The sequence below is a fragment of the Mobula birostris genome, chromosome 13, assembly GCF_030028105.1.
Source record: "Mobula birostris isolate sMobBir1 chromosome 13, sMobBir1.hap1, whole genome shotgun sequence".
Classification (NCBI taxonomy): Eukaryota; Metazoa; Chordata; class Chondrichthyes; order Myliobatiformes; family Myliobatidae; genus Mobula; species Mobula birostris.
Window position 1 is genome coordinate 47968449 of NC_092382.1, and position 72089 is coordinate 48040537.

The 72089-nt window shown below is 44.8% G+C and overlaps 2 protein-coding genes across 7 annotated transcripts in view; one reads left to right on the forward strand and one right to left on the reverse strand.

Annotated features, from left to right (window-relative positions):
* Nucleotides 1-7821, forward strand: part of LOC140206784 (uncharacterized) — a 19942-nt gene extending 12121 nt beyond the window's left edge. For both annotated transcript variants that reach the window (XM_072274998.1, XM_072274999.1), the window contains exon 3: nucleotides 3250-7821. In XM_072274998.1, the coding sequence (XP_072131099.1) occupies nucleotides 3569-4789 (1221 nt within the window). In that variant the 5' untranslated portion in view covers nucleotides 3250-3568 and the 3' untranslated portion in view covers nucleotides 4790-7821. The remainder of the gene's footprint in view (nucleotides 1-3249) is intronic.
* An 8140-nt stretch (nucleotides 7822-15961) lies between these two features.
* Nucleotides 15962-33700, reverse strand: LOC140206788 (uncharacterized). Of its 5 annotated transcripts, XR_011888386.1 has the most exons (5): nucleotides 33590-33700; nucleotides 33148-33502; nucleotides 18688-23686; nucleotides 18318-18394; nucleotides 15962-16119 (listed from the first exon to the last, which is right to left on the reverse strand). XR_011888386.1 is itself a non-coding variant. In XM_072275004.1 (3 exons), exon 3 carries the CDS (start codon nucleotides 23277-23279, stop codon nucleotides 22116-22118), a length of 1164 nt encoding a protein of 387 aa, XP_072131105.1. In that variant the 5' UTR covers nucleotides 23280-23686; nucleotides 33391-33502; nucleotides 33590-33700; the 3' UTR covers nucleotides 18403-22115. The 5 variants fall into 5 exon arrangements, 4 of the variants coding, with proteins under 4 accessions (XP_072131105.1, XP_072131104.1, XP_072131107.1 ...); XM_072275004.1 differs by lacking the exons at nucleotides 15962-16119; nucleotides 18318-18394 and having other exon boundaries at nucleotides 18403-23686; nucleotides 33391-33502; XM_072275003.1 differs by lacking the exons at nucleotides 15962-16119; nucleotides 18318-18394 and having other exon boundaries at nucleotides 18403-23686.
* Nucleotides 33701-72089: the final 38389 nt, after the last annotated feature.

Below are 72089 nucleotides of genomic sequence, written 5' to 3' on the forward strand. Positions count from 1 at the left end.
TGTTTTTGTGTTTTAATTTTCCATGACTGTGAGAAGAACCTGAAATAATACAAAAATTCACATTAAGTCCTTTTAACAGCTGTGCGGACCAACCATTCATCTCAGCAGGAATTTTTTACATGGTGTTAAAACTGTGGCACTTTAAATTAACAGTACATAAAAGAAAATCCCAGCTGCACGTCAACAAAGGCTATTTGTGTGAGAGTGTTTCATTTACTGTGGGGCCAGGCACCCATGCAGCTCAGTGGGAACAGGGAATAATACCAATGGAGAGAGTCAAACTGAGCCAGGTCACAAATTGGAGACGGCAGAAATGCCCCATTCTTAAAGAGACATAGATATTGACATAGAATAGTACAGCACATTACAGGCCCTTCGGCCCACAAAGTTATGCCAACCCTCGAACCCAGCCTCCCATATAACCCCACACCTTAAATTCCTCCATATACCTGTCTAGTCATCTCTTAAACTTCACGAGTGTATCTGCCTCCACCACTGACTCAGGCAGTGCATTCCACGCACCAACCACTCTCTGAGTAAAAAACCTTCCTCTAATATCCCCCGTGAACTTCCCACCCCTTACCTTAAAGCCATGTCCTCTTGTATTGAGCAGTGGTGCCCTGGGGAAGAGGCGCTGGCTATCCACCCTATCTATTCCTCTTATTATCTTGTATGCATCTATCATGTCTCCTCTCACCCTCCTTCTCTTCAAAGAGTAAAGCACTAGCTCCCTTAATCTCTGATCATGATGCATACTCTCTAAACCAGGCAGCATCCTGGTAAATCTCCTCTGTATCCTTTCCAATGCTTCCACATCCTTCCTATAGTGAGGTGACCAGAATTGGACACAGTGCTCCACTTGTGGCCAAACCAGAGTTTTATAGAGCTGCATCATTACACCGCGACTCTTAAACTCTATCCCTCGACTTATGAAAGCTAACGCCCCATAAGTTTTCTTAACTGACCTATCTACCTGTGAAGCAACTTTCAGGGATCTGTGGACATGTACCCCTAGATCCCTCTGCTCCTCCACACTACCAAGTATCCTGCCATTTACTTTGTACTCTGCCTTGGAGTTTCTCCTTCCAAAGTGTACCACCTCACACTTCTCCGGGTTGAAGTCCATCTGCCACTTCTCAGCCCACTTCTGCATCCTATCAATGTCTCTGTGCAATCTTCGATAATCCTCTACACTACCTATAACACCACCAACCTTTGTGTGGTCTGCAAACTTGCCTATCCACCCCTCTACCCCCACATCCAGGTCGTTAATAAAAATCACGAAAAGTAGAGGTCCCAGAACAGATCCTTGTGGGACACCACTAGTCACAATCCTCCAATCTGAATGTACTCCCTCCACCACGACCTTCTGCTTTCTGCAAGCGAGCCAATTCTGAATCCACCTGGCCAAACTTCCCTGGATCCCATGCCTTCTGACTTTCTGAATAAGCCTACCATGTGGAACCTTGTCAAATGCCTTACTAAAATCCATATAGATCACATCCACTGCAATAGCCTCATCTATATGCCTGGTCACCTGCTCAAAGAACTCTATCAGGCTTGTTAGACATGATCTGCCCTTCACAAAGCCATGCTGACTGTCCCTGATCAGACCATGATTCTCTCAATGCCCATAGATCCTATCTCTAAGAATCTTTTCCAACAGCTTTCCCACCACAAACGTAAGGCTCACTGGTCAATAATTACCCGGAGTACCCCTACTACCTCTTTTGAACAAGGGACAACATTCGCCTCCCTCCAATCCTCTGGTACCATTCCCATGGACAACGAAAACATAAAGATGCTAGCCAGAGGCTCAGAAATCTCTTCCCTTGCCTCATGGAGCAGCCTGGGGAATATTCCGTCAAGCCCCGGGGACTTATCCATCCTAAAGTATTTTAACAACTCCAACACCTCCTCTCCCTTAATATCAACATGCTCCAGAATATCAACCTCACACATATTGTCCTCACCATCATCAAGTTCCCTCTCATTGTTGAATACCGAAGAGAAGTATTCATTGAGGACCTTGCTCACTTCCACAGCCTCCAGGCACATCTTCCCACCTTTATCTCTAATCGGTCCTACCTTCACTCCTGTCATCCTTTTGTTCTTCACATAATTGAAGAATGCTTTGGGGTTTTCCTTTACCCTGCTCGCCAAAGCCTTCTCATGCCCCCTTCTTGCTCTTCTCAGCCCCTTCTTAAGCTCCTTTCTTGCTTCCCTATATTCCTCAATAGACCCATCTGATCCTTGCTTCCTAAACCTCATGTATGCTGCCTTCTTCCACCTGACTAGATTTTCCACCTCACTTGTCAGCCATGGTTCTTTCATCCTACCATTCTTTATCTTCCTCACTGGGACAAATTTATCCCTAACATCCTGCAAGAGATCTCTAAACGTTGACCACATGTCCATTGTATATTTCCCTGCAAAAACATCATCCCAATTCACACCCACAAGTTCCAGCCTTATAGTCTCATAATTTGCCCATCCCCAAATTAAAAATTTTCCTGTCCTCTCTGATTCTATCCTTTTCCATAATAATGCTAAATGCCAGGGAGTGGTGGTCACTGAACCCCAGATGTTCACCCACTGAGAGATTTCTGATCTGACCCAGTTCATTACCTAGGTTTAGATCTAGTATGGCATTCCCCTTAGTTGGCCTGTCCACATGCTGTGACAGGAATCCGTCCTGGACACACTTATCAAACTCTGCCCCATCTAAACCCTTGGAACTAATCAGGTGCCAATCAATATTAGGGAAGTTAAAGTCACCCGTGATAACAACCCTGTTATTTTTGCACCTTCCCAAAATCTGCTTCCCAATCTGTTCCTCTGTATCTCTGCTGCTACCAGGGGGCGTATAGAATACCCCCAGTAGAGTAACTGCTCCCTTCCTGTTCCTGACTTGAACCCACACTGACTCAAAAGAGGATCCTGCTACATTACCTACACTTTCCGTAGCTGTAATAGTATCCCAGACCTGTAATGCCACCCCTCCTCCCCTTTCTGCCCCCTCTCTATCGCTTTTAAAGCACTGCAATCCAGTGAGACAGGAAGAGCATCAAGGAATTGATGGTCATTCCAGATACCAGCACAGTGCCAGTCAGAAGATGATTTCTCTCTCCAACTTGGGTTCAACCTCACTGTAACAGTGTGATACCAGATCAAACCTTGGCAAGTCAAGTACCCTCATCTGAAACGTTGTCCTACATCCATTAATGGATTTTTAAAATCTTTTTACAGGTTAAAAACAAGAAGGAATTTGTCTCCAGGGATCTCAAACATGGCACACCAGTTTTGCTGTCTCTGTCTAGCTGTTTAAGTGGAGCAAGGGATTCAATCAACCATCCTTCCTGCTCAGACAGTGGGAATGGATTCACTCGGTCATCTCAATTCAAGGTCCATCAGCAAGTTCACACTGGGCAAGGCTATTCACCTGTACTGTGTGTGAGAAAGGATTCATTTGGTCATCCCACCTGTGGACACACCAGTCAGTTCACACTGGGGAGCGGCCATTCACCTGCTCAGACTGTGGGAAGGGATTCACTTGCTCGTCTACCTAATGGCACACCAGCGAGTTCATACTAGGGAGCGGCCATTCACCTGCTTGGACTGTGGGAGGGGATTCACTTTGTCATCTCACTTACTGACACACCAGCGAGTTCACACTGGGGAGAAGCTGTTCACCTGCTCAGTCTGTGGGAGAGGATTCACTCAGTCATCCCACTTACTGGCACACCAGTCAGTTCACACCGGGGAGTGGCCATTCACCTGTCCAGAATGTGGGAAGGGATTCACTCGGTTATCCCACCTACAGATTCATCAGCGAGGTCACACTGGGGAGAAGCCGTTCACCTGCTCGGACTGTGGGAAGGGATTCACTCGGTCATCCATCCTACAGAGACACCAGCGAGTTCACACTGGGGAGAAGCCATTCACCTGCTCAGTCTGTGGGAAGGGATTCACTTGGTCATCCACCCTACAGAGTCACCAGCAAATTCACACTGGGAAGAAGCCGTTCACCTGCTCAGTCTGTGGGAAGGGATTTACACTGTCATCCATCCTACAGAGTCATCAGCGAGTTCACACTGGGGAGAAGCCATTCACCTGCTCAGAATGTGGGAATGGATTCACTCGGTCATCCACCCTACAGAGTCATCAGCGAGTTCACACTGGGGAGAAGCCATTCACCTGCTCAGTCTGTGGGAAGGGATTCACTCGGTCATCCGACCTACAGAATCATCAGCGAGTTCACACTGGGGAGAAGCCGTTTACCTGCTCATTCTGTGGGAAGGGATTCACTCGGTCATCCACCCTACAGAGTCACCAGCGAGTTCACACTGGAGAGAAGCTGTTCACCTGCTCAGTCTGTGGGAAGGGATTTGTACTGTCATCCACCCTACAGAGTCATCAGCGAGTTCACACAGGGGAGAGGCTGTTCACCTGCTCAGACTGTGGGAAAGGATTCGCTCGGTCATCCCACCTACTGGCACACCAGTCAGTTCACACTGGGGAGTGGTCGTTCACCTGCTCAGAATGTGGGAAGGGATTTACTTGGTCATCTGGTCTCTTGAAACACCAGCGAGTTCACAATGGGGAGAAGCCATTCACCTGCTCAGAATGTGGGAAGAGATTCACTCAGTCATCCAACCTACAGAGACATCAGCAAGTTCACACTGGGGAGAAACTGTTCACCTGCTTAGAATGTGGGAAGGGATTCACTGAATCATCCCAACTACTGGCACACCAGTCAGTTCACAATGGGAAGAGGCCGTTGTTATGAATCCCGAGGTTTCATTTGCTGTGGACTGTCATTTTAAGAGAGAGAGCGAGATTAAGAAGGTGAATCAGTCTGACTTGCAGCTTGTTTGGTTTTAACCAAGGACGCAGACACTCAAAGTCAGACGGAGACAGAGGAAAAATGGAAGGATTGAAAAAAGGGAAATAGTGGCCAAGGGTCACTGTTTAGAACTCTTCTATGCCCACAAGGGTGGGTTAATTATCGATTCAGCGAACATCGAATGTGTGTTTATCATCTCGTTTGATCCATAGGAGTGGATCGGATTTGGGGTACCCTGTGAAGACCACTTACGTGTTATCCCTTGCCTGGGTGTGGTCTGGTAATTCACTGGAAGACGATACCCCTTGTGACAAGTCACTTTAGGTGATAATTTGTAAGTGGATTTGGAACAAAGCCGGATAAAATCTACGGCGACTGTTATCTCATTTTACCACCGTGGTACCTGTGGAATTCGACATAATTGCCTTCTCTCGACATTTACCCGGGATTACAAATATCTCTCTCTCATCACCTATTCCGTGGATGAACTGAACTTTCGTACTTTACCATCACAAGACTCTAAGGCTTGTTTCCCCCGAGCTCAATAGTCTGGGAGTTATATTTACACACATATATACACATAACACTGTTAACTTTTGTTTATCTTTCTGAAGTTACTGTATTATAAGTAGATACTAATAAAGATAGTGGTTTTAACATCAAAACCAAATTCCAGGTGTAGTCTACTGCTGCTGGTTCATTTCTAAAATGTTACGGTTCGTAACAAAATTGGGGTCTGCGTCCAGGATAGGAACAAAATTGGGAATGCATTGATTAATTATCGATTTCATTGGGGAAATCCTTTTTGATTTACTTGTGTGTGGAAAATCAGCAGCAATGGATGTCGATAGATTTCTGCAAGCGCCAACCTCTGAGGCATTAGAGGACGCCAGAAGGATTGACTTGTTGAGAATTGCTAAAAAGTTAAAACTTCCTAAGGTGAAATCGACAATGAGGAGGTCACAGAGGCAGAGGATAATAGCTGAGTATTTTGTATCTGTGGATGTGTTTAAAGTGAAAGGGTTGGAGCTGTTTCCTGAAAGTAAACCTAGTGAGCTTGAGCTCCAGTACAAGTTAGAAAAATTAAAGATGGAGGATGTGGAAAGACAAAGGCAGTTTGAGGATAGACGAAGGCAGTTTGAGGCTGAAGAGGCAGAAAAGCAGAGAGAAGAAGCAGAAAGACAGAGGCTGTTCGAGTTAGAAAAGATAGAGAGATCACAGAAAAGGGGTCTAGCTTTAGACTTTGGTGATAAGTTTGAAGCCAGTCAGGAAGTTAAATTGGTACCTCCATTTCACGAGGCAGAAGCTGATAAATACTTTGCATTTGAGAAGTTTGCTCAGAGTGTAAAGTGGCCAAAAGAGGGTTGGCCTATTCTCTTACAAAGTGTAATTAAGGGGAAGGCTCAGCAACCCTATTCTGCTTTGACAGTTGATGAAGCAGCTGATTATGACACAGTGAAACAGGCTGTGCTCAAAGCTTACGAGTTGGTCCCAGAAGCATACAGGCAAAAGTTTAGAAATTTGAGGAAATCTGTGAATCAGAATTATATGGAATTTGCTCATGAGAAGTTTGTGTGTTTTGACCACTGGTACACATCTAAGAATGTAAATGATCATTTTAACAGCTTGAAAGAGTTGGTCTTAATTGAAGAATTTGAAAGGTGCGTCCCTGATGACATAAATACATATTTAGATGAAAACGATTCTGCCAGTTTGCAGGAGTCTGCTTGATCAGCAGATGAGTTTGCTTTAACTCACAAGTTTACCCGAATAAGAGCTTCCAAAAGAGTAACAGGGATAACCAGGGTAAACCAGAAATTTAAGCTGGGATGAGTGACAAGAGTAAGGATGGAGGGAAGCAGTTGAAGTAGAAATATTTTGTTCTTACTTGTTACTATTGTAAGAAAACTGGTCATGTTATGGCTAATTGTTCCATCCTGAAGAAGGAAAAGGAAAAGGAGACAGTCCCAAATGCCTGTGATCAATATGTTGAAGCACTGATAAACCCACAGGGTTCTGAACATTCTGTTGAGGCTCAGTTAAGGACTGAGAGGTCTGACCGAGTTAAGAAGGGATTTGATCATTTTGTGTCAGATGGGTTTGTATTAGTAAAGGAAGGGTCAACCCCGGTACCAGTGAAAATTCTTCGAGATACTGGGGCTCCTCAGTCACTTATATTAGACAGTGTTCTAAAGTTTGGTGATGAGACTGACATTGGTGAGGTAAATCTTATTAAAGGCATTGGGGGTGGCATGGTTTCTGTGCCATTGCACAGGGTAACTTTACAGTCAGGGTTGGTTTCAGGACCTGTTAAGATCAGATTATGCTCCAGTTTACTGGTGGAAGATGTTACTTTGTTGTTAGGGAATGACCTGGCAGATGGTAAAGTTATTCCTGCAGTGCAGTTGACAACTAAGCCAACCACTGACGACCCACAGATGGACTTTAACATTTATCCTTCCTGCGCAGTAACTTGAAGTATGGCTAAAAAGTCTGCCAACGCAGACGGTTCTGTGCAGCACGATTCCGATACCCATGTCAGCCAAAAATTGGGATTCAGGTTATGATGACCTGTCAGGCACTTTTCTGCCTTCATTGTTTCAACAAGATTCAGGTAGTAAGTCTGATGAGAACGTTTTATCTCTGTCTAGGAAGGAGTTTATAGCAGAACAGAACCGAGACCCTGATATTGAAGCTTTAAAAGAAACAGCTCTGTCAGATAATGAGATTGAGAAAGTACCAGTTGGCTATTATCTCAAGGATGGAGTGTTAATGAGGAAGTGGAGGTCGCCTGCTATACCTGTGAGTGAGGAATGGGCAGTTGTTCACCACGTTGTAGTCCCTAAAGTTTATAGGACTAACATTTTAACTTTGGCCCACAGTATGCCCTGAGGTGGCCATTTCAGAGTGAATAAAACTGTAAACAGGATTATGAAAGAATTTTACTGGCCTAATTTGAGGAAAGATGTTGTGTTCTTTTGCAGAACTTGTCACACTGGTCAAGTTGGATGTAAACCTAATCAGGTCACCCCAGTGGCCCCACTCCGGCTCATACCTGCGTTCGGTGAACCCTTTTCCAAAGTTATAGTGGATTGTGTTAGCCCATTGCCAAAGACTGAATCTGGCCATCAGTGTTTGCTAACTATTATGTGTACTGCATCCAGATTCCTGGAGGCAATACCTCTCAGAAATATTAAAGCTAAAACTGTGGCGAAGGCTCGTACCAAGTTTTTTTACTTTATTTGGTTTACCTAAAGAAATCCAGTCTGATCAAGGAAGTAATTTTACATCTGGATTGTTCCAGCAGGTAGATTATGAACTGGGAGCTAAACAAATTACAGCGTCTGAGTACCATCTGGAATCGCAAGGGGCTTTAGAAAGATTTCATTCTACCCTCTAAACAATGATTAAGACATACCGTGTTGAAAATGGAAAAGACTGGGATGAAGGAATACATTTGCTTTTGTTTGCAGTATGAGAGTCGGGATAGGAATTACTGGGCTTTAGCCCTTTTGGACTTGTATTTGGTCATAGAGTGAGGGGAACTTTGGCTTTGTTAAAGGAACAGTGGATTGATGGGGATGTACTTGTTAACTTGTTAGACAATGTTTTGAAGTTCAAAAATAAAGTACACCAAGCCAGTAGTCTAGCGAGACAAAACTTAAAGATTTCTCAAAACAAAATGAAGTGTTGATTTGATAAGTGGGCTTGCGAAAGAAAATACCAGGTGGGGGATAAGGTGCTTGCCTTATTTCCAATGTTGACAAATCCACTTCAGGCGATATTCAATGGACTGTATGGAATAGTTTTTCAAAGTAATGATATGAATTATGTAATTAAAACACCCAACCAACGTAAACTAACACAGGTGGTACACATAAAAAGATAAAGCCTTATTTTGTCAAGCAGGCACCATCTGTGAGTGTTGTGAAAATATATGAATCTGGCAACCCTGAGAATGAAACAATTGACTCGTCTAAGGCTACGTCCACATTAGACCGGATAGACCAAAGCTTTTTCTCTTCGTTTTGACCCTCTGTCCACACTGAAACTGTGTTTTCCCCCCTCGAAAACAGAGATTTTGTACAACGCCCTCCTGAGCGTGTAAATTTGAAAATGCTGATTGTGTAGTGCAGCGTGGACGGGCTAAACAGATATTTTTAAAAACGCTGTCATGACGTGCTGGAACAGATGGCGGAAGCATGGCATTTAATTGTTTTCTTGAATGCAACCCTCCACACAACCTAACAATTTCAGAACAGACGGCAACAATACTGAAGCCAGAAAAGTTAGAAATATACTTACCTAATACTTTGACCCATAGCTTACTGAATAAATAAGTATACTAACTTTGCCCTGTTTTCTGTCCTTGCTTGTGTGAAGGTAGTTTACCTATTTATGCAAGTACTTCTTTGACAATAGATGTGTAACAGCCTAATGTAACATTGTATGGAAATACAAGATAACACTGATGCAGACATGTTTTATACATTTAACAAGGCGCTTTATTTGTCACGGACTCTTCTGGCAATCCACCACCTTACTATTTACCTCAGGAATTGGGCTTCAATCCCCTCATTTAATTTCCAATCATTCCCAGGTTCCACTACCTACACACACCTGTTTTCCATCAGAAAATGCAGGATAAAGGAAGGATGTGGAAGCATTGGAAAGGGTACAGAGGAGATTTACCAGGATGCTGCCTGGTTTAGAAAGTATGCATTATGGTCAGAGATTAGGGGAGCTAGGGCTTTACTCTTTGGAGAGAAGGAGGATGAGAGGAGACATGATAGAGGTGTACAAGATAATAAGAGGAATAGATAAAGTGGATAGCCAGCGCCTCTTCCCCAGGGCACCACTGCTCAATACAAGAGGACATGGCTTTAAGGTAGGGGGTGGGAAGTTCAAGGGGGATATTAGAGGAAGTATTTTTACTCAGAGAGTGGTTGGTGCGTGGAATGCACTGCCTGAGTCAGTGGTGGAGGCAGATACACTAGTGAAGTTTAAGAGACTACTAGACAGGTATATGGAGGAATCTAAGGTGGGGGCTTATATGGGAGGCAGGGTTTGAGGGTCGGCACAACATTGTGGGCCGAAGGGCCTGTGCTGTGCTGTACTATTAAAATGTTCTATGTTCTAAAGACGCTGTGATCACAACAAGGAGCTGCCAGTTCATTGGTCGACTCTGGTGTGAGTAACCTCATTTCATGGTTCTTAGGGCCATTAGTTCTAAGTCTAGCATCACTCCTGGATTCTCTCCAAACCCAAGACTTCAGCTAAAGACTCTCCTGGAAACCGATTCCATGCTTGCTACGGCGATAATGCCTTCTGACTCTGTCCCCGCGCCCGGGTTCTGCACTTGGGTTCGTCCACCACAACACTCGTGTAATGTGATTAATGTATTGCTTGTGCAAACAGTCAATAGATGCAATTATCACCTTTGCCCAGTAACTCATTCTATTGCACATGTTAAACACAGAAAAAATAATACACAAAGACATGGCCAAGGTAAAGGCAAACAAATGAGGTAACAGCAAATGTCACTTTTGCCCAGTAACAAGCCTCATTCCATTTAGTTGTAGCTGTCGTCCCTTACATCGGTGAAGAGACTATGGCTGCAGAAAATGTTTCTGGACAAACACGCACCAAGTACACCTTTTCTTCTTCGCTTGTTTTCCGTGTGTCTTGTGCATGCCCAGCAGGAGGAGATTCACCCAAATATCCATTCTAATGTGGACGGAGGTATTTTGAAAATCACCTGGTGTGGACGTCTATTGTTTTTATGCCAAACCGACGTTTTCAAAATTATCCGGTCTAGTGTGGACGTAGCCTGAGACTTTTTACAAGCCAAACATGGTCCCAGTTAGGCTAATGAACTTGGTTGTTCTAGAAAACATTGATAACAAGTTGGATCATCTGCAGCCAAAGCAAGAACAACAGCTGAAGGAATTAATTCTGAAGTTTAAAGATTTATTTCCCGGTGTTCCCAAGCAAACGACGGTCGCAGTACATGACGTAGATATTGGTCAAGCCAAACCGATTAAACAACACCCATATCACATGAACGTAGAAAAGTGTAAATTGGCTGAGCAACAAATTGAATATATGCTGAAAAATGGTATTTTTAGGCCTTCAAAATCAGATTGGAGCTCACCGTGTGTTATAGTGCCCAAACCTGATGGTACTGTTAGATTTTGCACTGATTATAGGAAGGTAAATGCAGTAACAAAAACAGATGCCTATTCTATCCCTAGGGTGGATGATTGCATCGATAAAGTTGGAAAAGCTAAAGTTATTATAAAGGTTGATCTGTTGAAAGGGTATTGGTATGTTCCATTGACAGACAGAGGTAGAGAAATTTCTGCATTTGTGACAGCTTCTGGGTTGTATGAATACAATGTTTTGCCATTTGGAATGAAAAATGCTCCAGGAACATTCCAGAGAATGATTGATTCTGTAATTCGAGGGTTAGAACACGCAATTGCCTATATTGGTGACTTAGTCACAGGGAGTGACACTTGGGAAGAGCATATCTCTGCAGTAGAAAAGCTGTTTGACAGGCTTTCCCAGGCCAACCTTACAGTTAACTTAGCTGAGAGTGAATTTGGCCCTGCCACTGTGACCTATCTTGGCTATGTAGTAGGTCGAGACAAGTTGGCTCCTGTTCAGGCAATTTCTGAAGTTCCTATTCCAACTAGTAAGAAGCCTCTTAGAAGATTTCTGGGAATGGTTGGATATTATCATAAGTTCTGTAAGAACTTTGCAGATATCGCTCTTCCTCTGACTAATCTCCTGAAGAAGGGTGAAAAGTTTGTTTGGACCGAGCCTTGTCAGGAGGCATTTGATTGATTGAAAGTTATTGTTTGAGATTAGGTCAATCAATGTAGTGTCATCAACAAATGTAATTAGCAGATTGGAGCTGTGGGTGATGACACAAGTCATGGGTGCACAGAGAGTAAAGGAGAGGGCCAAGGACACAACCCTGTGGGGTTTGTGTGCTGAGGGTCAGAGAGACAGAGGTGAGGGAGTCCACTCTTACCACCTGCCGGCGATCTGACAGGAAGTCCAGGATCCAGCTACACAAGGGCAGGGTGAAGGCCGAGGTCTCTGAGCTTCTTGTCGATACTTCACGCCTTCATATGGCTACGGCTCTGCCCGTGACTGCAAGGAACTGCAGAGAACTTTGGAGAGCAGAGAACATCAGAGAAACAAGCCTCCCCTCCATGGACTCTTCCTACACTTCCCCTGTGTCGGAAAAGCAGACATTGTACTCAAAGACCCTCACAACCCGGACATTCTTGCTGCAAACCCGCTCCCCCATCGGGGAAGAGATTCAAAAGCCTTAAAGCGCGTACCACCAGGCTCAAGGACGGCTTCCTGTCTGCGGTTATAAGCCAAATGAATGGTCTCCAGTCCGATAAAATGGACTCGACCTCACAATGTAACTCGATGTGACCCTGCACCATATGTCTATCTGCACTGCACTTTCTCTACAGCCATAATGCTTTGTTACAGTTATTGTTTTGTCGTATATCAGCTCAATGTACTGTAGTAATGTATCAATCTGTGTGGAACGTAGGTCAGGCAAGATTTTCACTGTACGTGATGATAATAAACAAATTCCCTATTTTAATCATGTGGAAATATTAGACAGACTGAGCTGCTTTGGAGCCACAGAAGGAAACTTAACTGTTGTCATTTCTGAAGAATGCAAATAAATGGAAAAGGCTTCAATCTCGCATTATGATCTGCGGTAACTGGGATCAGGTGACCGGTGGTGGGTCTGCCATATCAATATCAGAATCAGGTTTAATAGCACCGGCAAATGTCATGAAATTCGTTGTCTCTGCGGCAGCAATAGAACCGAATTTATAGCAATAGATTTTAACAATTGTGATTTAAAATAAGAATATATATATATTAAATAGTTAAATTATGTAAGTAGTACAACATTAAAAAGAAAATGAAATAAACTATTTTAATTGTGTGGAAGTATTTGACTGACTGAGTTGTTGCTTTGGAAATTCTGGAGTGAAGCTTAACTAAACTGCACACATTTCTGAGAAGCTCAGATAAATAGAAAAGGCTAAATTCTCACATAAATGGGTCATACACCCAGAAACATTGGCTGCACTTCAGCAGGTAAAAACAGTGGAATGAAACATGCTGAAAATATTGCAGACAAAAACATATTGTCCACCCACAACGAGAGGACGTGACAGATCCGGATCTCACTGCCTTGTTTGAATGGGCAGAAGATGAAGCTACACGGACACGTAGAGCAGTGACCGGAAGATGCTGCAGATCTGCGGGGAAAATGTGAACAGGAAACGGGATCAGGTGACAGGTGGAGGGTCTCCCACCTGAACCGGTGACTCTGGTCCTCGCCCCTCACACGCTGCCCAACCCATCCGCCGCATTTCCCATATTATTCCATATTTACACTAGATACATATTTAGTTTTTCACTCCATATCTTCCCTGTCCCTTTCCATCCACCTCCAGGTCACAGAGTCACGGGCTCGATTCCCATCCCGGTCCGACACACAATTCAGATGCAAACTGGAAATGTGTAGGTTTCATTTAAATCAGTCTTATGTTCATAAACACTAATTTCCATTCACATTCCTCCGGCCTCACTGGACAGTAACACTGAAACAGCAGATGGTGGCCATTCACCCCCTCTAACCATCAACAAGATGGCGGCTGCTCTCCCATCTCAGTCACGTGTTTCTGCCCGATCCTCATTTCCTCGATCCCTCCGGTCTCCACACATCTGCTGGCCTCTGTTTTATGTCAGGACGATCACTGAGTCTTCACCACCCTCTGTGGTGGGGATTTACAGACATTCACCACCCTTGGAGTGGAGACATTTCCCCTCATCTCAGTCCCAGACAGTCCACCCCCTTTTTCAGAGACTGGGATCCCTGGTTCAACTGGTAATGATGTTATGCATTTCAATGTGTTCACCTCTCAGTCCTCGATTCTCGAAATGAAAGTGTTAGCGCATTTGATCTTTCTTCATATGATGACCCCACCACTCCAGGTGAATCTTCATTGCACTCTCTATAACAAATACTCTCTAACCTCTTTGTTAATCCTCTATGGAATTAACTTCCATCTTCTGCAGCCCCGTGTTGCCCCAACCACTCACCTCCCACCCCTGTCACTATTTCCACCTTCCCACCTCCCCCTCACCTGGACCCACCTCTCACTCCCCAGCTCTTGCCCCATCCCCACCCCTCACCTCTTTTCTCTGACTATTTCCCGTCCACTCTCAGTCCAGAGGGAGGGTCTCGGCCCGAAATGTTGACGGTCCATTTCCCTCCACAGATGCTGCCCGACCCACTGAGTTCCTCCGGCAGTTTGTTCTTTGGTCTGTATAACCCGTGTTAGTGTGGGGAGCGGGATTTTACACCATATTCCCGGTACAATCTCAACAAAACACAAATAATTGTCACTTTGCCCGGACCATTGGCCCCGCTTGCAGGGCAACAGTCTGCCGGTGTTTGCCCCCAATGTGGTGAATCGCCACCACCGTGGGCTCAGACATTTCCACAGATGAGCCCCTCCTGTCCCCACCGGGACAAACATCCTGTCCGCCCCCTCTCTCACCGTCTTCATCCTCTCCCTCCCCGGGGAACCGGCATCAAACCGACGGGCCGAGCGGTCTCCTCCTACCTCTCAGCGATACATCAGACTCCGGCCGCAGGAGACGCTTCACAAACGCCCCAACTTCCCTCGGAGGGACATGGAAATAAATCAGAAAGCGGACATTTACTTTGGGATTTGCAGCTGGAGACGGGGTAACGCCCTCTCGGCTGGTCCGCCTCCACTATTGGGTGTAACCAGTGATTGACAACGCTTCGCACCAATGGGAATAGCGCAGCTCTGTAATCAATTCAATTCCTCTGTTGACTGTTCGGGTGGTGGGCGTGCCTCGCGCTCAGTAGCTCAGCCGTTAAACCGAAAAAGCTCGAGCACAGCAGCGCGTGTGTGACGTAAGGCACCGCGATCGTAACAGCAGATGCAGATACGGGGAGACCATGGGTGACGTCAGGCGTGTGGGAGGGGCTGTTGTGTGACGTCACGTGAGGGGGAGGGCTTCAATTTTAAAACACCTTTTGTTGGGTCTGATCTGGAACAACAAAATTAAATTCGGGTTTCATCGGGACCGGATCCGGTGTTGTGAGATGTGTCCGGCTGTGCCGTGTTGGTGGTGGAGTGGGCAGCGGGGTGTTTGTCTCCGGGCTCTCCTCAGCCCCGGTTTTCACTTTGCGACCGAGCCCGGGCCGTGGGTCAATTCCTTGTGGTTCTGCAGGGGGTTTGGGGCGAAGGGACAGTCTGTCTGTCTGTCTGTCTGTCTGTGTGAGTCGGGGTTATGAGTGGGTCCCGGGACACATTAACTTGTAAACACCGGACCATCTGGTGAATTGGATCAGACAGCTTCGCTCGCCTGTCCTTTCAGGAAACAACAATTCTCTCTTCATATCAATGACTGTCTAAACTTGCTGTGAACAAGATTATGTGTTACAAGATTGTGAGTTACAGAGTCTAGGACAGCTGTCACCGTCATGGGCTGCGAGTGCAGACAGGGATTGGGGTGACTGAGCTGTGCATCAGAGAAGGACACGGGTTTGTACAGCCTCCTGTGGGGTAGAAATGTCCACACGGTGAATTATGATCTGCTGGCACATCGGGAGTCTGAAAGGGAAAGGGAATAGGGAAGGGGCTGAGCAGAGAGTTTTAACAGGGGAACCTGTTCAGGGGTGGAGGGGTACAGGAGCTGTCTGATAGATCGTTTTAATTGTTTTTTATAATCTGACAGATGGTGACTGAGGAAGAAGCTTGTTGACGGAAGATACCCGGAGGCGAGCGGCTCAGACCCGGAATCAGGAATTGAATTGAATTGACTTTATTTCTTACATCCATCAGGAGTAAAAATCTTTACGTTATGTCTCCATCTAAATGTGCAACGTGGAATCATAGTAATTTATAATAGTTTATAATAAATAAAACAGACAATGTAATATAGAGCACACTCAAGTCCCCGTGAGTTCATCAGTCTGACGGCCTGGTGGAAGAAGCTGTCCCGGAGCCTGTTGGTCCTGGCTTTTATGTTGCGGTACCGCTTCCCGGATGGTATCAGGAGAGTGACAGTGATGTGATTTCCTGTGTCACGGGTACAGACAGTCGTCTCAAGTGAGGAGTTTGTGTGGAGATGCAGCTTTCCTGGAGGTGGAGGAAAGAGGACACACCAACAGGTGGAACCAGCTGTGGGAAGACATGGTTTGTCAGGTCTGACGAACAGCTGAATGTACCATAACCTTCAGACTGAATCAGAAAACCATTCTGAGGGTATTTGAAATGTCAGAAGCAGGGGAGATGTGATCACATGTGCAGAGGGCAGGAGTTGTGTCTCCATCAGACCCTCAGTGAGATGGTTCAAGTTACAAGTGCAGGGATGAAAGCACAGTGTTTAAGGCCAGATTTTATCATTGATTCTGACACAGTGAGAGGGGTAGTTTTCCTGTAAGGAAGCAACATTAATGGAAGACGACACAGGGACTTCATCAATTGCCAGTTGTTTAGCAGAAGTGACCAATTTGTACGTTACCTTGACAGAAACAGATATTCACAGTGGTGACAAAGGGGTTCAGTCTGGTTTATTTCAGGTTGGAGAGGGGTGTGGAGTTTTGAAATCAATGCCTTGCGGTGCCACCATCGTTAATTTGTCGTGTCCGGAGTGGTGGATCACACAGCACGGAAACAGGCCTTTGGCCGGCCATACCTGTTCTGACCATCCACTCACTGTCCACACTGGTCCCATTTATCAGCACTCGGTTCATAGCCGACTGTATCTCGGCAGTTTCAATGCTCATCCACTTCGTAATGTTGTGAAGGGACCTGCCTTCACCACTACCTCGGACAGTGTGTTCCAGATTTCAGCTACCCTCTGAGTGAAAAATCTCTTCCTCAGATCCCTGTAAACCTCTTCGTCCTCTGTTTAAATCTGTGCCCTCTGATCAGTGACACCTCTGTCCCAGGATCGTGGCCGACATGGGCATCAGTGAGGTCTTTGACAAGGTTCAGCATGGTAAGATGCTGTGGAAAGTTAGATCACATGGGATCCAGGGAGAGCTGGCTAACTGGATGCACAGTTGTCTTGATGGTAGGAAGCAGAGAGTGATGGTGGGAGGCTGTTTATTGGACTCAAGGCCCGGCCCAGTAGGGTTCCCCAAGGTTACAACCATTGCTCTCGTTATTTATTGACATTTAATTATATTTGCAGTTACACAGTTTGTTGAATTATATGCAAACAACAGGAATTCTGCAGATGCTGGAAATTCAAGCAACACACATCAAAGTTGCTGGTGAACGCAGCAGGCCAGGCAGCATCTCTAGGAAGAGGTGCAGTCAACGTTTCAGGCCGAGACCCTTCGTCAGGACTAACTGAAGGAAGAGTGAGTAAGGGATTTGAAAGTTGGAGGGGGAGGGGGAGATCCAAAATTATAGGAGAAGACAGGAGGGGGAGGGATGGAGCCAAGAGCTGGACAGGTGATAGGCAAAAGGGGATACGAGAGGATCATGGGACTGGAGGTCCGGGAAGAAAGACGGGGGGGGGGGACCCTGAGGATGGGCAAGAGGTATATTCAGAGGGACAGAGGGAGAAAAAGGAGAGTGAGAGAAAGAATGTGTGTATATAAATAAGTAACAGATGGGGTACAAGGGGGAGGTGGGGCATTAGCGGAAGTTAGAGAAGTCGATGTTCATGCCATCAGGTTAGAGGCTACCCAGACGGAATATAAATTGTTGTTCCTCCAACCTGAGTGTGGCTTCATCTTTACAGTAGAGGAGGCCGTGGATAGACATGTCAGAATGGGAATGGGATGTGGAATTAAAACGTGTGGCCACTGGGAGATCCTGCTTTCTCTGGCGGACAGAGCGTAGATGTTCAGCAAAGCGGTCTCCCAGTCTGCGTCGGGTCTCACCAATATATAAAAGGACACATCGGGAGCACCGGACGCAGTATATCACCCCAGTCGACTCACAGGTGAAGTGTTGCCTCACCTGGAAGGACTGTTTGGGGCCCTGAATTCCCTTCCTCCACTATCAACTCTGCTCTTAAACGCATCTCCCCCATTTCACGTACATCTGCTCTCACTCCATCCTCCTGCCACCCCACTAGGAATAGGGTTCCCCTGGTCCTCATCTACCACCCCACCAGCCTCCGGGTCCAACATATTATTCTCCGTAACTTCCGCCACCTCCAACGGGATCCCACCACTAAGCACATCTTTCCCTCCCCTCCTCTCTCTGCATTCTGCAGGGATCGCTCCCTACACGACTCCCTTGTCCATTCATCCCCCCATCCCTCCCCACTGATCTCCCTCCTGGCACTTATCCGTGTAAGCAGAACAAGTGCTACACATTCCCTTACACTTCCTCCCTTACCACCATTCAGGACTCACAGGTGAAGTGTTGAATTATATGCTCCACTTGATCTTTCATTGATCCTGTTGCTATTCTATAGATTTGCTAAGTGTTCCTGTAGAAAAAAAGAATCTCACGGTTATATGTGGTGACATATATGTACTTTAATGAAGGCAATGTGCAGGTATTTGCAAATAGGCAGTAAAAACAAAAGCAGGTCAGCATTGACTAGAAGGGCCGAAGGGCCTGCTTCAGTGCTGCTGGACTATGTGACTCCAATAATATTCTGATTTGTAATTTCCACAGTTAGTGCTTTGCTACTAAACACTGAACCCAGAAATTTACCCAAACGAGAATTGAAAGTCTCTTAGCTGGCGACAAAAAGCGTTTACAAGCTGTGATACTTACCAAAGGGGGTGTTACTAAGTACTGACCATGCAGGGTGCCCAAACTTTTACTTCGGGCCCTTTTCCTTTTTTGCTATTTTGAAACTGTAAAAGATGGAAATAAAAATGTAATCCTGCTTAAAATATTAAAGAAATGTGCCATGTTTGACTTTGTGCCTTTTGGAAATCAGGTCATCTTTTACTCGCTTAACTATTCACAGTAACGGAAATTTAACCAGGGGCGCCCAAACATTTGCATGCCACTGCATATATCCTGTGACTTCCAAACTGCTTCCAGAAATTCCTGCCATTGCTGCTATGTTTTCATCCTGCCCATGTTCTTTTCAAATCAATTTTGACCAATTTTTCTCTCATCCCTCTCTAATTCTCTTTATTCCACATCTGACTTTAGATTCTCCTTCTCTAATGTCAGGGTGAATTTGATCATATTAAGATCACTTGCCCTTAAGGGTTCTTTGAACTTAAGTGACCTAATGAATTCTGGATCATTACAACACCCAGTCCAGAATAGCTGATCCCCAAGTGGGTTCAACCACGAGCTGCTCTAAAAACGCATCTTGTAGGAATTCTAGGAATTCCTCCTCTGAGACCAACACCATCCTAATTTTCCTAATCACCTGCATGACAATCCCCCATGAGTATTGTAACATTGCCCTTTTGGCACACATTTTCTATCTCCCATTGTAATTTGTGGACTACATACTCACTACTGTTTGGAGGTCTCTATACAATTCCCATCAGGGATTTTTTTTTACATTTGCTGTTCCTTAATTCTACCCATGGATTGTACACCTTCCAACCCTATGCCACCTCTTTCTAATGATTTTATTTAATATTTTACCAACAGAGCCACACAACTCCACTACCAGCTTGTTCTTTCAAGAAGCATGTAAGTATCTGATCAGCAGTCGTGATAAGAAAGACAGGCCAGAAAACTTAAATGAGATACTCAGAAAAATGAATCATCACTATGAAAGAAAACATTAACCAGTGGAATGAGTATGACCCTCCGTGATCTGGGCCGTCAATTATGTGTCGGGCAGCACCTAATTAATTAGCATGTTTATTTCCGCTTTTTTCTTAAAGATGTGCTGTGTGCCCCCCCCCGGCTACCGCTGCATTCTCCGCGAATCACTATCTGTCTGTGATCTGGGGGTTGGGGTGGTGGGACACTGGGGTGTCGTCTGTTTCCATCAGGCAGGCAGCTCATCTTCTCCTATGTCTGCCCACCTCGATGTCGAAGGTCGAGGTTCGTTGTCTGCTGTGGCTGATGTGGAAGGCTTGCTTGACTGCTGAGCCTCGCACCTTTTTAGATCATACAGTTCTTTGTAAGCACTCAAATCATCCTGCAAATATCCCCTAAACCGACGTACCCTTTCAAAATTAAAGTCGTACTTTATCATTGCAGCGAAAATCTCACGCAGTTGCTTCACGTTTATTTCACTGATGAATTCGGTTTTGATTGTGATCCTTTCCTCTTCCAATTGCATCAGCTCTTCATCTATCAGTTCTTGGTCATGGGATGCCAAAACCTCTTCAACATCATCTTCGTCAGCTTCCACAAACCAAACTCATGTTGTCCTTACTTCGTTCACGATGATCAAAACGCTTAATTATGTCTAATTTTACGCTGTGTAACACCCTTACGATCTCTTTCAGGCTTTTCCAATACCTTAGAACTCATCTCGCTAACGGCTGCTTAATGCAATGTGTTTAAGCAATCCCAGCGAGAATGCCATTCCGAATCCGGAGGGAGAGCGGCTGCTCGGGGCGCGCGCTGCCTTTTTTGGCTCACTGATTTTTTCGTGCACTGATTTTTCTGTAACAGTGAAAACACCTTCTGTTAGAGAAAACAGGGAACTAATGTAGGTCTTTTGTAACAGTGAGGTTTCATAAAGCGAACGTTTGAAAAGTGGGGTACACCTGTACAGGACAGGATGGTTAACAAAAGGAAAAAAAAAATCAAAAGTAAATGAAGTACAAACAAACAAGGCAGTAAGTGCAGAAAATGCCAAGAAAAACCAGAAACAATCCAACACATTTCAGAATCCTGCAGCAGTTTAACTCAATGTGATAACTTACAGAGGTACAATCAAGTGGCAAATATCACTCACCAAAATCTTGCTTTAAAATTCAAACTCATGAATGCCCTCCATCACTTCATAAAGGCACCATAAATTCAAGCCTGATCCAGTTTTATAGTCAAAATCTTACAAATTATTTGATAATCAATACATTATTACAGATAGGATAATCCATAATAACCATCTGGATATAATATTACAGGATAAACAAGCAGGAACAAATTCCTCAATAAATAAAACCATTCCCAACACACATGTTCCTCGACCAGTGGAGCACCTCACCACAGGTATTGTTTGTGTCATCAGTCAGACAACCGAAAGATTTTCTCCATCAATCAGCTTCCAAATGTTGCTAGTCTGACATTCGTTGCCATGCCCCGCTGCTGATTCCCTTCTCCTCGACTTATTCAGTCTACAGAAAGTTCAAGGGAAACCTCTTCACCCACAGAGTGGTGACTGGAACCTATCCCATAGGGAGAGCCAGAGGTGAATAACAGGGGAGGATTTAAAAGGACTGTTGTGGAACTGAATCACTGGCAGAGTCCTGCCGGTCTGAGTTGACTCTCTACTGTACACTAGTCATGTTATGAATTCACTAAGTACCATAGACAGAGTTTAAAATAGAACTGATTTACTTGTCTCAGATCCAGAATATTAAACTCCAGTCCCATTAAAGGTGAATATGCAGCAGAAGAAACTCCTTCCATGCCCGGTGACCAGGGTGCAGAACCGGGTGTGGTGAGCAGCAGCAATAATTGCAGAGTTCAGCACTGACAGTCACTCTCGAAATTGCATTCAGCAACCGTGATGGCCAAACATCCAGCATGCAGCTTATTGAAACTTTCTCCCCAGTGTGAACCCGGTAGCGTGTCACAAGTGTAACATACTGTAAGGTTTCACTGCTCATGTAATGGCCTCTCTGCAATGTTTCACTGCTGAGGTAATGGTTTCTCTGTCGCAGCAATGTTTAGGTTACGACTAGAGATAACAGGGTTTTGGAGTGCAGGGCTATCCACTGACAGAAATGTTCTTCCTTGTGAGTCTGGAAGAGAGATTTTCATGGTCTTTTGTCGGAGAGAGATGAGAAGACACGAATGGAGAGAGTGGGCCCTTTTATCTTTTTTTGTTTACTTCACTAACCACATAGTCAAAGTAAGAATTATAAAGCTCAATCACTTAATCACATATTGTGTACTGTTTGTTATTTTGGGGTACTGATTTGTAACAGGGGACACATCACGAAGCATCCACCCAAATGAGATTTCTTAAGTTTGGCCAGGCTGAGGGGCTATCACCCCCTATATTAAGCAGCTAGCCGAAGCGGGGGTTATATAAGGTTAGATGACTAAGCGAATCGCTTCCCACGGTCAGAGCAGGTGAACGGCCTCTCTCCACTGTGAACTCGCTGGTGTCTCTGTAGTTGACATGACCGAGTGAATCCCTTCCCACAGACTGAGCAGGTGAAAGGCCTCTCCCCTGTGTGAACTCTCTGATGAGCCACCAGTTGAAATGATGAAGCAAATCCCTTCCCACAGTCTGAGCAGGTGAATGGCCGCTCCCCAGTGTGAACTCTCTGATGGACCTTCAGATGAGATGACATAGTAAATCCCTTCCCACAGTCTGAGCAGGTGAATGGCCTCTCCCCAGTGTGAAATCGCTGATGTATCTTCAGTTGAGATGACGAAATGAATCCCTTCCCACAGTCTGAGCAGGTGAATGGCCATTCCCCTGTGTGGGCTGACTGGTGTGTCACGAGGTGAGATGACCGATTGAATCCCTTGCCACAGACTGAGCAGGAGAACTGCCACTTCCCAGTGTGAACTGACTGGTGTCTCTGTAGGAAGGCTGAATCAGTGAATCCCTTCCCACAGACTGAGCAGGTGAATGGCCACGCCCCGGTATGAACTAACTGGTGTCTTAGTAGGTGAGGTGACAAAGTGAATCCCTTCCCACAGTCTGAGCAGGTGAACGGCCGCTCCCCAGTGTGAACATGCTGATGTACCTTCAGTTGAGATGACGAAGTGAATCCTTTCCCACAGTCTGAGCAGGTGAATGGCCTCTCCCCAGTGTGGAGTCTCTGATGTACCTTTAGTTTAGATGACCGCGTGAATCCCTTCCCACAGTCTGAGCAGTTGAAAGGCTTCTCCCCAGTGTGAACTCGCTGATGTATCTTCAGCTTAGATGATGAAATGAATCCCTTCCCACAGTCTGAGCAGGTGAACGGCCACTCCCCGGTGTGAACTCGCTGATGTACCTTCAGTTTAGATGAGCAAGTGAATCCTTTCCCACAGTCTTTGCAGGTGAACGGCCTCTCTCCAGTGTGAACTCGCTGATGTACCTTCAGTTTAGATGAGCAAGTGAATCCTTTCCCACAGTCTTTGCAGGTGAATGGCCTCTCTCCAGTGTGAACTCGCTGATGTACCTTCAGTTTAGATGAGTAAGTGAATCCCTTCCCGCAGTCTGGGCAGGTGAACGGCTGCTCCCCGGTGTGAACTCGCTGGTGAGCCATTAGGTCAGATGACCGAGTGAATCCTTCCCCAGAAATTCAGCAGATGACCAGCCTCCGCCTAGTGTGAATTGACTGGTGCGTCCACAGGTGGGAAGACTGACTGAATCCTTTCTCACACACAGAACAGGTGAATGGCCTTGCCCAGTGTGAACCTGCTGATGTTCCTTCAGTTGAGATGACCGAGTGAATCCATTCCTGCCGTCTAAGGAGATGAATGGGTTTTCCCCTGTGTAAAATGATGGACGTGCCAGTTGGTCAGATGATCGAGTGAATCCCTCCCCACAGTCTGAGCAGGAAGGATGTTCGACTGAATCCTTTGCTCCACTTCTTAAATATCTGGACAGAGACAGCAAAACTGGCGTGTTGTGTTCAAGATTCCCGTAGACAAATTCCTTGTCATTTTTAACCTGTAAAAAGATTTACAAAATCCATCAATGTGTGAAGGACAACATTTCTGGTGAGATCACTTGAGTTGTCAAGGTGTAATTCGACATCAAACTGTTACAGAGAATTTCAACCCAAGTTGGAGAGAGAAATTATTTTCTAACTGGGCACAGTGCTGGTATCTGGAATGACCATCAAACTCTCTGATGCTCTTCCTGTCTCTATAAGAATGGGGCATTTCTGCCATCTCCAATCTGTCACCTGGCTCAGTTTGACTCTCTCCATTGGTATTATTCCCTGTTCCTGCTGAGCTGCATGGGTGCCTGGCCCCACAGTAAATGAAACACTCTCACACAAATAGCCTTTGTTGACGTGCAGCTGGAATTTTCTTTTATGTACTGCTAATTTAAAGTGCCACAGTTTTAACACCATGTAAATATCTCCTGCTCAGATGTATGGTTGGTCTGCACAGCTGTTAAAAGGAATTAGAGTGAATATTAGTGTTATTTCAGGTTCTTGTCACAGTCATAGAGAAGTACAACACAGAAAGAGACCCTTCGGCCAATCTGGTTTGTGCTGAACTATTTAAACTTTCTACTCCCATATCCCTACCATCCAGGTACCTACACAAACCTCTTAAATGTTGAAATTAAGCTCGCATGCACCACTTCCGCTGTTCATTCCACATGTGGATGTTCGTCTGTGTGAAGAAGTTTCCCATCATGTTCCCCTTAAAGTTTCACCTTTCACACTTAATCCATGGCCTCTGATTGTATTCTCATCCAATCTCAGTGGAAAAAGCCTGCTTGCATTTACTCCATCTATAACCCTCATAATGTTGGAACACCTCCATCAAATTTCCTGTCAATCTTTTATATTCCAGGGAATATAGTCCTGATCTGTTCATTCTTTCCTTATAACCCAATTCCTCCAGATGTGACAACATCCTCGTGAATTTTCTCTGAACTCTTTCAACTTATTTTACATTTTCCTGTAGGTTGGTGACCAAAACTGCACACAATACTCCAAATCAGGCCTCACCAATGTCTTGTACAATGTCAATATGACATCCATCTCCTGTACTCAGTACTTTGATTTGTGAAGGCCGATGTGCCAAAATCTTTCTTTCCATCCTGATCAAACTGTGACACCACTTTCAGTGAATTATGGACCTGTATTCCCAGATTCCTTTCTTCTACAACACTTCTCAGAGCCCTACTCAGAGCAGTGTGTAAGACCTTGTTCCTATCAACATGCAACACTTCACACTTGTCCGCATTAAATTCCTTTTTCCGTTTTGCAAGCCATTTTTTCAGCAGGTCCAGATCACACTGCAAACCATGATAGTATTTCTCACTGTCCACTACACCACAAATATTGGTGTCATCCACAAATTTGCTGATCCAGTTAACCATGTTACCATCCAGATTACTGATATAGATGACAAGCAACAACAGATCCAGCACTGATCCCTGTGGCATAACACTAGTCACAGACCTCCAGTCAGAGAGGCAACCATCTGCTACCACACTCTGGCTTCTCCCAAAGACAGTGTCTCATCCAGTTTACTATCTCATCTTGAATGCTGAGTGACTGAATCTTCTTGACCAACCTCCCATATGAGACTTTGTCAAGTGCCTTGCTAAAGTCCATGTAGACAACATCCACTGCCTTGCTTTCCTGATAACATCTTCGAGAGACTCTATAAGTTTGGTTGGACATGACCTACTGTGTACAAACCCATGCTGCCTATCCTTAATCAGTCCACATCTATCTAAATAATTGTATATCTGCTTCCTGCATGTATGTTCCAATAACTTTCCCTCTACCGATGTCAAGCTCACCAACATACAATATCTTACTTTATTTTTTAGAGCCTTTCTTGAACAACAGAACAACATTGGCTGTCCTCCAATCCTCCAGTACCTCACTTGTCACCGCAGATGATTTAAATATCTGTGTTTAGGTCCTGACAATTTCTGCACGTGTCTACCTCAAGGTCCCAGGGAACAACTTGTCAGGCCCTGGGGATTTATCCATGGTAATTTTTTCTTACGACAGCAAACACCCCCACCTCTGTAATCTGTACAGGGTCCATGAAGTTGATGTTGCTTTCCCTCATTTCTATAGACTCTGTGTCCATCTCCTGTGTAAATACGGATGCAAACAAATATTTAAAATCTCCCCCATCTATTTTGTCTCCTCGTATGGATTATCATTCTGATCTTCCAGTGTGGGCATTTTTCTGCACTGACCTTCTCCATGTCTCTATGACAGAGAAGCTGGGCAAATTTGATTGTCGGGGAAACTGGTAGGAATGACAATGGAGCAGCAAAGGCTGGAGTTTCTGGGAGCAATTCGGGAGCTGAGTGATAGACACATCCCAAAGAACTGGAAGCATTGTAAAGACAGGAGAGCACAACCGTGGCTGAAATGAGAAGCCAAAGCCAATGTAGAAGCAAAAGAGAGGGCAAATAATATAAGAAAAAAACTTGGGAAGCTTTCAGAAACCAACAGAAGATAACTAAAAAGAAATGTCAGATGAGCTCAGGGCGTGGAATTATGTTATTGTAGTCGCTATGATTCTTGGTTGCACCCAACAGGCTGAGGCATTCAGAGAAACAAAATATCAGGGGCCTCAATATAAGACCATAAGACCATAAGACAAAGAAGCAGAAGTCGGCCATTTGGCCCATCGAGTCTGCTCCGCCATTTTATCATGAGCTGATCCATTCTCCCATTTAGTCCCACTCCCCCGCCTTCTCACCATAACCTTTGATGCCCTGGCTACACAGATACCTATCAATCTCTGCCTTAAATACACCCAATGACTTGGACTGCACTGCTGCCCGTGGCAACAAATTCCATAGATTCACCACGCTCTGACCAAAAAAATGTCTTTGCATTTCTGTTCTGAATGGGTGCCCTTCAATCCTTAAGTCATGCCCTCACGTACTAGACTCCCCGATCATAGAAACATAGAAAATAGGTGCAGGAGTAGGCCATTCGGCCCTTTGAGCCTGCACCGCTATTCAGTATGATCATGGCTGATCATCCAACTCAGAACCCTGTACCTGCCTTCCCTCCATACCCATTGATCCCTTTAGCCACAAGGGCCATATCTAACTCCCTCTTAAATATAGCCAATGAACTGGCCTCAACTGTTTCCTGTGGCAGAGAATTCCACAGATTCACCACTCTCTGTGTGAAGAAGTTTTTCCTAATCTCGGTCCTAAAAGGCATCCCCTTTATCCTCAAACTGTGACCCCTCATTCTGGACTTAAACAACATCAGGAACAATCTTCCTGCATCTAGCCTGTCCAATCCCTTTAGGATCTTATACGTTTCAATCAGATCCCCCCTCAATCTTCTAAATTCCAACGAGTACAAGCCCAGTTCATCCAGTCTTTCTTCATATGAAAGTCCTGCCAGCCCAGGAATCAATCTGGTGAACCTTCTTTGTACTCCCTCTATGGCAAGGATCTCTTTCCTCAGATTAGGGGACCAAAACTGCACACAATACTCCAGGTATGGTCTCACCAAGGCCTTGTACAACTGCAGTAGTACCTCCCTGCTCCTGTACTCGAATTCTCTTGCTATGAATGCCAGCATACCATTCGCCTTTTTCACCACCTGCTGTACCTGCATGCCCACTTTCAATGACTGGTGTATAATGACACCCAGGTCTCGTTGCACCTCCCCTTTTCCTAATCGGCCACCATTCAGATAATAATCTGTTTTCCTGTTTTTGCCACCAAAGTGGATAACTTCACATTTATCCACATTAAATTGCATCTGCCATGAATTTGCCCACTCACCTAACCTATCAAAGTCGCCCTGCATCCTCTTAGCATCCTCCTCACAGCTAACACTGCCACCCAGCTTCATGTCATCCGCAAACTTGGAGATGCTGCATTTAATTCCCTTATCCAAGTCATTGATATACATTGTAAACAACTGGGGTCCCGGCACTGAGCCTTGCGGTACCCCACTAGTCACTGCCTGCCATTCTGAAAAAGTCCCGTTTATTCCCACTCTTTGCTTCCTGTCTGCCAACCAATTCTCTATCCACATCAATACCTTACCTCCAATACCGTGTGCTTTAAGTTTGCACACTAATCTCCTGCGTGGGACCTTGTCAAAAGTCTTTTGAAAATCCAAATATACCACATCTACTGATTCTCCCCTATCCACTCTACTAGTTACATCCTCAAAAAATTCTATGAGATTCGTCAGACATGATTTTCCTTTCACAAATCCATGCTGACTTTGTCCGATGATTTCACCGCTTTCCAAATGTGCTGTTATCACATCTTTGATAACTGACTCTAGCAGTTTCCCCACCACCGATGTTAGGCTAAATGGTCTATAATTCCCTGGTTTCTCTCTCCCTCCTTTTTTCAAAAAGTGGGGTTACATTAGCCACCCTCCAATCCTCAGGAACTAGTCCAGAATCTAAAGAGTTTTGAAAAATTATCACTAATGTATCCACTATTTCTTAGGCTACTTCCTTAAGCGCTCTGGGATGTAGACCATCTGGCCCTGGGGATTTATCTGCCTTTAATCCCTTCAATTTACCTAACATCACTTCCCTACTAACATGTATTTCCCTCAGTTCCTCCATCTCACTGGACCCTCTGTCCCCTACTATTTCCGGAAGATTATTTATGTCCTCCTTAGTGAAGACAGAACCAAAGTAATTACTCAATTGGTCTGCCATGTCCTTGCTCCCCATAATCAATTCACCTGTTTCTGTCTGTAGGGGACCTACATTTGTCTTAGCCAATCTTTTTTCTTTTCACATATCTATAAAAGCTTTTACAGTCAGTTTTTATGTTCCCTGCCAGTTTTCTCTCATAATCTTTTTCCCCTTCCTAATTAAGCCCTTTGTCCTCCTCTGCTGAAATCTGAATTTCTCCCAGTCCTCAGGTGAGCCACTTTTTCTGGCTAATTTGTATGCTTCTTCTTTGGAATTGATACTATCCCTAATTTCCCTTGTCAGCCACGGGTGCACTACCTTCCTTGATTTATTCTTTTGCCAAACTGGGATGAACAATTGTTGTAGTTCATCCATGCGATCTTTAAATGCTTGCCATTGCATATCCACCGTCAACCCTTTAAGTGTCATTTGCCAGTCTATCTTAGCTACTTCACGTCTCATACCTTCAAAGTTACCCCTCTTTAAGTTCAGAACCTTTGTTTATGAATTAACTATGTCACTCTCCATCCTAATGAAGAATTCCACCATATTATGGTCACTCTTACCCAAGGGGCCTCTCACGACAAGATTGCTAATTAACTGTTCCTCATTGCTCAAAACCCAGTCTAGAATAGCCTGCTGTCTAGTTGGTTCCTCGACATGTTGGTTCAAAAAACCATCCCGCATACATTCCAAGAAATCCTCTTCCTCAGCACCTTTACCAATTTGGTTCACCCAATCTACATGTAGATTGAAGTCACCCATTATAACTGCTGTTCCTTTATTGCACACATTTCTAATTTCCTGTTTAATACCATCCCCAACCTCACTACTACTGTTAGGTGGCCTGTACACAACTCCCACCAGCATTTTCTGCCCCTTAGTGTTATGCAGCTCTACCCATATCGATTCCACATCCTCCCAGCTTATGTCCTTCCTTTCTATTGTGTTAATCTTCTCTCTAACCAGCAACGCCACCCCACCTCCTTTTCTTTCATGTCTATCCCTCCTGAATATTGAATATCCCTGAATGTTGAGCTCCCATCCTTGGTCACCCTGGAGCCATGTCTCTGTGATCCCAACTATATCATATTCATTAATAACAATCTGCACTTTTAATTCATCCACCTTGTTACGAATGCTCCTTGCATTAAAACACAAAACCTTCAGGCACACTTTTACAACTCTCTTAGCCCTTATACAATTATGTTGAAAAGTGGCCCTTTTTGATGCTTGCGCTGGATTTGTCGGCCTGCCAGATTTACTTTTCACCTTACTACTTTTTGCTTCTACCCTCATTTTACGCCCCTCTGTCTCTCTGCACTGGTTCCCATACCCCTGTTGTGAACTAACCTCCTCTTGCCTAGCCTCTTTAATTTGATTCCCACCCCCCAACCATTCTGGTTTAAAGTCACCTCAGTAGCCCTCACTAATCTCCCTGCCAGGATATTGGGAAACAACTTTGCCACATCCACTCTGTCCATGCCTTTCAACATTCGAAATGTTTCTATGAGGTCTCCCCTCATTCTTCTAAACTCCAAGGAATACAGTCCAAGAGCGGACAAATGCTCCTCATATGTTAACCCTCTCATTCCCGGAATCATTCTGGTGAATCTTCTCTGTACCCTCTCCAACGTCAGCACATCTTTTCTTAAATAAGGAGACCAAAACTGCCCACAGAACTCCAAGTGAGGTCTCACCAGCGCCTTATCGAGCCTCAACATCACATCTCTGCTCCTATACTCTATTCCTCTAGAAATGAATGCCAACATTGCATTCGCCTTCTTCACAACTGACTCAACCTGGAGGTTAACCTTAAGGGTAGCCTGTACGAAGACTCCCAAGTCCCGTTGTATCTCAGAACTTTGAATTCTATCCCCGTTTAAATAATCATCTGCCCGTTTATTTTTTCTACCAAAGTGCATAACCATACACTTTCCAACATTGTACTTCATTTGCCACTTCTCTGCCCATTCTTCCAATCTATCCAAGTCTCTCTGCAGACTCTCCGTTTCCTCAGCACTACCAGCTCCTCCACCTATCTTCGTATCATCAGCAAACTTAGCCACAAAGCCATCAATTCCATAATCCAAATCGTTGTTGTACAATGTAAAAAGAAGCGGCCCCAACACGGACCCCTGTGGAACACTACTGGTAACTGGCAACCAACCAGAATAGGATCCCTTTATCCCCACTCTCGGTTTCCTGCCAATCAGACAACGCTCTATCCACGTATGTAACTTTCCCGTAATTCCATAGGCTCTTATCTTGTTAAGTAGCCTCATGTGTGGCACCTTGTCAAAGGCCTTCTGAAAATCCAAATATACAACATCCACTGCATCTCCCTTGTCTGGCCTACTGGTAATTTCCTCAAAAAATTGTAATAGGTTTGTCAGGCAGGATTTTCCTTTAAGGAACCCATACTGAGTTCTGCCTATCTTGTCATATGCCTCCAGGTACTCTGTAACCTCATCCTTGACAGTCGACTCCAACCACTTCCCAACCACCGATGTCAAACTAACAGGTCTATAATTTCCTTTTTGCTTTCTTGCCCCCTTCTTAAATAGCAGAGTGACATTTGCAATCTTCCAGTCTTCCAGAACTATGCCAGATTCTATCGACTTTTGAAAGATCATTGCTAATGCCTCCGGAATCTCCATAGCTACTTCCTTCAGAACATACGGGTGCATTCCGTCTGGTCCGGGAGATTTATCTACCTTTAGACTATTCAACTTTCTGAGTACTTTCTCTGTCGTAATTGTGACTGCGCACACTTCTCTTCCCTGCCACCCTTGAGTGTCCGGTATACTGCTGATGTCTTCCTCAGTGAAGACTGATGCAAAATACTCGTTCAGTTCCTCTGCCATCTCCTTATCTCCCATTACAATTTCTCCAGCATCATTTTCCATCGGTCCTATATCTACTCTCACCTGTCTTTTACTCTTTATGTACTTGAAAAAGCTTTTAGTATCCTCTTTGATATTCTTTGCTAGCTTCCTTTCATAGTTAATCTTTTCCCTCTTAATGACTTTCTTGGTTTCCTTTTGTAAGGTTTTAAAAACTTACCAATCCTTTGTCTTCCCACTAATTTTTGCTTCCTTGCATGCCCTCTCCTTTGCTTTAACTTTGGCTTTGACTTCTCTTGTCAACCACGATTGCATCCTTTTTCCACTCGAAAATTTCTTCCTTTTTGGAACATACCTGTCTTGTACCTTCCTCACTTCTTGCATAAATTCCAGCCACTGCTGCTCTGCTGTCTTTCCCGCCAGTGTCCCTTTCCAGTCAACTTTGGCCAGTTCCTCTCTCATGCTACTGTAATTTCCTTTACTCCACTGAAATAACGACACATCAAATTTCGGCTTTTCTTTTTCAAATTTCGCAGTGAACTCAATCATGTTATGATCACTGCCTCTGAAGGGTTCCTTTCTTAGCTCAACCCATAAAGATTCTGCACCTTCCGATGGGAATTCATTCTCTCTTCAGATTAGCAGTCAGTGCTTCCAAAGGAACTCCAGAAACAAATATCTGATCCCAGACAGAAATACTTGCTCAACACCTCATAAGCCCAAGCAGCTCGATCCCCGGGTCCATTTGACCTGGATCAAAAACTGTGATATCCCAGGACCCAACCTCACAGAGTCACACAGCTGAATCTGCCACTCACCAACCCTGAGAGTCTCACACATTGTCCCCACATCTCACACTGGGTAGTGCAATCCGGGATTTCTCCAAAACAAATGTCCAGCTGCTCGAAATTTCTGCTTCACTGCAGAAGGACGACCATCCAGCCCCATCTGTAGAAGCACTAACCAAAGTCAAAGCCTAAACACCAACAGTTCCATATGCCTGGACTGCAGATCATAGGATTATAACCTAAGCACCAGCTCTCCCAGTACTCTTTGCTGCCAGTAAAATGCTGCAGTGTGTCAGCCAGTCACAGTTCAAAAACCAGCTCTCCCACATCAATGCACAACAGAACTGGTACCTGATGACCCTCTGGCATTCCAGCTAACAAAAACTGATTCTGGAAATAACTCAGCAAGGTCAAAGGTGCAAAAGAACACTTCACAATGAAAACAAGGGTCAGAAGAAAGATTGCTGATATATAACATTGAGGAGGTGGAATACAGGGTGGACTGAGCTTGACCCAGATGGTTGATGTACATCACTGAAGTGGGGGGGGGGGGAGTGTGGTTAGGAGACTGGACAGAGGTTGAACAAGATGGGCAGGGATGAGCAGATGGAACCAGGTGAGAGAAGGGAGCAAGGACAATCACTGATGGTCCTCCAGCAATACACAGATACTGAATTAATAGTACATACTACTGTATAAAATGACAAAGTTAGAACAAACAACAGGAACTTTGCCATATATACTTTGACCCTCACCAAATTTTTATCAACACACCATAGAAAGTTTCCCATCCAGACACTTCACGCTTTTGTATGGTAACTACTCTGCCTGTAACTGCAAGGAATTGCAGAGACCTTTGGATACAGAACTTGTCCTGTCAATGCTGAACTAACAGCTGTTGCTGGGTTATAAACGTGCAGGAGCAATGTGTGGTTAAGTGCCTTGCTCAAGGACACGATACGCTGCCTGATCTGAGGCTTGAACTCAGGAATTTCAGATTGCCAGTTCAACAGCTCAACCACTTGGCCACATGCATATCACAGAAACTATTCTCCCACCCCCCCACCCCCGGAGACTTCCCAGTCCCTCAGTAAAGAAGGCAGTGAGATCAAAGATCCCCACAACCTCGGACATTCTCCTTTCTCACCTACCCCAGTCGGGGAGAAGACACAACAGCCATAAAGCTCAAGGACAAATGTGAGGAGCCTCAGGAAGCGAGACGAGTAGGGGAAGTTAACGAGACTCAGTGGCCAACATCAAATTCCTCAATACAACAGGGAGGAAGCATCCCCATGTATCCAGGTCCGTAAGCACACCACAAGATCACACACCACGTGATATTGCGTCACAAAGCGGAGGGCGGGGCAAATCTGCGGTAAACAGCCTCACGTGACCTGTTGGCGGGATTCCGTTTCAATTCTGCGGAAATAGACAGCCTGGGCTCCTGGTTTGGATCGTTCAATGCAGATTAAGTGAAGTCTACACGTTTCTGACGAGCCCAGATAACTGGAAAATAAATGAGTAATTGGTCCTCAGTTCGGAGCTCACGGCCAACATCGGATGTCCCCGCTCGGGATCGGTCTCAATACTCACCGATGGGAAAAGTGATATCTTCGGCCCGCAGACAGTGATCCCGACCCAAGAGGTGAGGCACTTTGCCGATCCCTCAGACGATCCGCTTCATCACTGAGCGGAAAGGAAAACACCGCCCACCCGGAGATAGTGAGCATGCCCGGTGGTAATTGCGACATCCAGAGGGCGGGGCCTCAGAAACACCCGCAGACATTCCAGTTAAAGGAACATGTGTGGCCATGATGAGGCTAAACTTAGGTTGGAGGAGCAACACCTCATATACCGTCTAGGTAGTCTCCAGCCCCTTGGTATGAACATAGAATTCTCCAAATTCCGGTAATTCCCTCCCTCTCCCTTACTCTATCCCTATTTCACATCACCTCCCTCATAGTACCGCCTCCTTCTACTACTGCGCATTGTTCTCCTGCCAATCACCTCCCTGCCTCCCCTCCCCCACCCCTTTGTCTTTCAAATTACTGTTTTTTTCAACTACCAGCATTCTTCAAACCCTCCCCAAAGTTCTTCCTTCAGTCCTGACCAAGGGTTTCGGCCCGAAACGTCAACTAATCTTTTCAACTGATGTTGACTGACCTACTGAGTTCCTCCAGCGCATTGTGAGTGTTCCTTTGATGTGTGGCAAAAGTATTGCTCAAAATTATTGTGCACACGCTTTCATTTGTGGTGGTGTCAAAGGATGTACAGTCAATACTGGGTCTATCTGGCTGTGAGAGACGTAATTTGGTGAAAAGAGCCTGGACAGTGACACAGAGTCAGAATACAGGACCTGATGAAAGAGTATCAGGACTTGTTCAAGTGCTTTGTTGTCTTCCAGCAGAGCACACGATTAAAACTGACAACACAGAGCCACCCGCAGTACATCCATGTAGAAAAGTGCCTTTTGCATTACGTGATCAACTGAAAACAGAGCTGAAGCGACAAAATGTTGAATTACAGTCGGCGGAAGGTGATGTAACTCGACTGCAGGTCCAGCTCATGGAGGCAAATGCTGACATGGAGAATATAAAAGCAGCAGCTGCAGTTTCTGAGATGACCAAACAGGAGGCAATTGATGATGTGAATAAGCAATGGCAGGAGGAAGTTGCTTCAATGCAAGAAATCTTGCGATTTGTACAGTATTGCAATAGGCTTTGACAGTTTTTGACATAATTTATATGTGGTTTTCAGCATGATTTATGATCTATTACCACTCCTAAAAAATTTGTGTCAGATACCTTATCAATTTCAACAGCATTTATTCTAAGTTTACTGTATGAATTTGGTGCACGGTTTCCAAATATTGTGAATGTAGTTTTACCTTGATTCAGTGATAATTTGATAGTGTCAAACCATTTCTTTATCATTTTTAATTATTTTTTCCACTTTATCCAAAAGTTGTTTCAGATGTTCCCCACTACAAAACATAATTGTATCATCAGCAAACAATATACATTTTAATGTCTGAGAAACCAAACATATATTGTTTATATACAAAATGAACAGCAATTGATCAAGCACTGAACGTTGTGGAACCTGACAAGTTACCCTCAAAAGTTTTGAATTACAGTTGTTTGTATGTATATTCTGATACCTATCTTCCAAATAACTACTTAACCAGTGATGTGCCGCCCCTCTAATACCATACATTTCTAATTTTGTTAATAATAATTTATGGTCAATGAAAGGGACACTGAGAGAATATGAGATGCAGTTTCATCACCGTCTAGAGCAAGAACGCTCACAGTGGGCACAGTATAAGGAAGCAGTGGAATGTGATTTGACTGATCTAAGGAAATGCTTGTCTGAAGGAAAAGGCGATGAAGTAAGGATGCAAGACAAAATGAACACATGGACACTGAAAGTTACTGTACTTGAAGAAGTACAACCCAGATCATACATGGTCCAAACAGAAGAAGGATCAGTGTTAAGAAGAAATCGCAAAGGCCTTAAGAAAGAGCCAACCTCAGAGTTTCAGTAAACTGATGCAGACCAGACAAAACATGGAAATAACAGTGAAACACAAGAACTGTTTGAACCACTTTAGAAGGTCTATTCGTGTTCATGAATCCCCAGAGAGACTGATAGAGACATGTTATATTACGACTTTGTTCATAAACCCCAGAGAGACTGACAGAGACATGTTAAATTACGCATTTGTTCATAAACTCCCAGAGAGACTGATAGAGACATGTTAAATTACGCATTTGTTCTGGTTAATGTTGCTAATTGTTCTTATTTTGAAGGAAAGGAAGAGGCGGTGATAACACATGTAATGACGTGTCAGATCTCTCAATGTACTGTTGTAATGTATCGATCTGTGTGGATGGTACATCAGGCAAGATCTTCACTGTAGCTCAGTATGTGATAAGAATAAACAAATTCCCCATTTTAATTGTGTGGAAATATTAGACAGGCTGAGCTTCTGATATGGAACCGCAGAAGGAAACTTAATTGAAATGTTGTCATTTCTGGGGAATGCATATCAATAGAAAATGCTTCAATCTTGCATTACGATCTGCGGTAACTGGGATCAGGTGACCGGTGGTGGGTCTCCCACATCAATATCAGACTCAGGTTTAATAGCACAGGCATATCTCATGAAATTCGCTGTCTCTGCGGCAGCAGTAGGACATACTTCATAACAATACATTTAAACAACTATGAATTAAAATAATATACGTATTAAATAGATAAATTATATAAGTAGTGCAAAAATAAAAATAAAAACGTAAAAAAAAATCTTTTAATAGTGTGGAAATTCTGGAGCAAAGCTCAACTAACTGTACACATCTATGAGAAGCTCAGAAAAATAGAGAAGGCTAAATTCTCATATGAATAGGTCATATACCCAGAAACATTGGTTGTACTTTGGCAGGTCGAAACAGTGGAATAGACTATAAGACCATAAGATATAGGAGCAGAAGTAGGCCATTCGGCCCATCGAGTCTGCTCCACCATTCAATCATGGGCTGATCCACTTCATTTAGTCATCCCCACTCCCCTGCTTTCACCCCAAACCCTTTGATGCCCTGGCTAATCAAGAACCTATCTATCTCTGTCTTAAATACACCCAATGACTTGGCCTCCACAGCCGCTCATGGCAACAAATTCCACAAATTTACCACCCTCTGACTAAAGTGATTTCTCCACGTCTCAGTTCTAAAAGGACGTCCTTCAATTCAGAAGTCGTGCCCCCTTGTTCTAGAATCCCCTACCATGGGAAATAACTTTGCCATATCTAATCTGTTCAGGCCTTTTAAAATTTGGAATGTTTCTATGAGATCCCCCCTCATTCTCCTGAACTCCAGGGAATACAGCCCAAGAGCTGCCAGTCGTTCCTCATACTGGAACATTGAACCCTCTCCGATGTCAGTATATCCTTCCTAAAATAAGCCCAAAACTGCACACAATACTCCAAGTGTAGTCTCACGATTGCCTCAACATCACATCCCTGCTCTTATATTCTAAACCTCCAGAAATGAAAGCCAACATTATATTCGCCTTCTTCACCACTGACTCAAACCTGGAGGTTAATGAAACAGACTGCCATACTTTTACCAGATATTTAGTTTCTCCCTCCATACCTTCCGAGTCCCTTTCCCTCCACCCCCAGGTCACAGATTTCTCATAGTTTCAGCAACATTTTTAATTTTTCCCTCTGTATCTTCCCCGTCCCATCCCTTCACACCCCTGGGTCACAAAGGTACGGGTTTCATTCCCATCCCGGTTGAGAACATCTTGTCAAAAGGGTGTCGCTGGGAGCGGACCCAAATGCAAGACACAGACACTGACGTACTAGGAACAGGACTAGGTTAGGCAAGAAAGCAAGGGAAGTGGGGAAGAAAGGATGCTGGACATGACACAGGCCCTGAATGAGACAAGGATACAGGACCTGGGCTAGGACTTGACTAGGATAGCGGAACCAAGACATGGAGCTTGGAATTAGGAGCCTGGGCTCAGACCCCGGATCGAGGCGAAGACTGACGAGGCTTGGGTTCTTCGAGGCTAGGGTACTTCAAGGCTTGGGTATGGACACAGAGCCAATGACTGGGCAAGGACCCAGAACCTGGGACTTGACTCGGGCTCAGACTCCAGAACTAGGCGAGGACAAGACGTGGCTACAGGACGAGGAGTGGTAATAGGACTGGCCGTCAGACTCCTGGACAGGGCAAGGGAACACCAGCATCGGTCTGGGCAAGGTACTCCTGGGCTCGGCAAGACACATGTACAAGGCAAGAACACAAAGCCATGGCTTGGACAGGACAAGGTACTTGGACGTGGCTAGGACTGGACGAGACCCCGAAGCTTTGACTTGATCGAGGGAGAGACAGGAAATTGACAGCGGTGCAGGCGAGGCAAGGCTTCAGACGAGGCAAGGCGAGGCAAAGCTTCAGGAGGAAGGTGAAGGGAAGGGATACAGACAGGGGGTTTGAACAGGAACAATCCAGAGGCCAGCGGCTGAATCCTGAAGCTATTTATGAATCCAGCCCAAACGAGAATCAGCTGCCTCAACAGAAACTGGGGGAAACCAGAAAACATGGAATAAGGAACTTGAACTGGAATACGGTAACATAAAAGCTGCCGGGGAGGGGTGAAAAGCATTATCAAGGATGCATCTCACCCTAACTATGGACTTTTTACTCTCCTCCCCTGTGACCCTGCTGAACCTCACATCACAGCGCTAAGCAGTATTGCACCCATATTGTTCTGTCTCAGAACTTTTATATTTGTGTGCTGTGGCATTTACTTTTTAATTCGCAATTATTTTGTAAATAACACCATTCTTTGCATTTCTGGTTAGATGCTAACTGCGTTTCATTGGCTTTGTATCTGTAGTCGGCACAATGACAATAAAGTTGCATCTAGTCTGATCTAATCACTCAATTCAGACCAAAGCAGAATTGTTCAGGTTTTATTTAAATCAGTCCATGTATATAAGCACTAATTTCTATTCACATTGCTCCGGCCTCACTGGACAGGAACACTGAAACATCAAGTCAGAAACAGCAAGAAGTGGCCATTCAGCCCCTCTAACTATCAACAAGATGACGGCTGCTCTCCCATCTCAGCCACATGTTTCTGCTCCACCCTCATTTCCTCGATCACTTTGGTCTCCACACATCTGCCGGCCTCTGTTTTATGTGAGGACGTTCACTGAGTCTTCACCGCCCTCTGTGGTGGGGATTTACAGACATTCACCACCTTCGGAGTGGAGTCATTTCCCCTCATCTCAGTCCCGGACAGTCCACCCCCTTTTTCAGAGACTGGGATCCCTGGTTCAACCGGTAATGATGTTGTGCATTTCAATGTGTTCACCTCTCAGTCCTCAATGCTCTAAATGAAAGTGTTAGCGCATTTGATCTTTCTTCATATGATGACCCCACCGTCCAGGGATCAGTCTGGTGAATCTTCATTTCACTCTCTATAACAAATACTCTCTATCCTCTTTGTTAACCCTATATTGAATTAATTTCCATCTTCTGCAGCCCCGTGTTGCCCCAACCACTCACCTCCCACCCCTGTCACTATTTCCACCTTCCCACCTCCCCCTCACCTGGACCCACCTCTCTCTCCCCAGCTCTTGCCCCATCCCCACCCCTCACCTCTTTTCTCGGACTATTTCCCGTCCACTCTCAGTCCAGAGGGAAGGTCTCGGCCCGAAATGTTGACGGTCCATTTCCCTCCACAGATGCTGCCCGACCCACTGAGTTCCTCCGGCAGTTTGTTCTTTGGTCTGTATAACCCGTGTTAGTGTGGGGAGCGGGATTTTACACCATATTCCCGGTACAATCTCAACAAAACACAAATAATTGTCACTTTGCCCGGACCATTGGCCCCGCTCGCAGGGCAACAGTCTGCCGGTGTTTGCCCCCAATGTGGTGAATCGCCACCACCGTGGGCTCAGACATTTCCACAGATGAGCCCCTCCTGTCCCCACCGGGACAAACATCCTGTCCGCCCCCTCTCTCACCGTCTTCATCCTCTCCCTCCCCGGGGAACCGGCATCAAACCGACGGGCCGAGCGGTCTCCTCCTACCTCTCAGCGATACATCAGACTCCGGCCGCAGGAGACGCTTCACAAACGCCCCAACTTCCCTCGGAGAGAAATGGAAATAAATCAGAAAGCGGACATTTACTTTGGGATTTGTTCCGCTCGGATGAGGAGTTTGCCGCTTTGAGGATCTCGGAGCTCGAGCGGGAAACGGAGTCAGCGGGGGTAACGCCCTCTTGTCCGGCCTGCCTCCGCGACTGGTTGTAACCAATGATTGACATCGCTTCGCACCAATGGGAATAGTGCAGCTCCTGAATCCTCTGTGGACAGCGGTGGGGGAGGGGCTGGTCACGTGATTAGTAGCCCAGCCATTAAACCGGTAAAGCTCGAGCTCACCAGCGCGTGGGTGACGTAAGACACCGCGCACGTGAGGGCAGATCCCGGTGTGGGGGACCCATGTGGGACGTCAGGCGCGTGGGGGGGGGAGCCTGTGTGACGTCACCTGTGGGGGAACGCTGGTATTTAAAAGCACCTTAATGGACGTTTCTGATGATTTCAGTGGGACAACAACATTAATCACGGGTTTCATCACTGAATTCAGTGTTGTGAGATGTAAAGTCCCCTGTTATGTGTCCGGCTGTGCCGTGTTGTTGGTGGAGTGGGCAGCCTGGTGTTTGTCTCGATTCGGGTCACAACACCAGAATTGCCAGCGGGGTCCACACACAGTGTATTAGTGACCAGAAAACCTCTCGTCCCTGCAGTCTCTGTCTCCTGGTAAACTCAACACCCCGACAATGTGGACCATAGACACCCCTTCCTCTCAGGGTCAGGGAATCACTCAGACAGTGATCAAAGAGAGGAATTATATTTATTGGTCATTAAAGTTCACCCAGATTCGTGTGTATGAATTTGATGCGGAGTTCGGGAGTGTCACAGTGAAAGGGCGGCAAGGCTGAACTCTCTCCCTTGTCCAAACAGTCTTTCCAGCTGAGGCAGCAATTCACAATTTACTTCCTCTGACCTGCTTTTCACTTCTCCCTGGGACCACCCTCCATCCCTTTCTCCTCCTGTCTAATCTCCTCTGCTATTAGATATTTTTCCCCTCCTGCTTTTGAGGTTTCCCACCGACCTGGCTTCAACTATCACCTTCGAGCGAGCCTTTTCCTCACCGCTCCGTTTTTATTCAGATATTTCCCCCGTTCCTTCTCAGTCCTGAAGAAGGATCTGAATCGTAATCGTATTTTTCTGTGAGAGAGGAGACCCGGAGGTGAGCTGGTCACACACGGTATCAGGAGAGTGACAGTAATGTGATTTCCTGTGTCACGGGTAGAGACAGAAGTCTCATGTGAGCAGTTGGTGAAGGTACAATTATCAGTTGTTTAGCAGAACTCGTTTGGTGTTTGTATTGTCCAGGTGATCTAAGGCCGTGTGGAGAGCCATTGTGATCACATCTGCCATAGACCTATCGTGGTGAGGGAGGAGTTCATTCTCACCATGACCAACCCTTCAACATCTCATCACCAGAGGTGTGAGAGCCACTGGATGATAGTCATTAAAGCAGCTCACTCTGCTCTTCGTGTTACTTGTCATCTGTAATCAGTAATTTGATTGAGAATGTACAATGGATAGTAAGTTTGCAGCAAGTAAGTTCAAACTACTATGTTTTCGAAAAACAGCACGTATAAACACTGCCCTCCCTTTCCTTGTCCCCAATCAGCCTCTCCCCTTCCTTACTGCCTTCCATCTCCACCCCATCTTTTCTCTTACCCCCACTTTGGACATAAGTTCAGGGTGAAAGCTGAAATATTTGAGGGGAATCTGAAGGGGAATTCTTCACTCAGAGTTTGGTGAGAGTGTGGAATGAGAGTTAGGTGAGAATGCCAGCAGAAGTTGTAGATGTGGGTTCTATTTAGACACTAAAGAGAAATTAGGGTGACGACATGGATGGGAGGTGTATGGAGGCTATGGTGCAGGTAGTTGGAACTGGGCAGTGAAAACAGAAACAGGTCAGCATTGACTAGATGGGCCGAAGGGCCTGTTTCAGTGCTGCTGGGCTCTGTGACTTCAATAATATTGTAATTTGCAATTTCCAGTCAGTGCTTTGCTGCTAATGACTGAGCCTGGAAATTTACAGTGTGGGTGAAGAGGCTGCCCAGTGACTGTTCCTGTGCTCAAAGTCACTGGGACATCCCATCACTGAGCAGATATTGTCATCTCCATTCTCTTTCACTCAGTCTGTCATTCAACACGTTCACTGTTCACAGGAAATCACAGAACTCACAGAGAAGGGAACCCCGACAGAGGGTTCCCCGCTCTTCCTCTGTCTGGTGATGGGGAAAGGCTCCCAGTCCCAGGGAGTGATGTGGGAATCCTTTGTGGAAATGAGGAATGGGTTGGCAAAGTTGGACACAATGCTGAAAGACGTTCTGGAGGTTGGTATGTTAAAACAAGACACTGAACTGAAAATCACATTGACACATTGCAGACTGCACAATATTACAGAACATAGACAGTACAGCACAGGGACAGGCCAAAATATTGTGCTGGATTGAATAAATTAGTAACCAAATGGCCAACTAAACTACACCCTCAATGTGCTCATATAACATGTGAATGGTTTTATGGTACATTTCAGGAGCTGATGCTATTCCAAATGGAAGCCGAAGAAAATGGTATCTGGCAAAAGGAGTGTTAAAGGTACACAACTTTGAACTCGGTTCATCTCATTTAAGTTGCCAGAATCCAGAGGATGCATCTAATTTACTAAAGTACTTTGCATTAGCAAGCTGTGACATAATTTCTTCACGAGTAGGCAATTTGAAATGCTCTCTTTCAAAGGTCCAATTCAAGTCTCTCTGGTCTAAGCAAATCCTCAGTTTTCTATTTTTCTTATCAACCATGACAAGCAAATTGACCCTTTTAGTCAGTTCATCAATATTTGTTATGACTCCGAGCCGTTCCATTCTGTCAACCTCTGTTTCAGTTGATGATGTAATGCAAAAGGTACCCTTCTACATGGATGTACTACGGGTGGCTCTGTGTTGTCAATTTTAATTGTGTGCTCTCCTGGAAGACAAATAAGCCCTTTGAACAAGTCCTCATACTCTTTCATCAAGTCACTGTATTCTGACTCTGTGCCACTGTCCACGACTAATTCTCTTTTCACCAAATTCAGTCTCTCACTGGCAAATAAACCCCAGTATTGACTGTACATTCTTTGGCACCACCATAAATGAAGCGTGTGCACAACATTTTTGTGTGATACTTTTGTGGCACTTGAATACCCAGTCACTTTTATATTTGTCTTATGTAACTTTGGTCTTGGCTTTCATGCATTAAACTCAGATTCTGCAAGAACATTTACTTATGCTCCAGTATCAAGTTTAAACAGAATATTGTTTTGGTTCACTTGCAATGGAATAGTCCAGTCATTTTTACTTTGATTGTTTTCACAAAGCACATCTATATAAAACTGAAGTTCATTTTCAAGCACTGCATTTACTTGTTTTAATTTCTTTCTACTTCTGCAACAGTGTGAAAAATGATTACTCTTACTGCAGCTGTTGCACATTTTCCCGGATGCTGGACACTGTTTTGGCCTATGCCGCTGCCCACAGCGAGCACATAGCTTTTTTTCTCTCATATGACATCTTGCTCTCTGTCGGTTTTGTTGTCCTTTTATTATTTTTTCTAATTTGTTCACTGTTCCTCACTGCGTCTATGCTGGAGCTCTCAATGAAAAGTTCTTTAGCATGTGACATCACGGTTTTGGAAGCTTTGCAGAGCACCAAGGCTTTTTCCTAGTCTATGTCTTGTTCTCTTAACAGTCTTTCTCTCAGACCATTATCCAGAATGCCACAAACAATTCTGTCTTTAATGAGAGAGTCTGTCAGTTCTCCAAACTCACATGTTTTACCCCGGTGCCTCAACTCAGGAACATATTGATCAATATGTTTACATGTAAAAAGTTTATACCGCTCATACGTCACATTACGCTTCAGTATACTAAATGCTTCAAATTTGTCCATTATCAATTTAACTTTAAATTGTCTCCATTTTCAAAAATAAAATGATTATATACATCAGTTGCATCATCGCCTATTACATGGAGTAGAAGGGCAGCTTTTGTTTTTTCCTGTTTTTTATCCGCTTCGATCGCCGATAAAAACAGTTCAAAACATTGTTTAAATCTTCTCCAGTTGTTAGCTACGTTCCCAGACAATTGAAGTGTTGGTGGGGGCTGCAACCTTCCATTTGTAAAACTGTTAGCAAACACCAAAACAGTCCAAACTCTTTTTTTATCTTCGATTCTCCCATGTTAGGAAATGTATTATTCTTCAAGAGCGACTTCTGACACCATAATATAAAAATTGCTGGTGAACGCAGCAGGCCAGGCAGCATCTCTAGGAAGAGGTGCAGTCGACGTTTCAGGCCGAGACCCTTCGTCAGGACTAACTGAAGGAAGAGTAAGGGATGCCCCACCTCCCCCTCATACCCAATCTGTTACTTATTTTTATGCACACATTCTTTCTCTCACTCTCCTTTTTCTCCCTCTGTCCCTCTGAATATACCTCTTGCCCATCCTCTGGGTCCTTCCCCCCCCCGTCTTTCTTCCCGGACCTCCTGTCCCATGATCCTCTCATATCCCTTTTGTCTATCACCTGTCCAGCTCTTGGCTCTATCCCTCCCCCTCCTGTCTTCTCCTATCATTTTGGATCTCCCCCTCTAACTTTCAAATTCCTTACTCACTCTTCCTTCAGTTAGTCCTGACGAAGGGTCTCGGCCTGAAATGTCGACTGCACCTCTTCCTAGAGATGCTGCCTGGCCTGCTGCGTTCACCAGCAACTTTTATGTGTGTTGCTTGAATTTCCAGCATCTGCAGAATTCCTGTTGTTTCTGAGACCATGTTGTGTTCTTTATATTAATACAGTACGTATCCTGGGTTATTAATAAAGAACCATATTCTGAAAGAAATAGAACTTTTATTTCACAAGCACCACGCTTTTACAAAGCCACGTTCACGATCATTCTATCATTCCTGCACAAGCTCAGAACTCTCCCCAATCATGTTCTTACACATCATATCACCACAATTGCAAACAAGAGAAAATCTGCAGATGCTGGAAATCCAAGCAACACACACAAAATGCTGGAGGAACTCAGCATTAGTACTTTTTTCCATAGATGCTGCCTGGCCTGCTGAGTTCCTCCAGCATTTTGTGTGTGTTGCTTGTTCTACCTCCTCTTGTTTTGGACCTTTCTACCCGTGGGAACATGTTTTGACCCATTCTCTCTGGGTACATAATGATATCAAACACCTTTGTCCTGGGCAACAAGTAGCTTTCACATCACAAATGTGCTGGATTCCAATGAGACAGACTACTGCCCTTCCCTTCATATTCATTGGCATTGCCATCACTGACTTCACCACCGTCAATCACCTGGGGGAGGGTTCAGGGGAAATATTTATGTACAATATAGAAACTGGTCTTACCTGTGTGTAATGTGGTGATGCAAAAGTTGCTGGAGAATTTGCAAGTGAGCAGAAGTGGAGTGATATTTGGAAATCTGACTTTTTTAAGTGTCACTTGGAAATCTGACTTTTTTAAGTGTCATTTGGCAAGTAAATCACATATGGATGGTGTGAAAAAGCTCTGGCGAGAAAATCCTCCATTATCCATTACAGGCCTGCTACAGAGGTTGTGTGAGAGTGCAGATGAACTTGATCAAACCCAGAGGATATCAAAGTTCTTATTGACAGTGTTTGCTAGCAATTAAAATGAATACCTCCCTACATAAAATTCACAGTGCACATTTTGTCACTCTGTAAAAGGATGTACAGTACAAGATTTATGTGCACACTAGTCATTACAAATTAGAGGGGACATTGGTGGGAAGGTGGGGAGACCTCCAGTGTCCCTGATGCCCTCACCTACAAGATGTGCATCCAGCTGCAGCTTGTAACCCTGCACTCAAGGAGTTGGAACTTGAAATGGATGAATTCCAGATTATCCAGGAGTTGGAGGGGGTGATGGATATGACATGAAGAGAGGTGAGTTACACCCAAGGTGCAGGACACAGGAAACTGGGTGAGAGGAAGAGGAATGAGGCTAAATAGCCATCGCAGAGTACTCTTGTTGCTATCCCACACAACAACAGGTAGACAACAGGAATTCTGCAGATGCTGGAAATTCAAGCAACACACATCAAAGTTGCTGGTGAACGCAAAAGGCCAGGCAGCATCTCTAGGAAGAGGTGCAGTCGACGTTTCAGGCCGAGACCCTTCGTCAGGACTCAACAACAGGTAGACCACTTTAGAAACTGTTGAGGGGGATTTCCTGGCAGAGGAAAGTCAAAGGGGCGATAGGGGATTCGTTAGTTATTCATTATTGTCCCACTGGGAAAATACACTATAGTTTCAGCCTTCAAAAGGGGTAGAAACTTGAAAGACATACTAGTCAGAACCAAATTACGAGCAGCACCAAACTGTGAGGTGGGAAACTGCAGAGTATGCACATACCTGCGAATTTCAAAAAGCATACACAACAGAGCTACAGGAAAGTGGGCTGCAATAGAGCAGAGGATAACTTGTGAACAAAAGAATGTAGTATATGCAATCCAGTGTCAACAATGCCATATTATACACATAGGGGAGGCAGGCAACAGCTTGAGAACCAGACTCACAGGGCACCTCCGTAATATCACAACAGGAAACCAAAACAGACCAGTTAGTAGGCACTTCCTGAAGCACGGAATGTACTCCTTGGCAATCCTGGGCCTGGAAACTCACATAAACTGGTCAAAGCTCCGAAGAAAAAGAGCAGAGAGGATATGGATTGAAAGACTACAGACGTATTTCCCAAATGGCCCAAACGAGGCCTAAAAAGCTCGGCCAGCAAAATAAAATATACCTACTGGAGGGCCAAAACTACACCCAATAATTAAGGAAATTATTGAGAAAACCAGAGTAGGGAGGAAGAGGATGATTCCCTTCAGTCACCCACCCAGAAACAAAATTAAGACAGGTGACCATTAAATAGGAAAAGTATGTCTTATTTTGGAAATAGAGCCTAACAACTAGGCCTCAGAACAGAACCTAACTCCCCAAATAGTAACATCTAAACAGAATAGAGAGAGATAAAGATAGAAATTATAACTCTACAAGGGACAACCACTAGGAAGGATAGACTCGTAACGACCAGTTTGATCCAGACTCAGCACTCACTCTAACCTCCCAGCTTCCCCCCCATGGGGAAGAATGCGTACCCATCACATGGCCCTGCCCTGAAACCTAACATCTTCAAACCCCCATAAACACAAGTCCTCTTCTCACCAGGGTGCCTAACTCACCCCACACCACTAATTCTACCTCCCGCCACCCAGCGGACATCCCTCGACCCTACCCCCCCCCCAACCTAATCCTAACATCCAAAGGACCACACACCCTAACTAAACCGGACAACATCCCAGTTAACCCTGGCCACACCCCCACAAAGGGGCTTACTTAACGCTGGGACCCATGCCCCCTTCTTCCCCCCACCCCATGGGGAGGCCTGCATCCACATTCCTCAGCCATAGCCCTAAACATAACAACTTCACCCATCCTACACACCCCCATCGACCTGAGCCCTCTCTCCACCGGGAGGCCAGGTTTACCCCACTTCACCATTGGTTTGGGTGCTCTTTCAACTCCTCCCACCACCGCAAGGTCCCGTGGCCCCACCACCCAGCCATACACCTGAGTCTAACACTTCCAACCCCCCTGCACACCCCCATAAACCTGTGCCTTCTCCCCACCAGGGAGCCAAGTTCACCTCACAAACATTCCCAACCCTACCCTTCACCCTAATCCTAACTTCCAACTGACCGTGCACCCGAACTAAACTGGACAGTGCTCCAAATAATCCAAGCCACATCCCATAAAAGGGCTTACATAACAGCCCTTTGCCCTGCCCCTAAACCTAACATCTCCAACCCTCCTACACACCCCCACAAACCCAAGACCTCAGCCCACCAAGGGGCCAAATTCACCCAATATCACCAGCAGTTCAGTTCCTGTTTCAGCCCTCCCCCCTACTGCAAGGTCCTCCAGAAACCCCACCCCCAGCAATGCCAATTGCCACCCCACCCCACCCCCTTTCGCTGTGAATCCTCCACCCCCATTACCTAACTCTACCTCCAGGCCTGTCCCTCCCCACAGCACCCCTCAATAAGCTACTGCACAACCCCCAGATTACAGCACTCAGTTCCTATAAAGCCCACCACCCCCAAAACATTATCCATAAGCAATAACTCCACCATTTTAGCAAACTTCAAAATGGAGGTTAACGAGGAGCGAGATCCCAAGAAAGGCAAGTCCGGGACCAAGATGATGACAATCTGGGCCAAAAACAAAGTGAAGTGACACTCATCTCCAGTACGAGATGTACAAACACTAGAGGGATATTTTGCCCACTACCCGCACACTCGCATCCTAACTCTGTGGACAGTGTTTGATGGTTGTAATGGTTATAAATGGTTATATAATAAACCCCACGGTTCCAGAATGTTCTTGCCATTTTCAGTTTCAATAAAATATATTTAAATCATTATGGCTGTTATGTCTGCATGTCAAGGGTAAAATAGGACATGATATTGTGTGATAGTAGATGTTTTTTCTCCATGAACGAGTGGTGTAAAACCTAAAAAAATACTCTCCCTCCTCTCTGAAACATTAATTAAGGATTAATCACCCATTTATTAATGTCAGATAGGCTGTTTTAGCATTCTGAATAGATCTGTCGTTCAAACTTTGGTAAAGACACTTGTTATGAGGGGATTCTTGGGCCGGGTCAAAATTGACCCAGACCATACTGTGAAGGTATAGAATAGGAACAGTATTGAAGGGTTAAAGATATATGTGTTCATGCCATCAGGTTGTAAACTACCCGGATGTAATATGTGTTGTTCCTCCAACCTGAGAGTGAACTCATCGTGTTAGTTAAACAATGAACTGGAAGGGAGAGTGGATTCATAGTTTTCCCCTGGGATCCCTATTAAATCAATCCTCTCTCACCTTAAACCAGTGCCGTCAGGTTGTTGATTCCACAAAGGAGGGGAAAGGACTGCGCACATTCCCCATTTCTGTTGTTACATACCCTGTAACGGATTAAAGAACCAGCCGAAATGGAACACACCTGGAGTCTGGTTTTGCTGTTAACTATTTCTATTTTTATGAGTAACTGCACAAAACAGTAATATATAACCAGAGAAATCAAACAGGTTAGCAGAACCTATGCATATACAGGTGTGTAAATACAGAACCCAAACTTCTTCAAGTTTAGGTGGTGAGGGATACAGTCTGATTGTTCAGTTCAATGCTCATGTTAATTAATGCAAGGTGTTTGTAGTCTAAAAGGTGAATGCTGTGAGAAGGCAATTATGTCGAAATTCCACAGATTCCATGACAGCAATACAAGATAACAATAGTAGTAGGTTTCATCTCCGAAGTTGTTCCACTCCACACATGAAGTATCACCGACAGTGATCTTCAACAAATATCCTTTCAACACAAGCGGTACCACACTCAAATTCAGCTACGGGTCATCCCAAAGTGGTGGCCACAGGATACTCAAACCAAATCGGCGTATGGATTATCTTCACAGTAGCTTATCACAAAGGGAACCCTCTTCAAGGGAACCACCACCCAGGCAAGGGTAGACACACCAGTAGATTCCACAAGGTTACCCCAAACACACAATGCGATAGCCACTTATCCAGCTCCACGACATACGAAATAACTCCAACGGTGATTTGCCACAGGGGTGTCTTTCTTCAGTGAACTACCACACCCAGACAAGGGTAACACACAAGTGGTATTCACAAAGGTTTCCCCCTCACCAGAGAATCCTCTCTTGTGGATTAACTATGTGACAATCACACCTTCGTATTCAAATGGAACTCAAACTCACCCTTTACGGGCTACAGAGGAGAGAGTCCAAACAGTGACCTCTTTGTCACTCGGTTTCTTCTGTTTCAAACCTTCCTCTCCCCTCTTCTCTTCCTGCAAACTTGTTCTAGTTGCAGAAAACTTGTCAGTCATTCATCAATACCAGGATCCATCTCAACTCAGCCCTTTTGGGCTACTGACCGACTCACTGGTGTCTTCCATTGACCAAATCCATCTTGACTCTGAGCACGCGCTTCTCTGTGTCCGTAACTGTTCTTGTAGAAAGTAAACACGCTGCAGAGAAACCATAACATCAAATGTCCATCAAATAACTCCACCTCTCTCTCTCTTTCTCTTTCCATGGCAACCCACAAGCTGACAGCAATAGTCGGTGTCCTTGTAAAAGTGTAAACATGAGCTAAAGGCAGTTCCGCCCCTCTCTCTCTCTCTCAACAGAAATCCAAAAGTTAGTCTCAGTTCTCTGTTGTTCCTTAAAGTGACAGTCCACAGCAAAAAATAACCTTAGGGGTTCATAACACTGTACATTCATGGTTTGGAACACCTGCATCATGTCAGCCTCAATCTCCTGCACTTCAAGGTGTGAAGTCCCAACCTGCCCAGCCTCTCTCCAGACCTCAGTCCCTCGAGTACCAGCACCATTCTCGTAAATCTCCTCTGCACTCATTCCTCTCCCCTACAGAACGACCAAAACTGAATACAATAATCCAGGTGCTGATACCCTAACAAACACTAATGCAACCTCACTGGCCTCTTCTTCAGGCCTTGAGCCATGAGATATGAAACACAGGCTGCTCAGCCAATCGAGTCTGCTCCATCATTCCTTCGTGTCCAGTTGATTCTCTCTCTCAACCCCATTCTCCTGCCTTCTCCCCATAATCTTTCAACATCATTTAAAATACATTCAATGACTTGGCATCTACTCAGTCCATGGCAATGAATTCCACAGATTTACCGCTCCCTGACTACAGGAATTGCTCCTCATCTCTGCTCTCAGTGGATGCCCTGTATGTTGAGGCCGTGGCCTCTGCTCCCAGACTGACACAGCGTAGGGTGCATCTTCTTCATAGCCACTCTGTCCAGGCCTTTCAGTATTTAATAGGTTTCCATGAGATCCCCTCTCTTTCCTCTGGACCAGCGAGTACAGGGTCAAAGCTGTTCAACGCTCCTCACACGTTAACCCTTTCATTCCTGGAATCATTCTGGTGAACCTTCTCCCGACCCGCTCCAATACGAGCACATTTTTTCCTCAGTTAAACTGCTCACAATACAGCAAGAGCGATCTGACCAATGAGTTATAAAGCTACAGTGTCACATCCTTGCTCTTATATGCTAACGTTACAGTTGTTATCCTTAATCAACTCAATCTGCAAGCAAATGTTTAGGGCCTCCTGCTCAAGCACTCACAAGTACCCATACGCCTCTGATTTTTGAATTTTCTCCCATTTAATTTTTTTTCTACACCATTATTCTTTCTACCAATTGTACGTGACCGTACACTTGCAGACACTGTATTTCATCTGATACTTCGTTGTCTGTTCTCCAAACCTATCAAAGTCCTTCTGCAGACTCCCGCTTTGCTCCAAACTACCTATCCCGTACCTATCTTTGTATCAACTGCAAAGTTTGTCACCAAGGTATCGATTTAACATTAAAAGATGCAGTCTCAATACTGACCCCCACGGAACACCATTAGTTACTGACAGCATAACGGAATTCTCCACATTATTCTGACTCTTTCTCCCTTGTCAGTCAGCCAATCTTCCATCCATACAAGCATCTTTCCTGTAAATCCATGAGCTGTGATCTTGTTAAGCAACCTCACGTGCAGCACCTTAGAGACATAGAAAACCTACAACACAGTACAGGCCCTTCGGCCCACAAGGCTGTGCTGAACATGTCTTTACCATAGAACTACCTAGGCTTATCCATACTCCTCTATTTTTCCAAGCTCCATGTACCTATCCAGGAGACTCCTAAAAGACCTCATCGTTTCCACCTCAACACCGCCACTGGCAGCCCATTCCACGTACTTACTGCTCTCTGCGTAAAAAATTCACCCGATATCTCCTCTGTTCCTACATCCACGCACCTTAAAACAGTGCCGGCTCATGTTAGCCATTTCACCCTGGGAAAAAAAAACCTGTCTGTCAACATGATCAGTGCCTCTCCTCATCTTATACACGTCTATCAGATCACCTTTCATCCTCCGTCACTCCAAGGAGAAAAGGCTGGGTTCACTCAACCTATTCTCATAAGCAGTGCTCCCCAATCCAGGCAACATCCTTGTATATCCCCTGTGCATTGCCCTTTCGGCGTGCATTTCCTATCTCCCATTGTAATTTGTCGACCACATATTTACCACTGTTTGGAGGTCTCTCTACAATTCCCATAAGGGATTTATTTTTTTTAACATTTGCTATCCCTTAATTCTACCCACAGATTCGACACCTTCCAACCCTATGCCACCTCTTTCTAATGATTTTATTTAATATTTTACCAACAGAGCCACACAACCCCACTACTAGCTTGTTCTTAGCTTGTTCTTTCAAGAAACATACAAGTATCTGGGAAACAAGAGGACCTGCAGATGCTAGAAATCTAGAGAACTATACACAGTGCAGGAGGAGCTCAGCATGTCAGGCAGCATCTACGGATGGGAATCAACATTTTGGGCCAAGACCCTTCATCGGGACTCTTAATAGCCACGTATCTGGAATATCAACAAGCAAAGAAAATAGAAAGTAGTGTGAAATAGGGAAAACCTTTGACAAAATTTAGTTCATGCTTAAAAAACCTGCCAAACAGTTCAATAGTTAACAAATACAACAAAGGCAGTAAATACTTTCATCAGTACCAACATTGACTTTTTTAATGAAAATATCTTGCTCTCACTTCAATCAGTAAAATTTACAAAGATCAATAAGAACTGAAATGAGAACTTTAGAAAAGACTATTTACACTCAAACCCACTTAGATTAACACTACCTTGGACAGAAGGAGGAAGAGGAGTAACACACATGAAAAAAAATCACACAACAGTCAGATAAAACATCTAAGTATATATTTTCATCAAAAATGAAGAGGATTCAGCACTCCATGTGTGTTTCTGCAATCATGATAAGAAGTACAGGCCAGAAAACTTCAATGAGAGGCCAACTCAGAGAAATGAATCATCACTATGGAAGAAAACATTAACCAGTGGAATGAGTATGACCCTCCATGGGAGACATCCCAATGATCTGAGCAGATGAGATGGTGACAAGGAAGCATCGAGCACCTGACTGAGAGTTGGAGACCTCTTCCCAGAAACAGAGGGGTTCCTTGCAGAAATACAGGACAAGGTGTTTAAACAAAGGAAAAAAAAAATCAAAAATACATACAATACAAACAAACAAGGCAATAAATCCAGCAAATGCCGAGAAACCAGACACAATCCAACACATTCCAGGATCCAGCAGTTTGAATCAATCTGATTACTTATGAAGGCACAATGAAATGGCAAATATCAGTCACCAAAATCTTGCTTTAAAATACAAACTCATGAATGACCACCATAACTTCATTAAGGCACCATAAATTCAAACCTGATCCAGTTCGGGACAGAATCTCACATTTCATATGATAATCAATAAATTATTACAGACAGGACAATCTCAAATAACCATCTGGATATAATATCACAGGATAAACAAGCAGGAACAACTCTCTCAATAGATAAAACCATTCCCAACACACCCTCACCACGGGTATTAACCGAATTATATTCCCTGTCAATCAGCTTCCAAATGTTGCTACTCTGTCATTCGTTGCCACGCCCCGCTGCTGATTCCCTTCTCCTCATCATACGTTCTTACCCCGACCATCGTCCAGAGCCCCGAACTCTGCCCTGTGCAGACCCGCCTCTGGTTTCCGACTCTGCTCCGTTGAACATCCAACTGACAGTTTCCCATTCTGCTTTCAGTCTTTAGAGGACAGTGGTGTTTTCTAACAACACTATACAAGCAGGGAAAGTGACCCATAATGTGGAAATGAGCCCTGAATAAGGAGGTTAACTACCAATGTCATTCTTCCTCAGCCCAGAGATTAGAGGGGCAAAGAACATCTCAGACAGAACTGCAGTCAGCTCGACGACTTCAGTCTGCAGAGAATTCAAGCAAAACCTCTTCACCCACAGAGTGGTGACTGTTTGGAACCCATCACCACAGGGAGAGTGAGAGATGAACAACAGAGCAGGATTTCAAAGGACTGTTGTGGAACTGAATCACTGGCAGGGTCCAGCTGGCCTGAGTTGACTCTCTACTGTACACTAGGTGTGTTATAAATTCACTAAGTACTGGAGACAGAGTTTAAAATAGAACTGATTTATTTGTCTCAGATCCAGAATATTAAACTCCAGCCCCATTAAAGGTGAATATGCAGCAGAAGAAACTCCTCCCGTGCCCAGTGACCAGGGTGCAGAACTGGGTGTGGTGAGCACCAGCAATAATTGCAGAGTTCAGCACCGACAGTCACTCTCGAAATTGCATTCAGCAACGGGGATGGACAAATATCCAGCAAGCAGCTTAATCAAACTTTCTCCCCAGTGTGAACACGGTAGTGTGTCACAAGTGTAACACGCTGTCAGGTTTCACTGCTAATGTAACGGCCTCTGTGCAGTGTTTCACTGCTGAGGTAATGGTTTCTCTGTAGCAGCAATGTTTAGGTTATGACTGGAGATAACAGGGTTTTGGAGTGCGGGGTCATCCAGTGAGAGAAATGTTCTTTCTTGTGAGTCTGGAAGAGGGATTTTCGTGTTCTTTTGTTGGGGAGAAATGAGAAGATGCGAATGGAGAGAGTGGGCCCTTTTTTTTTTGTTTACTTCACTAACCATATAGAACCATAGAACACTACCACACAGAATGCCCTTCTTGGCTCTGCTGAACCATTTTTCTGCCTAGTCCCACTGACCTGCACCCGGACCAATTTACCACATTATCATCCAGATCATTGATATAGATGACAAATAACAATGGACCCAGCACTGATCCCTGTGGCACACCACTAGTCACAGGCCACCACTCAGAGAAGCAATCCTCTACTACCACACTCTGGCTTCTTCCATTGAGCCAATGTTTAATCTAATTTACCACCTGTCCATGTATACCTAGCGACTGAATTTTCCTAACTAACCTCCCATGTGGGACCTCGTCAAAGGCCTTACTGAAGTCCATGTAGACAATATCCACTGCCTTCCCTTCATCCACTTTCCTGGTAACCTCCTCGAAAAACAGATTGGTTAAACATGACCTACCATGCACAAAGCCATGTTGACTCTCCATATTATGTCCCTGTGTATCCAAATACTTGTAGATCCTATCTTTTAGTACTCCTTCCAATAACTTACCTACTACCGACGTCAAACTTACCGGCCTATAACTTTCCAGATTACTTTTAGATCCTTTTTTAAACAACGGAACAACATGAGCCATCCTCCAATCCTCCAGCACCTCACCCGTAGATACCGACATTTTAAATATATCTGCCAGGGCCCCTGTAATTTCAACACTAGTCTCCTTCAAGATCCGAGGGAATACCCTGTCAGGTTCTGGGGATTTATCCACTCTAATTTGCCTCAAGATAGCAAGCACCCCCTCCTTTTCAATCTGTACAGTTTCCATGATCTCACTACCTGGTTCCCTTAATTCCATAGACTTCATGCCAGTTTCCTTAGTAAATACAGACGCAAAAAACCCATTTAAGATCTCCCCCATTTCTTTTGGCTTCACACATAGCCGACCACTCTGATCTTCAAGAGGACCAATTTTATCCCTTACAATCCTTTCACTCTTAATATACCTGTAAAAGCTCTTTGGATTATCCTTCACCTTGACTGCCAAGGCAACCTCATGTCTTCTTTTAGCCCTCCTGATTTCTTTCTTAAGTTTTTTTTCGCACTTTTTATACTCCTCTAGCACCTTATTTGCTCCCTGTTTCCTATACATGTCATACAACTCTCTCTTCTTCTTTATCAGAGCTCCAATATCCCTTGAGAACCAAGGTTCCTTATTCCTATTCACTTTGACTTTAATCCTGACAGGATCATACAAACTCTGCACTCTCAAAACTTTCTCCTTTGAAGGCTTCCCACTTACCAATCACACCCTTGCCAGAGAACAAACTGTCCCAATCCATGCTTTTTGGATCCTTTCTCATTTCTTCAAATTTCGCCTTTTTCCAGTTTAGAACCTCAAACCGAGTACCAGATCTATCTTTATCAATGATCAAGTTGAAACTAATGGTGTTATGATCACTGGAACCAAAGTGCTCCCCTACACACTTCCGTCACCAGTCCTAACTCATTTCCGAATGGGAGATCTAATATTGCATCCTCTCTAGTTGGTACCTCCATATATTGATTTAGAAAACTTTCCAGAACACATATTACAAGCTCTAACCTGTCTAGACCTTTAACAGTATGGGAGACCCAATCAGTATGTGGAAAATTAAAATCCCCTACTATCACTAATTTTTGCTTCCTGCAGTTGTCTATCTCTCTGCAGATATGCTCCTCCAATTCTCGTTGACTATTGGGTGGTCTATAATACAACCCCATTTATGTGGCCATACCTTTCTTGTTTCCCAGCTCCACCCATATGGCCTCAATAGACAAGCCCTCTAATCTGTCCTGCCTGACCACTGCTGTAACATTTTCCTGACTAGCAATGCTACCACCTGCACCTCCCACCACCTTTCATTCCTCTGCCTCTATCACGTCTGAAACATCAGAACCCTGGAACATTAAGCTGCCAGTCCTATCCCTCCTGCAGCCAAGTTTCACTAATGGTTATAATGTCGTCATTCCATGTGTCAATCCACGCCCTCAGCTTGTCTGCCTTCCACACAATACTCCTTGCATTGAAATAGACACACCTCAGGAGATTATTTCCACTATTCACAACCCTTCTAATTGTGGCTTTGCATGAGCTTTTAACATCATTTATTTTCACCCCCGCTCCACTATCTGCTCTGGCACTCTGGTTCCCATCCCCCTGCAAATCGAGCTTAAACCCTCCCCAATAGCACTAACAAACCTCCCCACAAGGATACCGGTCCCCTTGTAGTTCAGGTGTAACCCGTCTCTCTTGTACAGGTCCCACCTGCCCCAGAAGAGATCCCAATGATCCTGAAATCTGAAACCCTGTCCCCTACACCAGTTCCTCAGCCTCAGTCAAAGTAAGAATTATAAAGTTCAATCATTTAATCAGATATTGTTTACCATTTGTTATTTCATGGTACCGATTTGTAACAGAGGAGACATCACGCAGCATCCACCCAAACGAGATTTCTTAAGTTTGGCTGGGCTGGGGGGCTATCACCCCCTATATTAAGCTGCTAGCTGAAGGGAGAGTTACATAAAGTTAGATGACTGAGTGAATCCTTTCCCACATTCACAGCAGGGGAACGGCCTCTCCCCAGTGTGAACGCAGTCATGCACATTTGGTTGATTTGGCTGAGAGAATCTCTTCCCAAAGTCTGAGCAGGTGAACAGCCTCTCCCCAGTGTGAAGTCGCTGGTGTCTCAGTAGGTGGAATGACCGAGTGAATCCTTTCCCACAGTCTGAGCAGGTAAACGGCCTCTCCCCAGTGTGAACTGACTGGTGTCCCTTCAGTTGAGATGACTGAGTGAATCCCTTCCCACACACTGAGCAGGTGAACGGCCTCTCCCCAGTGTGAACTGACTTGTGTACAAGTAGGTGGGATGACCGACTGAATCCCTTCCCACAGTATGAGCAGGTGAACGGCCTCTCCCCAGTGTGAACTCGCTGATGTTCCTTCAGATGAGATGAGTAAGTGAATCCCTTCCCACAGTCTGAGCAGGTGAACGGCCACTCCCCGGTGTGAACTCTCTGATGTGCCTTCAGTTGACATGACCGAGCAAATCCCTTCCCACACACTGAGCAGGTGAACGGCCTCTCCCCAGTGTGAACTCTCTGATGTACCTTCAGTTTAGATGACTGAGTGAATCCCTTCCCACAGTCTGAGCATTTGAACGGCCTCTCCCCAGTATGAACTGACGTGTGTACCAGTAGGTCGGATGACCGAGTGAATCCCTTCCCACAGTCTGAGCAGGTGAACGGCTTCTCACCGGTGTGAAATCGCTGATGTCCCTTCAGTTCAGATGACGAAGTGAATCCCTTCCCACAGTCCGAGCAGGTGAACGGTCGCTCCCCAGTGTGAAATCGCTGATGTATCTTCAGTTGAGATGACAAACTGAATCCCTTCCCACAGTCTGAGCAGGTGAATGGCCTCTCTCCAGTGTGAACTCTCTGATGTACCTTCAGTTTAGATGAGCAAGTGAATCCCTTCCCACAGTCTGAGCAGGTGAATGGCCGCTCCCCGGTGTGAACTGACTGGTGTCTCAGTAGGGCGGATGACCGAGTGAATCCCTTCCCACAGTCTGAGCAGGTGAACAGCTGCTCTCCAGTGTGAACTCGCTGGTGAGCCATTAGGTCAGATGACCGAGTGAATCTTTCCCCACAAATTCAGCAGATGACCAGCCTCTGCCCAGTATGAACTGACTGGTGTGTCCACAGGTGGGAAGACCGACTGAATCCCTTCTCACACACAGAACAGGTGAATGTCCTTGTCCCAGTGTGAACTTGCTGATGTACCTTCAGTTGAAATGACCAACTGAATCCATTCCCACTGTCTGAGCAGATGAACGGGTTCCCCCCTGTGAAATGACGGGCGTGCCAGTCGGTCAGATGATCGAGTGAATCCCTCCCCACAGTCTGAGCAGGAAGGATGATTGAGTGAATCCCTTGCTCCACTTGTTAAATATCTGGACCAAGACAGCAAATCAGGCGTGTTATGTTCGAGATTCCCATAGACAAATTCCTTGTCACTTTTAACCTGTAAAAAGGTTTACAAAATCTATCAGTGGGTGTAGGACAACAGTTCAGATGAGATCACTTGGGTTGTCAAGGTGTGATCTGACATCACACTGTTACAGTGAGGTTCAACCCAAGTTGGAGAGAGAAATCATCTTCTAACTGGGCACAGTGCTGGTATCTGGAATGATCATCAAATTCTCTGATGTTCTTTCTGTCTCTATGAGAATGGGTTCAGAGGAGATGTGAGGGGTATGTTTTTTTACGCAGAGAGTGCTGAGTGTGTGGAATGGGCTGCCGGCAACGGTGGCAGAGGTGGATACAATAGGGCCTTTTAAGAGACCCCTGGACAGGTATATGGAGCTCAGAAAATTAGAGGTAATTTCTCAGGTATGGCCATATTCGGCACAGCTTTGTGGGCCAGGGAGCCCGTGTTATGGGGTAGTTTTTTTTCTATGTTTCTACCCTCCCCAATCTGTGACCTGGCTCAGTTTGACTCTCTCCATTGGTATTATTCCCTGTTCCCACTGAGCTACATGGGTGCCTGGCCCCACAGTAACCGAAACACTCTCACACGAATAGCCTTTGTTAACGTGCAGCTGGAATTTTCTTTCATGTATTACTAACTTAAAGTGCCACAGTTTTAACACCATATAAACAATTCCTGCTGAGATGAATGGTTGGTCCGCACAGCTGGTAAAAGGACTTAAAGTGAGTTTTTGTATTATTTCAGGTTCTTGTCACAGTCATAGAATAATACAATACAGAAACAGGCCCTTTGGCCCATCTGGTTGGTGCCGAGCTACTTAAACTTTCTACTGCCATACCCCTACCATCCAGGTACCTGTACAAACCTCTGAAATGTTCAACTTGAGCTTGCAGGCACCAGGTGTGCTGGCTGCTCATTCCACACCTGGATGACGGTCTGTGTGAAGAAGTTTCCCCTCATGTTCCCCTTACCATCTCAACTTTCACACTTGACCCATGGCTTCTGGTTGTAGCCCACCCAATCCCAGTGGAGAAAGCCAGCTTGCATTTACCCTATCTGTGCACCTCTGTCACAATCAAATCTCCCCTCAATCTTCCACATTCCAAGCAATAAAGTCCTGATCTGTTCAATCCTTCCCAATAACCCAAGTCCTCCAGACCTGGCAGCATCCTTGTGAATTTTCTCAGAACTCTTTCAACCTCTTTTACATCTTTCCTGTAGGTAGGTGACCTCAAGTGCAAACAAGACTCCACATTAGGCCTCACCAATATCTTCTACAAGTCAACATCCATAAGACTGAAAGAAGCTGCAGAAGATCGTGAACACGGCGCAGCACATCACACAAACCAATCTTCCATCCTTGTACTCACTTTACACCGCACACTGTCGGAGCAGTGCTGCCAGGATAATCAAGGACACGACCCACCCAGCCAACACACTTTTCGTCCCTCTTCCCTCCGGGAGAAGGTTCAGGAGCTTGAAGACTCGTATGGCCAGATTTGGGAACAGCTCTTTTCCAACTGTGATACGACTGCTGAACGGATCCTGACCCGAATCTGGGCCGTACCCTCCAAATATCCGGACCTGCCTCTCGTTTTTTTTGTACTACCTTACTTCCCATTTTTCTATTTTCTATTTATGATTTATAATTTAAATTTTTAATATTTACTAATTTTAACTATTTTTAATATTTAATATGTGTAATCCAGGGAGTGTGAAGCGCAGAATCAAATATCGCTGTGATGATTGTTCGTTCTAGTTCCAATTGTTTGGCAACAATGAAGGATAAAGTATAAAGTATAAAGATCTATCATTGTCACTACTTTGGTTCATGAAGGCCAATGGGCTGAAATCTTTCTTTCTGTCCGTATCTAACTGTGACACCACTTTCAGTGAATTAAGGACGTGTATTCCCAGATCCCTTTCTTCTACAACACTCCTCCATGCCTGAACAGTCACTGTGAAAGTCCTCCCTTGGTAGGTCCTACCAAAGTGCAACACCTCACACTTGTCTCCATTCAATTCCATTTTCCATTTCTCAAACCATTTTCCCAGCTGGTCCAGATCGCACTGCAAGCCATGATAGTCTTCCTCACTGTCCACTGCACCACCAATCTCGGAGTCAGCCACAACTTTGCTGATCCAGCTAACCATGTTATCATCCAGATTACTGATATAGATGACAAACAACAGATCCAGCACTGATCCCTGTGGCACACCACTAGTCACAGGCCTCCAGTCAGAGAGGCAACCATCTGCTACCACAGTCTGGCTTCTCCCAAAGACAGTGTCTCATTCAATTTACTATCTCATCTTGAATGCTGAGTGACTGAACCTTCTTGACCAACCTCCCATATGAGACTCTGTCAAGTGCCTTGCTAAAGTCCATGTAGACAACATCCACTGCCTTGCCTTCGTCCACTTTCCAGATAACTTCCTCGAGAGACTCTATAAGATTGGTTAGACATGACCTACCATGCACAACGCCATGCTGTCTATCCTTAATCAGTCCACATCTCTCCAAATACTTATATATCTGGTTCCTGCACATACATTTCAATAACCTTCCCCTACTGATGTCAAGCTCACCAAAGTACAATTTCTTGGTTTATTTTTAGAGCCTTTCTTGGACAGCAGAACAACATTGGCTGTCCTCCAATCCTCCAGTACCTCACCTGTCACTAAGGTTGATTTATATATCTGTGCTTGGGCCCCGACAATTTCTGCACTTGTCTTCCGCAGAGTCCTAGGGAACAACCTGTCAGGCCCTGGTGATTTATCCACGGTAATGTGCCTTAAGACAGCAAACACCTCCACCTCTGTAATCTGTACAGGGTCCATGAAGTTGATGCTGCTTTGCCTCACTTCTGTAGACTGTGTCCAACTCCTGTGCAAATACGGATGCAAAAAAACTATCTCCCCCATCTACTTGGTCTCCTCATATGGATTATCATTCTGATCTTCCAGCGGATTAACTTTCCCCTTGCAATCTTTTTGCTCTTAACATGTCTGCAGAATCCCTGAGGAGTCTCCTAAATCTTGTCTGCTGGGGCAACCTCATGCCTTCTTTTATTTTAACTTGAATTTCCTGTATTTCATAAGTACCCCATTTGTTCCTATCTGCCTGTACCTGGTATGCACCTCCTTTTTATTGACCTGGGAGAAGAAGCACAAAGGGGTGATGGAGTTGCATGGTGGGAGCTGGGGGAAGGGGTTATTTAAATTAAAGTTGCAAGGGGAATGGGAGCCTGAATAACAGAACAGATAGTAGAGGGGTTGTGGAGACAGATGTTGTTCAGTCCTCAGACAAAGTCAGGAATGAAAAACGTTGAGCATGGCGCAGTGAATATGCTGAGCCCTGTATATTTCAATACAGGGAGCAGCGTAGGAAAGGCAGATGTGTTCACGGCATGGAACAACACTGGAATTATGACACTAGGATCTGGCAACTGTGGATTGTGACAGGCTGCTTTATGGCAAAGGTGTGCTTGGTAAATGGGAGGCCTTCAAAGCAAAATTTTGAGAGTACAAGGCGGGTATGTGCTTGTCAGAATAAAAGGTAAAGTTGGAAACTGTATCTCTTGGTTTTCAAGAGATATTGAGAACCTGGTGAAGCACAAAATGGAGTTGCATAACAGGGATAGGCAGGTAGATTCTTATGGAGTATAAGAAATGCAAGAGAACAAGGAGGAAATAAATCAGGATGGCTAAAAGAAAGCATGAGATTGCCCTCACAGAAAAGACGAAGGATAAGCCTCACGGATTCTAGAGATAGATTGAGAGCAAAAGGATTGCAAGGCACAAAGTTGGTCCTCTGGAAGACTGGAATGGCAATCCACGTGTGGAACCAAAGCAGATGGGGGAGATCTTAAATATTTTTTTCATCTTATTTACTCAGGAGATGGACACAGTGTCAGTGAGGGTGTGGAAAAGCGGCATTAAAATCATGGACCCTGTACAGATTAATGAAGAGGAGATGTTTGCTATCCTGAGGCAGATTAGGGTGGATAAATCTCCAGGGCATGACAAGGTGCTCCCTCGGACCCTACAGGAGGCAAGTGCAGAAATCGTCAGGGCCCTAGCAGAGATAATTAAATCATCCTTTGTGCCGGGAGAGTTATCAGAGGATTGTAGGATAGCCAGTTATTTCACTGTTCAACATAGAACATAGAAATCTACAGCATATTCCAGGCCATTCAGCCCAATGTTTTGCCAACCATGAAACTTACCTAGAAACTGCCTAGAATTTCCCTAGCACACAGACCTCTATTTTTCTAAGCTCCATGTACCTATCTAACAGGCTGTTAAACGACCCTATTGTATCTGCCTCGACCACCACTGCTGGCAGTGCATTCCACACACCCATCACTCTCTGTGTAAAAAACTTACCCCTGCCATCCCTTCGGTATCTATTTCCAAGCAGCTCAAAACTATGTCCCTCATGTGAGCCATTTCAGCCCTGGAAAAAGCCTCTGGCTATCCACACGATCAATGCCCCTCATCATCTTATACACCTGAAAAAGGCTCTAAGCATAAACAAGGAAGTTATACATTGCTTTGAGGATTTGTTGGAAGTATACAGAAGCTTTTGCATCACCGCAATACACACAGTTTCTGTATTGTACATAAATATTTCCCCTGAAGCCTCCGCCAAATGACTGACTGTGGTGAACTCATTGATGGTGCAGTAATGCCAGTGAATATAAAGGGAAGCGCAGTAGTCACATTTGTGATGTGAAAGCTATTTGTTGCCCAGGGCAAAGGTGTTTGATATCATTATCTTCACAGAGTGAATGGGTCAAAACATGTCCTCACGGGTAGAAAGGTCCGGAACAAGAGGAGGTAGAACAAGCAACACACACAAAATGCTGGAGGAACTCAGCAGGCCAGGCAGCATCTGTGGAAAAGTGTACTAATGCAGAATTCCGGCATTTTGTGTGTGTTGCTTGGGTTTCCAGCATCTGCAGAATGTCTCTTGTTTGTGATTGGAGGTAAAATAAAGGTGATTATCAGAACTGGCGATGTAAAAGATTTTGTTCCCTTTCTCCGAGTTCCTAACCCTTTGATAGCTGGAGCTAAGCTCTGTCTGAGAGATCCATCGGTTCCCATTCCCTCATCAGCCTAAGCTCCCCGGGGTCCGTGCAGGGATCGTGGGGATGAGAGAGAGAGAAGAGAACAGGACTGTCCCGGGATCGCGGGGCACAGTTTCCGGGAGTCACAGCAATTGCCCCTCAGTCGGTAGTGAAAACGGGCGCACGGAGAAACACTCACCGGCAGCGATATCCGAGGCCTTTTGTGTACTGCGCATGCGTGATATTCGGGACATCCGCAACCCTGACGCCTGCGCATTCGATCGGTGCTTCAGCGACCCCGAAAAGTGTTACGCCTCAGTGTTCAAGCTAATCACAGTGCCATTGAAAGTTTCTGCAAGCAACGGTTCAAGTACATACCTCAGTTTTTGTGTGTAGAAAACTCAGCAGCTCGTTTAACACAGAATGCAGCTCCCATAAAACATTACACTTAACATCAGCAAACGTTCCGCATGTTTAATGCCAAAGTAGAACGTTCTTACAACTGCAGATATAAAACACAAGATTCTGCTGTTGCAGGAGATGTGGACACATTCACACAAAATGCTGGAGGAACTCTGCAGTTCAGGCAGCAACTAAGCAGAGGTGTACACAGCCAATGCATGCTGAAGGGGTTCGGCCTAACCGTTGCTTATTTGTTCCTCTCCACATTGACTGCCTGATCTGTTGATTTCCACCAGTATTTTGCAGAAATTAACCACTTTTTTTTTGATCAACCAGCTTCCAAATGTTTTTGATCTTTCATTTGTAGCCACATCCAGCTGATCTGATTCCTCTTCTCCCCCCTCCTTGTAAACTCTCGGTCCCATCTCTTTCTGGAACCCCAAACCCCTGACTCAGGCTGGCAACCCTTGGGGTCTGACTCTGGTCCATCGAAGATTCACTCTCTAGTCTGCTGTCAGACTTCAGCAGTGCATTGCAACAACCCAGCTGTCGATGGCACAGTCGTTTGAAATTAGTGAAAACGGCCCAAAAAGTTAAAAAGATCAGGAAAGAAGGAGTTTAACCACCTTAGTCCAGAGCCCTGGGGAACGGCAAAACCACAGTGAGCTCATTGTCTTATTCAGTCTGGAGAAAATCATGCAGGAAATTCATGCAGGTGTATAAGATGATGAGAAGCATTGGTCGCGTAGATAGCCAGAGGCTTGTCCCAGGGCTGAAATGACTAACACGAGGGACATGGTTTTAAGCTGCTTGGAAGTAGGTACAGATGAGATGTCAGAGCTAAGTTTTTTAAACAAAGAGTAGTGTGTGTGGAATGCACTGCCAGCAACGGTGGTCGAGGTGGATACAACAGGGTCTTTTAAGAGACTCTTAGATAGGTACATGGAGATTAGGAAAATAGAGGCCTATGCGATAGGGTAATTCTCGCTGTTTCTAGAGTAAGTTACATGGTCGGAATAACGGACCCAAAGGGTCTGTAATGTGCTGTAAATTTCCATGATTCCATAATATTCAAGGGAAATTTCCTATCCCACGGGGTGGTGACTAGTTGTAAACTGTCTTCACAGGGAGAGTGAGAGGGGAACGACAAGGATAGATATTGATATACTGATATGGAACGTGAAACATTGGCAGGGACCAGATGGGCCGAGTGGCCTCTCTAGTGTACATTGTGAATGTGGTAGAGACAGCAAGTACCTGAGACACGGGAGTGAATATAGAACTGTTTTATCTTTCACAGATCCAGAATATTAAACACCAGTCTAGTTTAAGGCTAACATCAGCAGAACGGACTCCTCCAATGCTCAGTGACCGGGGTTCAGTCCTGGGTGCGATGAGCAGCCGCAAGAACTGCAGAATCTGACAGTAACAGTTCCTCATGAACCTGCAGCTGCCTTCAGTCACCGTGATGGTTAAACATTTGACATAGAGCTGATTTGAACTTCCTCCCTGATGTGAAGTTGCTGCTGTTGCAGCAGCTGGGATGATTGAGTAAAACTCTTTGTTCACTCCGGACAGAAATGTGGCCTCTATTTATTGTGAATTCACCGGAGCATCACAAGGTGGGTTAACTGAATGAGCCTCTTCACACACATGGAGCAGGTGAACGGCCACTTCCCGCTGTTAGTGTATCTGTGATGGCATGGTTTTCCCTTCACTTTGAGCAGATTAGGTTCCTCTGATTTGCAGAGTAGGAGGTTATCTGTGTACTAGTTGAAGTGTTTCCTTCAATTTTCGAGGGACAATTATCTCCCAATTTGTGTAAAGGAAATTACAGTTCTACTGGATTTGCAAATGCAATATGCAGTTATGGGTGGGCTATTGATGGGAATCCAACTCTTTTGAATTTTGGATTTCCTGTGGTGTAGAAAGATGGGTGAGAATGCACACAAAAAAAAAAAACTGGAAACACCCTTCAGAACAGGCAGCACTGGGAAGGACAACCAGACTTAATGCTTCATCTCAAAGAACCTTTGTTGGAAGTATAAAGGAAACAGAAAGGTATGGGGAAGGCAAGTGTGGCTCTATTTGAGAGACAAGAATACATTGCAATGAGAAAGGCAGTCTGATGTAGGAAAATTAATTTACCTGTCTGGAGGGGCTTATGGGATATCCTATATTAAGGGAGTAGGAAATGCTCCCTTGTTTTTTTTTCTGGGGATGGGGTTTATGGAATTTGCTATATTGAGGGAGTAGGAAATACTCCCTTGTTTTTTTTTCTGAATAATTGGTTTGAGATGGAGATCTGTTTTCTCCCGAGTCAAGGGAAATTGGAATACATATTCCGTAAGAAGGAGTTAAATTACATCTAGTTTTTAAAATTATTATAAACAGGTTTGCTCCATCTAACACACGGACACCCCAAACATGACTTGCTCTGCTCACTCACCAGGAACTCCAGTGACGGCAATGACCGTGTACAATATTTTCTGCACAGTGCCGTACCTAACCCACATTTCAGACATTTTGTCCATCCAGCGATTTGACCCCAGACACCACAGACGATCTCTATGAACAAAATATTAAGTCTGTGATTTGAAGTACCACTTAGCCACTCCAAAGTGACAGATTTCAACAGATTTAAAAATAAAGATTTTGAACAAGCCATTACGTCACACGAGTGTAATCCCTGCACTGACAGACTGTGATTAATTTAGTGAATTATTTTAGGTACTATTTGTGTGAGTTGGTTTGTTCCAACAAAGATTTGTGTCTGATTACAGAGGAAAGGATAGTCTTGTATGCAGAGTGAGGGATCTTCACAGGTTTGGAAAACAGGATTCCTTGGTGTGATGTGGAAGTTGATTCCCCTGGTGTACACACAGGGAGATTTCCATGAACCGTGAGGGAGGGGTGTTCTCTAGTGTTTTGGAAGGTGATTTGCTCTGGTGAGGGAAAAGTTGGTTGGTGATTAATGAGGAACATGAATAATCTGATTTGGAAGCAATTAAGTCTCGCAGTGTTTTGGGGATGTGGGTCTTGGTGTGAAGGAAGGGGATTCTCTTGGTGTTAAGTGATGGATTTCTGTGGATGATGGTGAGTGGAGGAAAGCTCTCTGCTGTCTGGCTGGAGGTCATGAGCCTACGAGTGCAAATTAACCATGTTTCTTCACCCATTTCTCATCATCAATTGCCCTGATCCACAGACAGCTACGTGAGATGCTGATAGAGCTGACACCCTGTAAGTACGTCCTGTCTAAGTGCAGAAGATAAACGGAACAGAGAAAGCAGGAAGATGGAAAAGAGTTGATACAGAAGATACTGGATTATGGTCATGCATGTATTATTCCATTCAATGTATTGATGGGGTGGGGATGGTGGTGGGGAATCTGGGACAGTGGGGTAATCTAAGTAAAAAATGCATAATTATCCATGCAGTCTTTCTTCTACATTTCCTACATCTTTTTGATAAACAAGTTATTTTTTTTCCAATTTTAAAGTAAATTCTATTATTAAACCACATATATGTTACCATAAACAATCCTGAGATTTACTTTCTTGCATATCAATAGAATAACAATCATAACCAAATCAATGAAAGACCGCCCAACTAAGGTGTTCACCAGAATGCAGAAGACAACAAACTGTGTAAATACAAAATGAAGAGATGATCATAATAAATAAAAACGTGCTGAATATTGAAAACATGAGATGAAGAGCTCTTGAAAATGTATCAATTGGTTCAGGAAACATTTCACTGATGGACGAGGTGAAGTTGAGTAAAGTTATCCCCTTTGGTGCAAGAGCCTGATGGTTGAAGGGTGGTAACTGTTTCTGAACCTGTCCTTGATGTTAGGTGTTCCTGTTGACAGCGGCAGCTTTCCTGCCATAGCACTTCATGTAGATGTGCAGAATAGCTGGGAGGCCTTTATCGCTGACTGATTAGGCTGTATCCTTTACTTTTTGTAGGATTTTTTGTTCAAGTACATAGGTGCTTCCATTCTGCAAAGGCCAGTAAGTTGTCAATGATGGAATGCAAGGACAGATGCATTCATGACATTCTTATCTGTTTCAGTAATTGTTTCTGCATCTGTTGATACAAGGCATATATTCCCACTTTACTTCAGTGTGACATTATGCTCATTTATCTACGTTGTGAAAGTCAATGTAGTAAAGACACAGAATAATGCACAAATGTTTCCAGATAACTTTATGACAATGGGAACCAATCTAAACAGATTGCAGATAACATAATATATGGTGGCCATGTCCATCGGTAGGATAGTCTTGGGTTACAGGATGATATTGATTACTGGGGAAAATCGACAGAAAAACTTGCCCAACTCTTCTTGAACTCTCCCTCCCATCCCCTGCATGATCACAAACTCCTTGGTTAATGGTTTTGGCTGTTAAGAAAAAAAAAGTTGGCAACCCCGGTCTACATGATAATTTCTCCATAATTTTATCAAGTTCTATCAAGATTCCTCTCAGCCCCGAGCATTCCAATAAAAGCCCATGATTGTTGAAACTCTAAACTCTGTTTATAAACCTTGGGACAGGCAACATCCTGGTAAATCTTACCTGTACATTTTGAAAGTCACCTTAGGAAGATCGGAATTGCATAACTGTATTCCAAGTGGAAACCGGAATGTTTCATGGAGCTGCTGTTGACCTTCTCCAACCAATAATGACAGGCGTGTCAATAAAAACAGGCCTTCACCATTTTGTTGACTTGCATACCTTTGTTCACTTTTAACCTATTCTAAAATCAAGCTGAACTCTTCCTGCATGGTCATTAAATGTTTAATGGGGTAGTAAGTCTGGAATTTGATTGTAAATAAGGTGGGGCACCAGAAAACTGATTGAATGAGGATGAACCAATCAGGATGGATGGACGATGGAGACCATGCTGTCTCCCTTTTTTGGGGAATGCTCCCATGGTGGAGGGGGTGGGGTAGGTTCAGCATCTGCTACTCATTGTCCAAGGGTGACCTGCAGACTAGAGAAGGGAAGGAGCACATCAGGAAGAAGCGTGTGGGGTTCAAGTTTAGGGGTTCAGGCTCAGGTGTTGTAGGAAGGATCCTTGTTTCGTCAGCCACTCCTGTCACCACTCACAGTCCTGGCAGTGAGGCAGTGGGATACATGTGCTTAAACACCTGGGAGGGTAGCGGATAACAGTCTATTAATCCCGAGCTTCTAAATAATCTGGAATAAACCAGCAATGGCAGACAAGAAGATCAATGCGCCTTGATGTACCTTGCAAGATTGGTTTATTGTTGACACCTGTCCCGAGGGACAGTGACAGTCTTGTCTTGAATACCGTACACAACAATCAGAACACTACACTGTGCACTGCGGTAGAACAAGGTAAATCAATAACAGAACGCAGAATCGAGTATAACTGCCTCAGATAAAGAGATAAAGTGCAGTGCAGTTAAACAATAACGATATTGTGGCGCACCGGACGGCAACTTGTTAAACGGCAATACGGAGTCGAACAGCGGTTCCCGCCACGACTCAAAGTTTCTTCTCATCGGGGTCGTCCGAGTGTGCGCTCCTGTCACAGAATCTTCTCGGAGCCAGCAAAGCGCTGGATCACTCAAACCATCTCCAGGCTGTAAATCGCAGCCTTTACCTGTCCCAGAAACACATTAAAGATAAAAAAAACAGACATAAAAGAAGTAAAAAATATATATATATTCGTGTCCTATGAGAGAGATGTCGACCGAGAGAGCGTTTCTCCAGCATTTGTGTCTGTTTTGGAAGAAGATGGTTGGATTCTAATCCAGGATCATTCCTCCCCCGAAGTCCAGTGCGGATGCCACTACATCACTGGCCAGATGGACAATAAGGTGCAAGATGCTAATCCAGTACATTGAGGTCGAGTCCATCTAGTTATAGTAGGGATATTCTTATCGCATAAGAATATTATAAAACGTAATCATTGTCCTTATAACAGACTGTCCGTGAGCCTGGCAGTGTGAGCTTTCAGGCTTTGTTCTCTTCTGTCCGGTTAGAGGGGAGACAGGATGTCTGGGGTGAGTGATTATACTGGCTGCTCTACAAGGCAGTGGGAAGTGAAGACAGAGTCCACGGAGGGGAGGTTGGTTTCCGTGACATGCTGAGATGTGGTCGTAACCCTCTGCAGTTTCTCACAGTCACAGGAGGAGTATTTTGCTGTACCAAGCCATGATATCAGGATGCTTTCCGCCAAGGTCAAGGTGGACGTGGCTACAGGGGTGTGGGCTGCCACATTTACCTGTCTGGATAGGGGGAGGAAATCGCAATGTGGTCCCACAGATTTCTCCACGGCCTGTGGTGGGGAGGTGGGTGATCTTACGTCTGGCTCTGTGTATGAACCTCTCAGTCCACGACGGGAGTCCAGCTCCTTGTGTTCGAGGGAGGAAGTGCTGTGGCCATTCACTTCGGCTGATCACTGTATCCATCTGTCCGGGTGCAGAACAAGCATCCTCCAGCAGTTCTCCCACCTATTGCTTGTCGGGACATCGCAGACTCAGCCCACCCGTAGGTTCCTCTTGACCGGAAAACTCTGGTTTTCTATGGAACTCTGGTCAGATTGCATGTGGGGTATTGCATTTAGTTTCGGTCGCTCCATATCAGATGAATGCCGAGGATTTGGAAAAGGCATAGGAGAGGTTGTAATGAGGACCTTTAGGAGGAGATCTAGAAGGTGGAGTTGCACAAAGTTGGATTGTTCTTTCCGGAGTGGTGGGAGCCAAGGGGAGAACTGAGAGGATCATTATTGTCATAAAAGGAAGTGATGTTACAGCTTTATCAATCTCTGGTTAGGTTGCATCTGGAGTTTGCAGTCACCCCATTACAAGAAGGAGGCCAAGGCTTTGGAGAGGGGAAAGAAGAGGTTTATAGGGAGGAGATCTATAAGGAGGATTTGCAAGAACTTGTGTTATTCTTTCCAGAATGGCAGCTACCAAGGGGAGATAGAGAGGCCTATAAGAGTCATAAATGCGGTAGGCAACTGTGATCTTTCTCACAATATCAAAATTCCGTATAACAGAGGACACGCAGTTAAGGTGAGAGAGGAAAATGTTCAAAGGAGGTCTGCGGAGAAATGTTTAATATAAAACAAAGCCGAGAGTTGCGGTTTCTGGAATGTATTTCTAGCTTGGTAGTGAAGGCAGTGGTGTGTTTCAGATTCTGTGATAGACAAACAAACACACAGAGAAAGGATGGATATAGACAACACGCAGGCAGGGTGATTAGTATAATTAGGCATCATCGGTTAATCATATCAACCCAACATCACAGACTGAATTGTCTCTTCCTGTCCTACAATGTCTAACTGGAGAAATAATCACTGATGAGGGAAATTTATTTTCCACTTCATGTTGAATATCAGTTCCTTCATTCTGAGTCTGTGACCGATGGTAATAGAATTCTCATTCAGGGGAAACGTCCTCCCAGCCATCGGTCCGAATTATCTGGAAGAATCCATCAATTCTCCTCACAATTCCAGAAAATACAGGCCTAGCTCATTCACTATCCCCTCAGACAGACAGCTTGCTATCTCTTGAAGCAGTCAAGTCAGTGTGAGGAACTGTGATTTGACCTGGAAATAATATTCAATGTGCATTCAGGCAGAGGGATTAGTTTAATGAGGCTTAATTACGTCAGCCCAACATCACAGACCAAATAGCCTTCTCCTTTCCTGCAGTGTTGTATGTTTTAACTGGAGAAAGAATCACTGATTAAGGACATTTGTTTTCCACTCCTTCCTGAATATCCGTTCCTTCATTCTGGGGCTGTGACACATGGTATTAAAATTATCATTCAGGGGAAACATTCTCCCTGCAATTGGTCTGAATGATCTGAAATAAGCCAGCAATTCTCCTCACAGTTCCGGAGAATACAGACTCAGTCTCCCCGCACGCAGCAAGTGTGTCCTCCCAGCAACGAGACCTGTCAGTGTGAGGAATAGTCTCGGCACCCTCTCTTCAATAGGGATAACTTTCCCAAGGAAATGCGGCAAAACCTGGAACTAATATTCAGCGTACATTCTCACCACACCCTGTAGGACCCCTCCCAGTCAGACATCTCTATACCTCTTCTCCAATCCTCCTGTATCACGGCACAGAATATCATTTGGCTCCCTAATTATTTGTGATACGTGAACGTTAACTATTAGTGATTTGTTGACAAGGACTGTCGGGTCCCTATGAACCGGTCACTCTGTCCCCATGTAAATGTGGATTTTCTAGTTTATTCCTCTGGGA

Excerpts from the sequence above, each read along its gene's own strand:
- LOC140206788 (XM_072275006.1), bottom strand. The coding sequence starts at position 23,279 with ATGGCTCACCAGCGAGTTCACACCGGGGAGCAGCCGTTCACCTGCCCA.